This window comes from Nicotiana tabacum, chromosome 8 (assembly GCF_000715075.1).
Source record: "Nicotiana tabacum cultivar K326 chromosome 8, ASM71507v2, whole genome shotgun sequence".
Lineage (NCBI taxonomy): Eukaryota > Viridiplantae > Streptophyta > Magnoliopsida > Solanales > Solanaceae > Nicotiana > Nicotiana tabacum.
In genome coordinates, this window is record NC_134087.1 from 32,043,760 (window position 1) to 32,115,848 (window position 72,089).

General features: G+C 40.0%; 2 protein-coding genes across 6 annotated transcripts; one reads left to right on the plus strand and one right to left on the minus strand.

Annotated features, from left to right (window-relative positions):
* The first annotated feature begins 14,105 nt into the window (after positions 1-14,105).
* Positions 14,106-44,483, plus strand: LOC107802520 (protease Do-like 2, chloroplastic). Of its 5 annotated transcripts, none has more exons than XM_075219164.1 (21): positions 14,106-14,384; positions 15,540-15,683; positions 16,439-16,489; positions 17,013-17,086; positions 17,255-17,318; positions 17,484-17,528; positions 18,513-18,620; positions 19,332-19,409; positions 20,319-20,385; positions 20,552-20,610; positions 21,182-21,281; positions 22,339-22,418; positions 24,199-24,255; positions 41,385-41,488; positions 42,433-42,520; positions 42,616-42,701; positions 42,822-42,843; positions 42,976-43,047; positions 43,345-43,395; positions 43,595-43,655; positions 43,735-44,483. In XM_075219164.1, the coding sequence occupies exons 1-21, from the start codon at positions 14,199-14,201 to the stop codon at positions 43,980-43,982; spliced, it is 1,845 nt and encodes a 614-aa protein (XP_075075265.1). In that variant the 5' UTR covers positions 14,106-14,198; the 3' UTR covers positions 43,983-44,483. The 5 variants fall into 5 exon arrangements, 4 of the variants coding, with proteins under 4 accessions (XP_075075265.1, XP_075075266.1, XP_075075264.1 ...); XR_012693918.1 differs by having other exon boundaries at positions 14,107-14,384; positions 15,510-15,683; positions 42,976-43,058; XM_075219163.1 differs by having other exon boundaries at positions 14,111-14,384; positions 15,510-15,683.
* Positions 44,484-51,757: 7,274 nt separating this feature from the next.
* LOC107802519 (protein NETWORKED 3C-like) lies at positions 51,758-54,222 on the minus strand. The gene is made up of 3 exons (XM_016626038.2): positions 54,091-54,222; positions 53,841-53,972; positions 51,758-52,927 (listed from the first exon to the last, which is right to left on the minus strand). The coding sequence occupies exons 2-3, from the start codon at positions 53,941-53,943 to the stop codon at positions 52,269-52,271; spliced, it is 762 nt and encodes a 253-aa protein (XP_016481524.1). The 5' UTR covers positions 53,944-53,972; positions 54,091-54,222; the 3' UTR covers positions 51,758-52,268.
* Between the last annotated feature and the right edge of the window lie 17,867 nt (positions 54,223-72,089).

Sequence of the window (72,089 nt, forward strand, 5' to 3'; positions counted from 1 at the left end):
AAAATGGTGGCAATTGGAACAACAACCAAAACAACAATTGGGGTAATCAGAACAACAATCAAGACAACTGGAATGGAAACAACAACTGGGGCAACAACAATAATCAAGGCGGGTGGAACAACAATGGAAACCAAGGCAACAGGGGGCAAGGCTTTCAAAGGCCCCCAATGTACCAACAACCGAACAATCCACCCCTTTTCTCTTCTCAGGGTCCTAGTTCTTCTGGTAATGATATGGGTAGAATTGAAATGATGTTCGAGTAGATGATGAAGAGGAATTTGGATTAGGATGCATAATTAGATTCTCACAACACCTCTATCCGAAACTTGGAGGTGCAATTAGGCCAAATCTCTCAGTCATTGAATACTCGCCCGAAGGGTGCTCTACCAAGTGATACGGTAGTGAACCCTAAGGGTGGAAATAACAATCATGTGATGGTGGTTACAATAAGAAGTGGGAGAGGCGGTGATGTGAATGCCTCAAAGCAAAAGCAAGTTGTGGATGAAGATGTTGAGTTGCGGGATGATGATATACCTTTGATTGTTGAAGATGTGGTTGAAGAGAATGTGAACAATGATGTGAGGATTGGTATTGGTGAGGCCGAGGTAGAAACCCAAGATGTCGTGAACCCGTATAGGGAACACGTGATTGACATGCCAGAGCTGGTTGTGCCAAAATCCAAGGCTCCTTTACCAAGACCACCTCCACCTTATCCTCAGAGGCTCGCGAAGCAGAAGAATGATAATCAGTTTAAAAAGTTCATTGATGTGATAAAAAACTTATCTATTAATGATTCATTGGTGGAGGCACTTGAACAAATGTCGGGCTATGCAAAATTCATGAAAGACTTGGTCACAAAGAAGCGTTCTATGGACTGCAAAACTATAAAAATGACTCACCAAGTTAGTGCTATAGTGCATTCAATGGCCCCGACGCTTAAAGATCCCGGTGCCTTCACCATTCCTTGCACCATTGGAAATGCAGATTTTGCTAAAGCTCTTTGTAACTTGGGAGCTAGTATCAATTTGATGCCCTACTCGATTTTCAAAACTTTGGGTATTGGGCAACCTAGGCCAACTTCAATGAGACTTCAAATGGCGGATCGATCGATGAAGCGACCTTTGGGCATTATTGATGATGTGCTTGTTCGGGTGGACAAATTCATAATGCTGGCCGACTTTGTGATTTTGGATTGTGAGGTGGACTATGAGGTTCCTATTATCTTGGGCAGACATTTCCTTGCAATGGGGAAGGCATTGGTTGATGTTTAAGCGGGTGAGATCACTTTCCGAGTGGGAGATGAAAATGTCGTTTTCCACATTTGTAAATCTATGAAGCAACCCAATAGCACCGAGGTATGCTTATTTGTAGACCTTGTCACAGCGGTGATTATAGATGATACCAGTGTTATGATCAACGTGGAAGATCCTCTTGAAGCAGTGCTCTTGAACAGGGATGTCAATGATGATGCTAGTAGAGTGGAGTGCGTGAATGCCCTACATGGGATGGGCTCTTATTCTTACGAGCCGAGGAAGCTATCTTTGGATCTTGAAAACCAGAAAACTCCACCAACAAAGCCATCAATTGAGGAGCCACCGCTGTTAGAGTTGAAGCCACTTCCTCCACGCCTCAGGTATGAATTCCTGGGTTCAAATTCTACTTTTCCAGTTATTCTTTCTTTTTGCCTTACTAACATATAGGTTGAGGCCACGTTGGCGGTGCTTCAAAAGCGAAAAAGGGCAATCGGATAGACTATAGCTGACATTCGGGGAATAAGCCCCGCATTTTGCATGCACAAAATCATCTTGGAGGAGGATGAAAAGCCTTATTTGGAGCATCAAAGAAGATTAAATGAGGCGATGCAAGAAGTGGTGAAGAAAGAGGTTATCAAGTGGTGAGACGTCGGTGTGGTTTATCCTATTTCTGACAGTTCTTGGACTTCTCCGGTGCAATATGCGCTGAAGAAGGGTGGTATGATTGTGGTGACCAATGACAATAATGAACTCATTCCTACTCGTACGGTCACCAGGTGGAGAGTATGTATTGATTATTGGAAGCTAAACAAGGTGACCCGAAAAGACCATTTCCTATTGTCATTCCTTAACCAAATGCTAGATCATCTTGCGAGCCGTGCTTTCTATTATTTTTTGGATGGTTACTCGGGGTACAATCAAATTTTAATTGCCCCGGAGGACCAAGAGAATACAACTTTTACATGTCCTTATGGCACATTCGCTTTCTCTCGAATGTCGTTCGAATTGTGTAATGCTCCGGCGACCTTCCATAGATTCCATGCCTACTCAAGTTCATCCTTGTATAAGGACAAAATGAAGTACCTTCACGACAAATATGCTCGGGGTAAGGAGTTCAAGGTTGGAGATATGGTTCTCTTATTCAATTCTTGGTTACGTCTGTTTCCAGGTAAGCTCAAGTCAAAGTGGAGTAGGCCATTTGAAGTTGTGTTTGTGACCCCATTTGGTGCTCTTGATCTAAGGAACAAAAATGGTGAAGTTTTCAGAGTTAATGGGCACCGGGTCAAGTATTATCTTGAAAAATTTGATGACAGCCACTTGGTGGCACTTCTTCATCTGAAGTGATGTGCTGGTAACATGCGTCGTGCCGCGACGTTAAATCAGGAGCTTCTTGGGAGGCAACTCATGCCTTTTTCTTCTTGTTTTCTTTGATTTTCTTTGTAGTGTAGGAATGATTTTTGAGCTAATTGGTTGTGAGATGTTGCAGGGATTGTGTTGATACAGTGCAAAATATTTTGGAAAAATTGAACAGTCTCTGAAGTCGCCAGTACGGCCGCATTGCACTTTGTGCGGTCCGCACTGGTGAAGACCAAATGAGGTACTCTCTGAAGTTTGTCACCGCGGTCGCATCCCATTTAGTGCGGACCGCGGTGGACCTCCACGGTCGCGGTCTATTTTGTGCAGACCGCGGAGGTTGCCTTCTCAAGCTTCTTCTGAACAAATCCAGCATGGTCCGCGGTCCATTTTGTGTGGCCGCGCTAGTAGGTGAGGCTAGGTCCCACGTGCTTTTCTATAAATAGACCTCAGAGGTCACCGGATACCCTTTTCGAAAAATTGAATCTCAGAGACCTAAAAATCACTGTTCATCTTCCCTCTTCTTCGTACTAGCTTGTTTGCATTGTGTTTCTTCACTTCTTCTCAATATATGTTAACAATTCAACCACTTCTTGTTATTTTAATTATTTAATTTCATTTTGTGTCATTTTCTATTAACTGTGTAGGCTTCTTTCCCCCCGTAATTCTTCAATTTTGATGTTAGTTTAATTTAACAGTTAAGTTTTGTGTGCTTGAGGAGTATTATTAACTGGGTAAATTGAGTAGGGACAAAGTTAGGTGAAAATTTGAACAAAAATGCAAGACCAAGAACCCTAACTCAGTGCCTTGACCAAGCACCCACCGTGGACCGCAATCATTTTTGTGCGGTCCGCGGTACCACTTTGTGCGGACCGCGGTGAGGATTTTTCAGGATTTGACCTCTTGCCCAGCGCGGCTGCATTGCATTCTATGCGGTCTGCACTGGCCTACCACGACCGCAGTGTTACTTTGTACGGGCCGCGGTGGTTGGATTCAGAGAGGTGGTGTTGTAGACCTTGCCTCAGTGCGGACTGCGGTCGCCTTTATGCGGTCCGCGGTGCCCCTAGTGCGGTCGCACTCCTTTTTGTGCGGGTCGCGGTGCACTGTTTTTGCAACATGTTCTGCAGCTTGTGGCTTCTGTTCTACAATTCATTTTCCACAACTGATTCAATGTTTGTGCTGGTACTAACAAAGCTAGATGTTTGTGCTTGCAGATAATGGTTAAACAACGAGGCAAAGGCTCGAAACAACCCGGCCGAGGTGATTCTTCCCGAAGAGGGAAGCAGAGGATGGTAAACTCACTCCCCAGGCTAGAAAAAACATAAAGGACATGAGGAAAGCAATCAAAGCGGCTGACAGAGCCATTGACAACTCGGAGAGTGAGTACGAGCCCTCCCGGGAGATCTCTTCAGATTCAGTCTCACTATACATCCCGTATCCGGAGAGAGTCATACATAGAGACACTCCTCCCTCTTCCCTCGATGCTCAAGCTTCAATCAACATTTTTTATGGGTCGTTTGAGGGCTCAACGGCAGGTAGTAGGGATGAATACTCTACCTCTCCCACAGCGTCAATATCTGGAGAGGGTACTAGGGGTGATGAGGGAGATAGGGAGTTACCTGAGGGGTGGTGTGCCTCAAGTTGGGGGTGTTGACCGAACGAGAAATCCCGCTATTTGGGAAGATAGATTCGTCAACCAGGTGGTATTCCACAAGTTTAGGGAATGGTGGCCGGCAGGAAAGTTGATTCTTGAAAGGAGCTTCATTGACAAAGACCTTCTACCCCTACACCCCAATGTACATAGACAGTTTCAAGCTCGAGTGGGTTGTGAGCACTTCAAAGATAATTGTGTGAAGGTGAATAAGCACATGGTCAAGGAATTTTATAGCAATGTGGCCCACATCTTGAAGGGCACTAAAGTGACCAAAGTGCGAAACAGAAATGTGGTATTTACCGGGAAGGCACTAAATGAATACCTGGGGTTCAATGAAGAAGATGAGTCCCTTTACAATGAGAAGTTGGCAATGGGCAAGGAGGTTCGTTCGTGGTTAGCTTCATACCTGGCAATCCCAGGTACGGTTCCAAAGTGGTTGCAAGTAGGGGCCAAAATACTTTGGAGAACCTTTAACTTTGAGGCTAGAGGGTGGTTGACTTTTGTGTGCAATCGACTCGACCCCACTACCCATGATCAGACTATTCCACTTGCCCGGGCTGTTCTTGTTGCATCTATTATGGCAGGATACACTATTAACATGGGCAATGTGATGTCCCGCGTCATTTCTGCAGTGGGGGTTGAGCTTGACCGGAACTACCCTTTTCCCAGCACCCTCACTATGTATTTTCGGGACCTAGAGGTGGAGAAGAGACCTTTTGACATCAAGGTCAAACCTGTGGCTCCGTTTTCGTGGTATAGTTTGAAGGGGTCAGACAACCCCAAGGACAAGAATTACAAGTCGCCTGCTTCTGTCCCAACTGGCCAGTCTGAAGAGCCAGTTGCGGTAGAGCCCTCCACTGAGCCTGCCTCCACAGTTGCTGACATGTCTCCCGGACCTTCCACTACTGCTGGTCCCTCTACTTCAGCTGGATCGGGGATTCCATCTTCTCGGGCCCATCCTATCACAGCCCACCAGCTGAGCCAGACACTTCATAGCTTGAACAACTAGATGGCGACTGCGTCGTCCAAGTTGTCTACATTGACTTTTACCATTGCGGCTCAGTCAGCACCACAGCCAGTGCAGGTGCCCCAGTCCATCGAGGATTCACTTAAGGAGATTCTTGCCAACCAGCAGAAGATCCTTGATTCTCAGGTTGCCTTGGCTAAGGCAGTGGATTCACATGGCAAGGCCCTAAAGGAGCTTGCCAGGGAGCACAAGAAGCTGCGAAAAACACGGGCTTCCAAGGAGTCTGTGAAGGAGCTTAGAGCGAATATGGACAGACCGAAGGCACACCAGCTGCCTTTAGATTTGCTATTTGAGGATCCAGCTCCAGCAGCAGAGCCACAGCAGGAGCAGACACAGAGGCTTCCTAAGAAGAAGATGAAGCTCCCTAGTGCAGATGAGGCGATCATCCAGTTGGCGGATCCACCGGAGGCTTCCTCCAGTCAGCCACAGGATGTTCTTGATATTCAGCCCATCTAGGTCCAGGACCCAGCCCCAGCAGATGAGTAGCAGGAGACCGGGAACCAGTCTGAGGTTCCCGCACATACAGAGGACCCGGGGACCACTGATGATCCCATGCAGACGGACACAACTTAGGGAGTTCCCATATCCTTTCCATATATGTTTTTTGGTGCTTATTTGTTTAGTTGGCATTGGGGACAATGTCAGATTTTATTTGAGGGGGTGCGCCCTACATTTTTGGATGACTGTATATATTGTTACATTTTATGTCTTTTTGATTTTCATCTTTGGTCTGTATATAATTTTATGTTTTGTTACTTTTATCGCACTTTTTATCTTTCATTTGGTCTGTATATAAAGTTACATTATTGTATATATTCATCCCCAATTGTATATTCAAATCCTCTATTGTACATATTCATTCTATTTTCTATTTTCGTAAAAAAAAATCGTTTTTAGCTTCTTAGATAGGCTCGTAGATTTTTGTTTTGTTTTTGGCGCTTCAATAAGCCTTTGGTTTTCTTAATGCCACGGTTCTTTCCAAAGGTAAAATATTGTGTGAACCAAGTGGCTCTTCCCGATGATGGATGGCGTGACAACCTTCTTAAGGGTTTGAGTCCGTTTTTATTTTTATTTTTGTAGCTTATAGTTAAGGGTACCTCAAGCAAAGCTTCACTTGAGCCTAATACATTTGCCTTTGATCCCATGATCAAAGACAAGTTGTTGTGTTTAGGATGGTGAAAGTTGTGACCTTGAGACTCTTGTGTTGACCAAACAATCATCATTTGGTCTTTCGGGACTATTGTGGGCTCAATCGTGTCTAAGGTTATTGTGGCCCCCCGACTCTATGTCTTTAGCAATCCTTGAGCTTGTGTGGTGAGAAATTGAATTGTGAGTCCAAGTTTCGAGCCAATAGTCTAGAACTTGCTCTGAATGTCTGTTGAGGCAAAATCTTGAATGAAATTTGGATTGAGAAGTGATTATAGGCTCTCCTTGATCCAAATGATAGTTGAACAACTTCATAGCCCACCAATGATATAATTCCTAGTTAACCCTTTTGAGCCTTAAACCTTTTTCTTTCAAGAACCAATACTATAAGCTTATATCCGTTCAAAAATATACCCTCTTTTGGCACCCGATCTTCCCTTGAGCAATGGCAAAAGTCTAAGTTTGGGGGGAGAAACGAGAGAGGGAACAAAGTGGTAAAAAGTACTAAAGCAAAGAAAAAGACAAAAAAAAACAAAAAGAAAGCCCAATGTGAAAAAGAATAAAAAGGGATTCAAGAAAAAAGAAAGAGAAAAAAGTGTGGAAAAAGGAGAAACGCTTTGAAGTGCAATAAAAAAAGTGACATTACGTCTCTCTAACCCCTTAAAATGAAGTGCGATACTCAAAGAGTCAAGAGAATTGTGCCAAATGAATCAAAAGAAGTGCTTAAGGGAAGATGGAACCCATTTAGACCAAACTTTTCCTACCCTGAACCAAAAGCCTTCACATTGACTCCTTAAAAGCCCTATATGATCTTGAGTTGAAGGACGCTTACATTAGTGGATACTTACATGAGGGGCAAGCATATGGTACTTAGATCCGGACTTGTGACCTTTCCTTGAGAGAGATGAATGAATTCCCATTAACCTCGGTTTGTGTGGTAATACTCGAAAAGGTGAGGTTTGCTTAGAGAGAGTTGAGGATGTGTGAGCTTGGGTTCCACAATGACCAAAGTAATTGAGAGAGTTCTTTGATGTAATGAGTCAACTCTCAATGCTCTTATGTCACACTTGATCCATAGTTTTTCAAAGTTTAAATGTTGTTAATGATTCATTCGTATTGAGGGCAATTGTTAGTCCCAATTGATGCTTGTTGAGGTTACTTTAGGATAGTCGGAAATACTTGGATTTTCCCTTAAGGAGTGGGTCTTATTTTGTTTGCTTGAGGACAAACAAAGGCTTAAGTTTGGGGGAGTTGATAAGTAGGGATTTTAACGAGTTTCATGCTCCTTCTTGCCTATGATTTGATTATAAATCATTACAAAATAGTCCCAAAAGGCTCATAAGTTGTGCTTGATTGCAGGTTTGATCGACAAAGTGACGAAATGTCAAGATCGGCTCAAAAGGAGTGAAACCTGCTCAAGTATCAAAGGCAAAGTAAACTGAGGGCAAACAAGCCTAGTGCGGACCGCACAAAATAGAATGCGGCCACACTAGGTGATTCAGAGAGATGGCAAGATCAGGCTTAGAGCAACGCGGCCGGAGTCCACACTGCGTGGCCCGCGGTAAAGGTTTCGTGGCCACACTGCCTTTTTTTGCGGTCCACGGAAGAGAGATTCAGAGAGATGACAAAAATTAGGCTTAGGCAACACGACCGCATTACACATTGTGCGGCCCGCGGTGAAGGTTCCGCGACCGCAATACCTTTTTGTGCGGTCCGCGGAAAAGATATTCAGAGAGAGGCAAAATGCCAATGCGGTCCGCGGTCATGGTTGTGCGGACCGCGACAGCTGCCTTTGCGGCCGCGGTCCATTCTACGCGGTCCGCGGAGCCCAAGTCAGAGAGCCCAGAATCGAAGTCCAAGAGCCTAGAGTGGTCGCGGTCCATTTTATGCAGCCCACGCTGACCCCGCAGGGGTATTTTTGTCCAATTTTTCTATCCTAGTATAAATAAAATATTTTACCATTTTTAGGTCATCAGATATATCTAGAACTTAGTTGCGATCGTGGGAACCTCATCTGTAGCCATTTTTTGGCATCTTAGCTTCAAATTAACGATAGTTTCTTGTATTTTTATTTAGCATTTAATTAATATGCCTTGTTCTTCATCTAATTCTCTATTTTCTTCTTCAAGCATGAGTAGCTAAACCCATTAGCTAGGGTTGTGGCTCAACCCTAGTGTGGGTAATTGATGGGTGTTGCCATCTATTGTTAGATTGACTATGGGTGTTTGTTATTTGGGTCAATTTTATGGTTTAATCTATGAATTGGTGGTTGCAAACACTGGTTTGTGCTAAGTTGACTTGGATCTTCTTGAGAAAGAGAGCCTAAGTCTCCAAAATTGACCCAACAAGGAATTGGAATGGACTCAAGAGAATTGATAGTCCCAATTAAAGGATTAAACCTCGAGAGAGTAATTACCCCACTTGAACCCTAGTTGCTTGAGCCAATTTGCCTACCCGTTTGGTCTCGAGAGAGTCAATTGGGAAAAATCACTCTCTCTATCGAGAGATGTGAGAGTGGATAAAATTGTGCAACAATTATAGCATAAGCCCCAATTATGTCAATCGAACTTTAGTAACATCTACCCGTCAATTAGCCACCTAGATAATGTCACGACCCTAGTGCCTTCCTTCCCATTAAATACAACTTAGCAATTATCTTGTAGCATAATCTAATTTCAATTAATAGTTTGATAATAGTAGTTTATAATCAAAAACCTAAAAATGTATGGAAGTAACATTTGGAACAATTACACAACTCTAGTCTAGATAGATACTCGACTCCATTCCTAGCTCCTTGTGGAAATCGATCCCGACCCTCATATTAGGTAAAAGTTATTGCGACCCTCTCTTCCTAGTTTTAGTAGTGTGGAGTTGGTAGCGATCAATGAGTAGCCTTGCGTGTATTCCAGTTGGTGAGAGACTGCTTGCTTTGGATGTTCAGGCTTTAGCCAATCAGTTCATGAGGTTGGATGTTTCTGAGCCCAGCTGTGTTTTAGCTTGTACAGTCGCCTGGTCTTCATTATTTGAGAGTATCATAGATCGGCAGTATGATCCTCATTTGCTTGTCCTTAGAGACACGGTGTGGCACAGAGGTGCCAAGCAGGTTACAATTGGAGATGATAGAGTTTTGAGGATGCAGGGTCATATTTGAGTGCCTAATGTGGATGAACTTCATAAATTGATTCTAGAGGAGACCCATAGTTCTTGGTACTCTATTCATTCGGGCACCGCTAAGATGTATTAGGATTTGCAGCAGCATTATTGGTGGAGGAGGATGAAGAAGGATATTGTTGCATACATAGCTCGGTATTTGAATTGTCAGCAGGTAAAGTACGAGCATCAGAGACCTGGTGGTTTGCTTCAGAAGATTGAGATTCCTGAGTGGAAGTGGGAGCGTACCACTATGGACTTTGTTGTTGGACTCCCAAGGACTCAGAGGAAGTTTGATGTGGTATGGGTTATTGTTGATAGGCTGACCAAGTCAGCGCATTTCATTCCTGTGGCAGTCTCTTATTCTTCAGAGAGGTTAGTTGAGATCTATACCCAGGAGATTGTTTGTCTTCATGGTGTGCCTGTGTCTATTATTTCTGACCGAGGTATGCAGTTTACTCACATTTCTGGATGGCATTTCAGCGTGAGTTGGGTACACGGGTCGAGTTGAGCACATCATTTCATCCTTTGATGGATGGACAATCTGAGCGTACTATTCAAATTTTGGAGGATACGTTTTGCGCCTGTGTTATTGACTTTGGAGGTTCTTGGGACCGGTTCTTGCCATTAGCGGAGTTTGCTTAGAATAACAACTATCAGTCGAGCATCCAGATGGCTCCCTATGAGGCATTATATGGTAGACGGTGTTGATCGCCAGTTGGGTGGTTTAATTCGGGGGAGGCTCGATTGTTGGGTACAGATCTAATACATGATGCCTTGGACAAGGTTAAGATCATTCAGGATAGGCTTCATACAGCTCAGTCCAGGCAAAAGAGTTATGCCGACCGTAAGGTTCGTGATGTGGCATTCATGGTTGGAGAGCGAGTGTTGCTTCGGGTGTCGCCCATGAAGGGCGTGATGAGATTTGGAAAGAAGGGCAAGCTAAGCCCTAGGTTCATCGAGCCTTTTGAGATTCTTGATCGAGTGGGAGGGGTGGCTTATAGACTTGCGTTGCCATCGCAGTTTATCCACAGTGCATCCAGTGTTTCATATGTCCGTGCTTTGGAAGTATCACCTCGATCCATCCTACGTGTTAGACTTCAGCACTGTCCAGTTGGACAAGGACTTGACCTATGAGGAGGAGCCAATAGCTATTCTAGACTGGCAGGTTCGTTAGTTGAGATCGAAGACAGTTCGTGTGCAGTGGAGAGGTCAGCCTATTGAGGCAACAACCTGGGAGTCCAAATTCGATATGCGGAGCCGATATCCCCATCTTTTCACCGACTTAGGTACTTTTCTATGTCCATTCGAGGACGAACGGTTGTTTTAGAGGTGGAGAATGTGATGACCCAAAGGGTCATCTTGTATTTTAGAGTCCGAATCCGGGTTCCGAGGCCTTGAAAACCTTATTTTTTCTTCTCAATTTGTATGTGCAGTACGGGCACGTTTCCGAAAAGCTTCTATGTGAAATTTAAGAAAAATATTAAATTTGGCCTTTAAAATTGAATAAAGTTGACTTCGGTCAATATTTTTGGTAAACGGACCCATAGCCGTGATTTGATGGTCCTGTAGGGTCCGTAGTTAAAATATGAGGGGCATATGCCCGAAATCGAATTCCGAGATCCCTTGGCCGAGAAAATTTTTTTTAAAGAAAATTATTTGCTGGAAAATATAAGGACTTTTAGAAATGAAATGGTGTGTGATCTTGATAGTATTGGGTTCGTATTTTGGTTCTGGAGCTCGGTATATGTTTAAAATAATATTTAAGTCGAATATGTAAAATTTGGTAAGAATCGGAGTTGATTTGACGTGATTCGGACGTCTGGTTGTGAAAATAGTAAATTTAAAGTGTTCTTGAGGAAAATCATGAGTTTGAGGTTAATTTATAGTTTTTGATGTTATTTTGATGATTTGATCGCACGAGCAAGTCCGTATGATATTTTTAGACTTATGTGCATGTTTGGTTTGGAGCCCCGAGGGCTCGGGTGAGTTTTAGATAGGCCACAGAGTGATTAGAACTTAGGAAAACTCAGCTGTGCATCTGGTGTTTTGCACAGGCCTCTGATCTCGCGAGATCAGGCTTCGCAAATGCGAACTCTGTTGGCCTGGAAAATGCAACAATGTTGTCGCAAATGCGAAGAAGGCCTGGGAAGGCCAACCTCGCAAATGCGAAACCTTGGCCGGAATTGCGAAGGCCCCAGAGGTTGCAAATGCGACATATGTGTCGCAAATGAGAAGGCAACAGAAATTCAAATGCGAACCCCTAATCGTAATTGCGATAACTGCAGCCTGTTAAGTGATATTTTAGATGGGATTTTCACTTCATTCTTCAAAATTTCAAAACTTAAACTTAAGGGCGATTTTTCTAGAGCAAGTTCTTCCCTAAATCATAGTTAAATGAATCTTAACTCTTTTTCTTCAATTTACTTCATCTTTTTATATGATTTCATCTCAAAATCTAGGGTTTTTCATGAGAAATTAGGTGTTCTTGGGTAGAAATTAGGAATTTCAAAAATTGGGAATTTTGACCTCAAATTGAGGTCGGATTTCAAAACCAATTGCATATATGAGTTCGTGGGTAAATGAATAGTCGGATTTTGGTTCGAACTTTGAGTTTTGACCAAGTGGACACGGGGTCAATTTTTGACTTTTTCGGGAAACCATTGGAAAATCTATATTCATGCATTAGAATTGGTTTATTTAGCATTTATTGATGTTATTAAGTAAATTATGACTAGATACAAGCGGATTGGAAGTGGAACCGAGAGGTAAAGCGGTAATTGAGGCTTGATTTTGTCCGTGGAATTGAGATAAGTGTTTGGTCTAACCTTAACTTGAGGGAATAGGTGTTGTGGTCTTATTTGCTACGTGTTAGTGTTGAATACGACGTATAGGTGTGGTGACGAGTATCTATACGTTGGTGTCAAGCATGCCCGTGAGTCTTATACCATGATTGTTGTGACTCTTATTACGTACTGTTCATGCATAAGTTGATGATTATCACTGTTGAACTAGACTTATGATAATTTCTTGGTAATTGACCATTGTTGGGTATTGGCTCAAGTTGAGATTTATTTTGTGAAGTAATTGTTGGAACGACATTGGTTATAGCTGATTCCCTTGCCGGGATGTTATTGTTTCTGTTATTGATTCCCTTGCCGGGACGTACTGTTCTATTGTTTGGATGAGGAAGAGTGTAAAACACGAAGAGTGATGTCGTGCATGATATTTGTGAGTGGGTGTTAATGCACGAAGGGTGATGTCGTACCAATATTGTGAGTGTTAATGCACGAAGGGTGATGCTGTGTTGATATTGTGAGAGTTAATGCACGAAGGGTGATGCCGTTTCATGATTATGAGAGTTAATGCACGAAGGGTGACGCCGTGCCGATTCTGTTGTTTCTTATGGTGAGGACGGGAGTAAAAGCACGAAGGGTGATGCCGTGCACGTGCTACTGTTTCATTATTCCTGTTGATACAAATATGGTTTTCATTATGCTTCTCTATTGAATTACTGTTAGAATTTGATATTTCCCGCAGCATGTTCCCCCTTCCCATCTTTATCTGTTATTTCCTGTTATTATCGTTCTGTTCGTATATGATTTAACTGCCCAGGTTTATATGGCTGTCGTGTCCTAGCCTCGTTACTACTTCGCCGAGGTTAGGCTCGACACATACCAGTACATGGGGTCGGTTGTACTGATACTGCACTCTGCATTTTTTGTGCAGATTTCGCTGTCGAACCTTGTGAGTAGCTTGAGGTAGCTACCTTCAGTCCAGGGAGACCAAGGTAGATCTGCTGGCGTCCGCAGAGCCTGAAGTCCCCCCTTTCCCCGCTTTAGTTTTCTGTTGTCTCTTCTGTTTCGAGAACAATTGTACTTCTTTTTCAGACTTATATTTGTAGTAAATCTTAGTCATTCGTGGATTGCGATACCAGATCTTTGGGGTAGCTATGTACTTGAGTTGTGGCACTGTTATATTACTTCCGCATTTCCTATTTATCTTGTTTTAACTAATATCTGTTTTTGTTTGAATTAATAGTAATGGTAGTAAAACTGTAACTGTCGGCTAGCCTAGCTTTCACGAGTAGGCGCCATCACGATTCCCGAATGTGGGAAATTCGGGTCGTGACAAAAAAAATGAATACTTTTGAAACTTGAGACCTTAAATATATTATTGTATTTGTGTGGTTGTAAAACTTTTGAAACTTGTAGCCTAGGATATGTTATAACATTATGCGGCTACTCATTAAGGGAAGAATCGAAAGTATAAAAATAATTATTTCCAAATATAAAATTATGTAGCCTAGGATATGTTATAACATTATGAGCCTACTCATTAAGGGAAAAATCGAAAGTATAAAAATAATGATTTCCAAATATAAAATTATTAATAAGAAAACAGTGTTGTGGTACTGCATTAATGGTTTGCAATTTATAAGTCGCATTAATGGTTTGCAATTTATAAGTCGCATTAATGGTTTGCAATTTATAAGTCCTTACTTGAATGGGATTTATATATTGGCTTAGGCCAGGATAAGGAAAAATGTCCGAGTATCCTCTCTTCAGTTAGCTACTTTTATAGTTTCATTTGCTGCATTAATTAACCAAAAAATATGGCCGCGGCAACCGCACACAGCTGGTTCACGGTGCTGACCTCCACCGGCGGCGGCACTTCACGATGCTCTCTCTCATCTCACCGTCTCTTTTCAACTTCCCTTAGACCTTCTTCTTTCTTCCTTCCTAAAGCTTCCACTCAAAATCAAAATCATAACAAAAATGTTCTCAAGAAATCATCCGAGGTAAATTAACATCATCGTCTCTGCTATTTTTTTTAATACTCAATCACCATTGGATTAGGTTCTGTTTTACTTTATCTTTATTATACTGTGTATTGTATTGTCTTAAAAGATAAATTATTTAGTATTTTAATAAAATTTCCCTGGATAGAGCTGAATGGATCGTGAATTGTGATGTTAGCTTTTGGCAGAGATGAAGCCAGGATTTCAACCTTATGAGTTCAAAATTTTAGAACGACGATTTCAAGTGCTAATAACTGGGTTCTACACTTAATATTTGTACATATTTAATAAGTTTCTTAACATAAATACTCTATTTGAGCAAACCCGTAACCGGACTTCTAGCTCCGCCCCTGGCTTTTGCTGTATATATTATAATTGAGTTCTCATTTATTGGTTGCTTTATAAATTCTTCTTTTTTTCATGTTGGTCAATACGCTGTAGTCCAACTAATAAGAAAACATTCCTAGTTGGTGCTGTGGAATAATATGCACTCACTCACTCACTCACACATATATAATATTATATATAACATAGCGAAATAGTGGGACTTTAATATTGAGTCGTTTTTATGATACTTCCCGAAATTAGATAAGAAATGGCGAACTGAGTGTATGAGAAGGTTACATGAATTTTGCAGTGTCGAAAATGTATTATGCTTAGCCATGCTTGTATTGATATGGATTTTTGTTGGCGGTACATGCGAGAAAGGAAAAAGATGAAGAATACACTTCTAACCTCTTGCATGCTTTATATAATCAAGGAGCGATATGGAGTGCAACTGAAAATGGGGTTAAGGCAAGTTAAATCATGATTTTTAATGTTTTCTGGTTTTTTTACTTGATGAGAAAGATTGAAAGAAGTATTTTGTGAAGGAGACATGCAATGCAAGCTTAAAATATAACCTCTTGCAAAAAAACTACTTTTTCCCCCCTCTTTTGGTCCTTATTTGAAAATTATTTTTACTTGTTGTTTGATTCAGTTTGAATCACTATGATCTGCTCTAGCTGTTCTCATGGTTCTGCTCATCAGAGCCAGTCATGTTACTTTGTTCCAATTTAGGGAAAAAGTATTTCATTGTTGTTTATGAGTAGAACTTTTATTAAACAAGCAAAGCCATGAATTCAGAAAGAAGCTGATAAACAGAAGTTTCCACAGAGATCAAAAAATGAAGGGCCTTTTGCAAATGCAGATGGCAGGAGCAGTACGAATGAAGCAGGACGATCTCAACTGGCATCAATTAAATCATTTGGTCTGCAGAGAAAAGGGAAGGGAGTTCTGTTGGACTCAAAGGAGCAGCAGGTAAGAAAGTCAACTTCTTCTCTCCATTTTGTCTAGGTGATTGGCTTCTTTCTTGCTCTTGAGAAATATACAGAACAAGGGAAAATGGGTGTTAGTCGTGCAACTCTGTGTGTCTGTGGGGTTGGGGTTTTTGGGGGTGGTGGTGGTTGGGTAATAACATGAAAGGCCTTGCACTTTTTCACATTCTCTTTTACCCTTTTATAGTTTTTATCACATGATGCTGTTATGCACATTTGCATAAATGGGTGCCATGCCGAGGTGAACCTATGACTTTAAAAGTTCCCCTGTACCATCTGCTCTTTTGTTGTTGTAATATGTGCCGTCATATAAATATATATCTGTAAAAGTTTTCAATTTCATATATGTACATGTGTGTGTGTGTGTGTGTGTTTTCCAAGTTGAAGACGATGTCCTGCAGCCAAAACACTCCATCTATTGCCATGTTTTCAACTTATTGCTTTTGGCTTTCTATTCTTTATTTTTGCTGCACTTCAGGACAACAACAATGTTCTTGAGATTCTTTTTTTTCTAAGATATAGGGATGTTATCTTGGAGAGGATGTAACTTAACTCTGATACTTCTATGTTCTTCCCAAATATACTTTTTATCCCGCCATTCCCCTATCTATTTTATCCTGCTTACTTGTACTCAAGAGTCCGAGCAACATAGGTCAAGTTCTTTATGTTTATTATGTTCCAAAAGATGTTGTTTCAATTGTTCTACACCACTGCACCTAAGTTGTTTTTCTTTTCCAGGTAGAAACCAGTAGCTTCCAAGATGCAGCTTTTCTTAATGCTGTTGTGAAGGTGAATATATGTTAATATATATGGCAATGTTCTAATTATGCAAATTTGTTTGAATGCCTCATCTTCAAATCTCAAGGTGAAGGTGTAGATCATTTGAATCATGAAATTAGTGAAAGGGGATCCCCTGGGAAACTATCAAATTCAGTACTCATCTTATCCTTAGCTTGCTTAGAAAGAGAAATTTGTGAAATAGCCTCGTGTATCTCTAAACAGTTGTGTCACTGGGCATTTATAAAGTGTGTTGTTGTCGTTGTTAGACACGAAATTATTCTCGAATGGTTTGGTTCTTCCAGTTCAAAGATAATAAAAACTGTGCTTAAAATACTTATGCAGCACTTAGAATGGTGCTCAGTTTCTTCTGTAGCCTCAATAGGTCCATCATGTGATTGCTTTCAACATATCTGCAAGTGCACTTATGAATGACTTTTATATGGATTGCATGACAATTTAATAATGTTTACTAACATTCCCATTTCCATTTTGTTTGTGTCAAGGTTTACATTTCCATTTTGTTTGTGTCAAGGTTTACTGTACACATACTGCTCCAGATTATTCCCTTCCTTGGCAGAAACAAAGACAATATACAAGTACTGGAAGGCATGCTCTTTCTCCTTTCTCTCTTAGTAAATTATGGAAAATGGCAAATTTCCTATGAACAGTAGTTCTGCGATGTGTTATTCTCTGATATTGTCTACTATATCTGGTAGGCTGATCTTTGTATGGGGGGGATAGCCTAGAAGTCTGACTTTAGTTTGATTTGTTCAGTGCTTTCATGATTGGTGACGGAAAGCTCTTAACCAATGCACATTGCGTTGAACATGATACACAGGTACCTACTTTTATGGCTCTCTCTTCTCAAGTATAGTGGCTAGTGTTGTAGTCAGTGTTCACTATTGTTGAACCCCTGCTATTTAGTTGTCGATTACATTGTTCTACTCCATCGCCTGTCAAATGCGACTTTTAACTTAATCAAAATTAATATTTTTGGTGGCAGGTCAAAGTGAAGAAAAGGGGAGATGACACAAAATATGTTGCTAAGGTATGCTTTCCATGATAAGTTTTAAATACCTGCACAAAATATGCTCTATTGTTTTACTCTTGTAAGACGAATAACGGAGTCATCTCGGGCTCTTATATGGAAACAGAAAACAGTTTGAGACCAATCATTAGATGATGTCTCCTAAAAGGTACTCCCTATGTACAGTTTATGTGAAATTATTTCCTTTTTAGTCTGTTCTAAAAAGAATGTTCCCTTTTTAGGTTTTGAAAACAATTAACGTTAAACTTTCCATTTACCTTTAATGACATGATTTTATAACCACTCAAATGTCACGACATGTTTAAGACCACAAGTTCCTAAAGTCTTTATTTTTTCTTAAATTCCGTGTCCACTCGAACAAGTTCCCAAAAAATGAAATGGAGGGAGTAATACTATTGGAATGAAAGGGATTGTGGTGATTATTCTTTGACAAGATTTATTTTGAATGGTGAAAACATCTGAAGCTAAGTGAGACATGATATGTTAGACCAAAATCATTGGGACGTATTATAGTCTTGGAGTAATGCATTATACGATGTGCGTTAAAGTAGATCTGGTATTTCTGCAGCTAGATTGCTTTCTCTTGCTTCTACTAAAAAGAAACTGAATTATAGCTAGATATTACTGCTGTCTCTCCAACTCTCCCTCTTTTCCTCTTTGCTTTACCTGTAATAAGAAAACCGTGCACCTAGACTTTTATATATGAGGCAGTACGCATACGCAAGTATTCCAGGCTCTTTCCTTGTTTATTATTAGGTGACTTTATCAGGGGCTAATGTGCCTCTCGTATTTGTTTAGTCCCGAGCTAGTATATGGGATATGCTGGTCTCCTTTGAGAAGTAGATGTTTTCTTTCATATGATCCAATGTTGAGTTTGATTCAGCTTGTTTCCCTTTCTCACCATCCCCCCGAAACCCGCCAAACCTAATTATACCCCTAAACCTAATTATATGGTGCTTAATTCTCATCATGTATGACATGTAGGTTCTAGCCAGAGGGGTAGAGTGTGACATAGCTTTGCTATCCGTGGAAAGCAAGGACTTTTGGGAGGGAGCTGAGCCCCTTCGTTTTGGACGGTTGCCTCGTCTGCAGGCACTTCTCATTTATCAATTTCATTTTAAAAAGCTGTTCTACATGTGTGTATGTGTGTGCGTGTATATATATATATATATATATTGAATGTATATTTCTTGCCTTACCTTATAAATAAAATTATGTATATTTTTTTCCTCTGAAGATGTGCTTTCTCATTTTTAATGTTGGTCTAAATGTGGATAAGCCACCCTGCACAAGTATTCATACTGAAGAAAGTTGGCACCTATCTACATTGATGCCTGCTTACTAAATTAGTCAATCACACCTGATCTTGGATGAATCAAGTTTGTAGATGTCCTATCCTTGAGTCGAGATCTGTCTCTGATATGTATGATTATGTGAATTATATATTTGTGAGGCAGCTTCACATTTGATAGTAAGCTTCAACAGTTGATAGATAAGTAAATGCTTAGTTATTTCTTGGGTGGAATTATACCTTAAAAGAGAGAATATTACATTTATTCCCATGAAAATATTTTCTAGAAAAGCTAATTCTGGACTCATAACCACTTTAACATAATCTTGTTGCCTTTTTGCTTGTCATTTGATATTTGAACCTCTGTTACTACTCAATTTGTGTTGCTGGATTACTTTCTATTTTCCGTAGAATATAAAAAATCGTGGACATATTCAAAAACCCAAATCTCTTGCCGAATCTGATGCAATGCATATAGCTTACATATTAAGCTGGTCCTTTTTCTTTTGCAGGATGCTGTAACTGTGGTTGGCTATCCACTTGGAGGAGATACAATATCTGTGACTAAGGGGGTGGTTTCAAGAATTGAGGTTTGTTTCTGTTGTTCACCTTTCAGTTAAGGCAGTATTAGTTTATTCCTTAGCTGACGGTGACAGACCTCTAGATGCTTTTACTTAAGAATTTTGATCGTTACTCGTGCTTTGACCAATGTGGGTCATTTGTCTTTTCCTGGGTACATTATAGTCTGTTGTGCTCTTTTACTGATGACTGGTATTGTTCTCATCATGTCATGATCTATTCAATCTTAAAGGGTAATGATTGCTAGAATTTAGATTAATAAATGGATAATGTTAGGAGAAGAAACTTGCGTAGATAATGCACGATAGTCACAACCGTTGCCAATTCACTGTGTACAGCTATAACAGTAATATTAGTATAACGTCTAATATGTAGATTCTCTTTCCAAAAACAGGACCTGCGCTTCTTTTTTTGATAAGGTAAGTTTTTTTAGTGTTGGGGAAATCCCCGCATACAAGAAGTATACAGAATGAAACTGTGTTTAAAGGGGGTTTATCAACTATTAATCTGGTTTCATGATCCTAATTAAAATCCCCATCAGTAACCTGCAATAAGCAAGTTGATTCACCTTAAAGAGATACACTGGGTATGTTGTTGTGTTGTTGATTCACCTTAAAGATATGCGAGGTACTTTTATAGAGATCATTGTTCTTTGTTATTATTATTGTTTTCCTTCGTTTTGTTTTTCTGACCCTTTTACACCCTTATTATTCCCACTTTTAAAGGTTGTGGTTATAGTTAAGAGTATTCAAGCATATAGTTGTTCCCTTAAATTCCAGTCAGTTCTATAGGTTGGAAAAGAGTTGATTATTACAAATGAGACAATCTTCCCTTTGCTACTAGTGATAGATACAGCCTGATTTTTTTTCTCCTAGATATTGATTACAAGTGCTAACTCACAGATTTGTCTTCATCAATAGGTTACATCATATGCTCATGGATCATCTGAGCTGCTGGGCATTCAAATAGATGCAGCAATAAATCCTGGTAAATGGACGTTGAAATAAGACTGCTTTTTCATATAACAAGCCCACAGAAATTTACTCTTATCTTATTTGTTTTAAAACTTATCCATGTGTACATACACGGATGAATAGTTGTATTTTTTTTCTTGCTTTACTGTAGTTGCTGCTACTAATGGCAAGGATTTTAGGTAATAGTGGGGGTCCTGCATTCAATGATGATGGAGATTGCATTGGAGTGGCATTTCAGGTAGTTGCTTGTCAGATTTGGATAATGGTTATTTATGTGACCAGACTCTTGCTTCTTTTGGCTTGCCACTTTAGTTTACGCAAAGTCCTCTCTTTTAGGGATTTGTAATGACAGGATGCAACTATTTATTTCAAGTATGAAATGGTTACTTAATCACATAATTGTAGTTGTTTATATTACCGCTGCTGTTATTTTCATCTCTTTTGAAAGGCATTCTGAGGCTAGCTTAAGAGCTCGGCCCAAGGCAAACCATAATAGTATCGCTTGGGGCAACTAAGGGTGGTAGTATCTCTTACGGCTATGTGCTGCATCAACAGTTCTTCAAATTACTTTTTATATTTGTCACTTTTTTTATCTTGCTTGATCTATTTAGTGAATGAGGTCAGTAACTCCTCAGGGTACAAAATGTTTTCTGGTGCATTTGCCTTAAAAACCAATAATGATCAGCATACTGTTCCTCCACTATGTTTGACAAAGTTATGATCCTCTTCAAGAATCTCATGCCTTTTTTTTTTAATTTACTTCATGTGTTGTTTTCATATTGCTAATGCTTGCACAACAACTCCTTTAGGTTTACAGATCTGATGACGCTGAAAATATTGGTTATGTAATCCCCACTACAGTTGTGTCTCATTTTCTGGAAGACTATGAGAGGAATGGGAAGTATTGTGGTGAGTCTGTCTCCTTTTGTGAAATTATCTGCTCATTCAGGTCATCCATGCTGAGGAATCACCTAAATGGCTAGGACTTTGCAAACAGTCTCTGTTTTCAATTACACAGTTTGTTAACCAAGAATATTTATTTTCTTGAATTAGATTATGACAACTGACTGATCTCTGGGATTAGCTTCATTTCACTATGTTTGGTCTGAATTCTGTGTCTATTTTTTTTAATGCATCAATCACGGAGTTCTTAAGTTCGATTCTGTTGCTGGAAAAATCAATTAATACGCAAATATGAACTAAAACAAGTGTACTTTTGAGTTGCATGTTATAGAAAAATATCCAGTTCTAAATTTTGAATATAAGCTTATTTCGAACCTAACCAACTGATGACTGTGTCTGCTCCTTTCTTATTTGCCAATCAAGTATCTTTGTTGCTGCCAGTTGGCTTGTCATGATGTCTAGCTGTAATTGTGTGATGATGATACTTGATGGGAGAGAAGTAAGAGAAATATTTAACTCCCAGACTGTGGTTAGTTTTGCTAATGAGAAGGCGGCTGGATGAATGGAAACTCCTCCAGGCATTTCAGCCTCTGACATGAAGGCATATGTGGAAGAAACAGAGATGCCTCTTGGTCCTGTAAAAGGAGAAAGGAAGAGAAGATAAGGTGTCATTGAAAGAACTAAAAGATTGGCATTATCAACGTGATAAAGGGTCATAAATTGAGGTTTAACTCTGAGAAATAAGGTGTCAGCAGCACAGGGGCCAAGCAGGAATTTTTGTTGGTGAACACGAATTTTGTTTATGTTATTTGCTTCCCTTTAATCCTTAATCACAACATTAATTTATGCTGTGGCGGGGGGGCCCTGAAATAAGAAAGCCATCAGTATTAATTTATCGTTTCAAACTTGTATGGTTCCACCACTACATGCTGTTTTTCTGTACATGCCAAATCATTGACTGAAGTTTTAACTTGTAACTTCTTAGTTTGCTCTTTAAATGGGTCCACTGGGACCAAAACTCTGGTATATGATATACTACTTCTAACTAATATCATATTTTCAGGTTTTCCTTGCCTCGGGGTCTTGTTGCAAAAATTGGAGAATCCAGCACTACGTGCCTGCTTAAAAGTGCCATCTAACGAGGTCTGTTTATTTATCTCTACAGAATGAAAGTCCTTGTGTCTGCTCTTCAGAATGATTGTCTTTCTCTGTATACCCCCCCCCCCCCCCTTGTTTTTCATTTTTGTATGTGTAATTGGTGAATTCATTTATCAAAAAAAAAAATTGCAAGCTGATACTGCCTATCCTAAGATACTTCATATGTGTTGGCATATTATCCTATTGAGAAATGTACTCTCCGTTGATCCCAGCCCACACTGAACAGCTGGACTCCTAATTCATGAAGCTTTTGCAGACTGGAATCCTAATTCATGAGCTTAAAAGCTTATGAATTTTTGTATGATCAATATCGTCTGATAAATTGCAATACTTTGAACTTAGGCGAAAGCCCACTCAATTCTGAGTTTGGTCTCAACAGAACCTCAGAAGAAACAATTTCAAAACATTCATTCAATAAGGTATAAACCCGATCTTTGACATCCAGAAAGGAGAGCTTGGGCGGAAATTCCTTCGTTGCGAAACTTCCGCTCATAGAAACTGGTAAGTACAAAATCATAAGCTATACAATCTAATATGGAGCAGAAGGCTTTGCATTTGACAATTTAACTAATCATCCTTCTAAACATCTTGCTGACTTGGAGTCATTTCCCATTCTTTCTTAAACTGCATTTTCCTGATGAGGCCTAGATTATGTTGGTTCCAGTGAATCTTACTGAACAATGATGAGCCAAGTAAAAATCAGAGGGTTATATTAAGATTAGACCTTCTGAATTGGGTAAGAGGCAGATCTTGGTGAGTTATGGTGAATGATGATGAAGAACGAATAATGGATAGCAAACTCGACTAGGAGATGGCGGAGGGAAAGGTTGAGCTTCTTTTTTTTTTTTTTTTTTGTGGTGGGGAGGGGGGGGGGGAGAAGATTAAGAGAGTTTCTTTTTATGAACCAGATGAAGCCCTTTTCCTTTTCATTTAGCTCTTGTTTTGTGTCTTTATGTTCTTGTTTTGCAGTAGAAGCCCTTGACCACTCTATTAATGCTAGAAAGAACGGTACAGCAGCTACAGGCACTTTTTGTGAAAGAGAGGATGATTTGGTGTCTATGGTTATATAAAGAGATGGTGGTGCCGAGGTGCTGTGGCTAGAGTTCAGCAAATGTCAGAACTGAATCTTTGGATTTGGTCATATATACATGGGAAAAGTGGGCATTGACTAAAATAACTTCTATTTAGTTATGCATACATACACTTATCAGTTAGAATACATATACACTTATCATTTAGAATACATAGAAACGCATTGGAAAAAGCAATATAAAGAAAATGTGTAAGGCATCCTTAGGCTTAAGGGCGTGAAAAGTTGAATTTATGGGCATGGATTGAGCTGAGTAAAGCTAACTCTTCTTGATAATGAATCATCATTGGTAAACTTTTTAATAGTTAACTAATTTTTATTTCAAGAGGAAGTCATCCTGAATGAAGCAGCATTTACAATATCTTCAGCTTTCTGGTCTCTAATGCTGTCAACTCCTCTAAATCAGATGTCATGGAATTAAGTTATACCACCAGCCAACCAAGTGCATCTATCAGTTTAGCGTTTTCTTGATGCTACTTTATGCATCATGGGGAAAAAAATAGTTCTACATGAAAGCAAACCCATTCTGTATTCATTCAACTGAATCCACCTTGGCAGTTATGTGTTTTGAGACATAGATGTGCAGCGATTACTCAGTAGTTTGAGCGGAAAATTTACATACTTGTATAATGCTTCGAGACGTCCTCTTTTAATACAGTGTTTTTTGTTTCATAGGGTGTACTTGTCCGGAAATTTGAGCCCACTTCGGATGTCAGTAATGTCTTGAAAGAGGTATTTTTATTCTTTATTTCAGTAGGCTATTTTTCATTTTACTGTTACACATGGATTTTTTTGCACTATTGACAGCACTTGGTAGCTCTGTTCTGATAATGATAGTTAATCTAGTCGAGAGAGCCTCAGCTTAATGGCTTTTTGTTTCACTTATCGAAGTTTTCGAAATGTTTAACCCTTAAAGTGCAACCTACAAATAGAAGGACCATAAGAAAAAGATTTGATTTGACTGAGTAGTGACAACTGACAAACAGTGATTAGCCGAGGAGCTAAAACAAAAGGTCTTTGTTATTATGAGAAGCTCCGTGGAAGTCATGGTGTTCAAGCATCTATTTTATTCAACTGAATGTGCTTCACTTCTTTTCCATCCATTTTTGTCAATTAACTTGATTTAGTCATTTTATTATGTTCTTTTTAGAACGAGTGTGAATGGGAGCCTCGAAGCAACTGTAAAATCGTCTCCGTGTGACCTATAGGTCACGAGTTTGAGTCGTGGAAGCAACCACTAATGCAGTAATGTCAGTGTTGTCAAAGGCGCGCTTAAGCCCTAAAGCGAGGCTCAAAACATGTTGAGCGCTTCGCCTCGCTTTAGTGCCGCATCAAGGCTTTAAGGCATATTTTTCCTTACTTAATGAGTGTAATCCTAAAAAGGCGATATTAAACAATTGATATTTCACTTTATCGTAAATTTTTTTCAATTTTTTTGTCCATATATTTGTTATTCATGCTTATAATTATTAGTCTTGGACTATATATACATATTTTTACTTTTTTTCCAGTTGCGCCTTTTTTCATTAAAGCTCACGCTTTATTTGCGCTTTTAGCATAAAGCCCCAACAGACCTTAAAGCTTTTCTGCGGTTTTCGCCTTTCATAACACTAAGTAATGTTTGCATTAGGGTAGGTTGTCTACATCATACCCCTTGGGGTGCGGCCCTTCCGCGGACCCTGCGTGACGCGGAATGCCTTGTGCATCGGGCTGCCTTTTTTTTTCTTCGTCTTAGAACAAGTGTGTTTGCTTAATATAGTAAGAGGTGGAGCCAGGATTTGAAGCTTATGGGTTTGAGATTTTAGTCCTTTTAAGTTAGTGGATTCTAAATTAACAATTTTGTACATATTCAATGAATTTCTTAAGACAAATACCGGTTTTGGACCAAAGCTACTGAGTTCGGCTGAAACCATAACCAAAGCACTAGCTCCGCCCCTGAATATAGTGGTTTTGACTTCCTCCTTCCCCTTATAGGTTATAGCAGGTAACTCTTTTTGAAACCAATATCCACTAAGGACGTGTTCCCAAATAGAGCATAATGAAAATGGTAGATTCAGAATGCCGAACCCAACTAGTTTGGGATTTAGGTGTAATTCATTGATTGAATATGGACTAGGGACTCAAGTCATAGTTGTCATACCTCCTTTTTCCTACCCCGTAAGGATATAAGGGAGTTTTTTCAATTAAAGGACAATCGAAACGGGATTTGTTTAATTAATTCAGAGTCGCCACTTGGGAGATTTATGGTGTCCCAAGTCACCGGTCGAATCCCGAATCGAGGAAAAGATTGACTCTGTTTAACAGTCCGCGAACCAGAAATCTGGATAAGGAATTCTGTTAACCCGGGAGAAGGTGTTAGGCATTCCCGAGTTCCGTGGTTCTAGCACGGTCACTCAACTGTTATATTCGGCTTATTTATCTGATTTTTAACAATTAAGAACTTATATGCAAATTTTAACTTTGAACCGCTTTTATCAATTTTATTATTATTGTTATTATTTTACGGAGAATTGCAACGTTGTGAAAACGTATCTCGAACCACGTCACAGTCAATGCACCTGTGGTTATCGACACATTTCGACTCCGTTGAGATTTGGATTTGGGTCACATGAATGCACACCCGTATTTAAGAAAATAATTTATTAAAGACACGCCTAAAGCGACTAGCGTATTGTTGTTTTGGGAAAGGCCGTAAAATTTTGCTAAACGGCCCCGTCCCGAAATCTAAGCAGTTTCATCAAAACACATATAGAGGGCCCCGCAGCCAGCGTATTCTTGTTTGGCGAGGCACGACTCATTAGTTAATTTTTTTTTTTTTTTTTAAAAAAAATTTGCAACGTCATGGAAATGCATCTCGAACCACGTTACAACCAGTGTACACGTGGTCGTCGGCACATTTCGACTCTGTCGAGATTTGGATTTGGGTTGCATAAATGCACACCCGAGTTTTAGGAAGGTAAGATTAATTAAGGCGCGTCCTAAAGAGACTATCGTATCGTTATTTTGGGAGGAGGCCGTGAAAATTTACTAGACGGCCAACTCCAAAGTCTTTCCGGTTATTGAGTCCTTTTATTGAGGGCCCCGCAATTTGTGATTTACTGTGGCGAGGCACGCCTCCTTTATTTTAAGGATATCCTAAAGTGACTACATTTCTATTTAAATTAGCCTCTAAAATAAAATAAAAATCCTAATTAATTACGAGCTTAAAAAAAAATAAGAAAACGTAACATACTAATTGCTAGATTAAGACAAATATTAACGGAAAGGAATTTTATTAAAAAAAAAAAAATTCGAAATTGTAAATAAAATACGAAATTCGCCAACTAATATTCAAAAGAAATCAATTATAGCTAGATTAAAAGCTCGCATTGTTATAAAAAAAAACTATTGAAATTAATTATTCACAACCACTTGAAACTAGATTTAACCATAATTACTAAAGCTTATTAGAAAGTTTATTAAACTTAAACGTTGACTCATCTTGCTCAAGCTCGCATCTAATGGATTAATGTTCTTAGCCTTGCTACGTTGAATCACACATTAAAAGCATCAAGCCTGCTGATTCTACGAAATTATTGGCCTAATATTTGCGGATCTTTGTTACTAACAAGATTCAAAGATTAAAAAAAACTCAAATTGCTTCTATTCCAATATTTGCAAATTCAAATCTAGATTTTACTAACCCTTCCCCCCAAAATTAAATCGATTTCCCATATTGACTATTTACCAATTTGATTTGAATGCGATCTCAAACTAAAAAATTAACAAAGCCGAAACTAATACTTATGGTGTTCATACCGACACCCATCTAATAGTTCCGCAATTTAACGCTACCATTCATATAACATGAAACACATAATGAATATCTAACCAAAAATACGAATATTCTATAATTAGAAGCATAAATCTTCTGGCCATTTCATTTCAGCTTCAATGCATATGTCAAAATGATTCAGAGTAGTGTACCTGATATTTGAATACAAGGAAAGGAAGAATAGGATCAGCAGCAGTAGGAATAACGCAGCAACAACAAACAACCAGTAGCAGTAATGCAATAGTCCAGAAACAGAGTTTGAAAACCGGTGGAGCAGTAACCAAAAAATCAACCAGACTTCGGAAAAACGAAGCGAAGACCCAGAAATCCCAATAACTCTCAAAAGACAGGACATTAATCCATTAGATATCGAGAAAGGACATCACCCGAGTTTCAGAAATCCCAATAACTCTCAAGGCTAAGAACATTAATCCATTAGATGTGAGCTTGAGCAAGATGAGTCAACGTTTAAGTTTAATAAACTTTCTAATAAGCTTTAGTAATTATGATTAAATCTAGTTTCAAGTGGTTGTGAATAATTAATTCTAATAGTTTTTTTTTATAACAATGCGAGCTTTTAATCTAGCTATAATTGATTTCTTTTGAATATTAGTTGGCGAATTTCGTATTTTATTTACAATTTCGAATTTTTTTTCTTTTTTTAGTAAAATTCCTTTCCATTAATATTTGTCTTAATCTAGCAATTAGTATGTTACGTTTTCTTATTTTTTTTTTAAGCTCGTAATTAATTAGGTTTTTTATTTTATTTTAGAGGCTAATTTAAATAGAAATGTATTCACTTTAGGATATCCTTAAAATAAAGGAGGCGTGCCTCGCCACAGTAAATCACAAATTGCGGGGCCCTCAATAAAAGGACTCAATAACCGGATAGACTTTGGAGTTGGCCGTCTAGTAAATTTTCAGGGCCTCCTCCCAAAACAACGATACGATAGTCTCTTTAGGACGCGCCTTAATTAATCTTACCTTCCTAAAACTCGGGTGTGCATTTATGCAACCCAAATCCAAATCTCGACAGAGTCGAAATGTGCCGACGACCACGTGTACACTGGTTGTAAACGTGGTTCGAGATGCATTTTCATGACGTTGCAAATTTAAATGCACACCATGTTATATTCGGCTTATTTATCTGATTTTTAAAAAAATTTAACTAATGAGACGTGCCTCGCCAAACAAGAATACGCTGGCTGCGGGGCCCTCTATATGTGTTTTGATGAAACTGCTTAGATTTCGGGACGGGGCCGTTTAGCAAAATTTTACGGCCTTTCCCAAAACAACAATACGCTAGTCGCTTTAGGCGCGTCTCTAATAAATTATTTTCTTAAATACGGGTGTGCATTCATGTGACCCAAATTCAAATCTCAACGGAGTCGAAATGTGTCGATAACCACGGGTGCATTGACTGTGACGTGGTTCGAGATACGTTTTCACAACGTTGCAATTCTCCGTAAAATAATAACAATAATAATAAAATTGATAAAAACGGTTCAAAGTTAAAATTTGCATATAAGTTCTTAATTGTTAAAAATCAGATAAATAAGCCGAATATAACAGTTGAGCGACCGTGCTAGAACCACGGAACTCGGGAATGCCTAACACCTTCTCCCGGGTTAACAGAATTCTTTATCCGGATTTCTGGTTCGCGGACTGTTAAACAGAGTCAATCTTTTCCTCGATTCGGGATTCGACCGGTGACTTGGGACACCATAAATCTCCCAAGTGGCGACTCTGAATTAATTAAACAAATCCCGTTTCGATTGTCCTTTAATTGGAAAAACTCCCTTATACCCTTACGGGGTAGGAAAAAGGAGGTGTGACAGCTCTGGCGACTCTGCTGGGGATGGTTTTTCTTTTCTCCTCCTTCTCCGCTCTGTGTTGTTCGACCATTGTGGAACTTGGTCGAGAATCTGTCGGAGTTGTTCCTGTATCTCGCAAATCTGCTGGTGATCCTCTTGGAATTTGATCCATAACTTTTCAACTATTGTTCTTTCTGTTTTTCTCTAACTCCCCTGGAAATTTGGTCCTCTTGGGCTCTAGACCCATTCATTATTTGGTCTTGCGACCAACTTCTTTTGCTTTGTCGCCTTATCTTTGGCTTGTCCTATTCGCATTTTGTTTTGCACCATTTTGGCAACTGGTAGTAAGCTCTGAAAATCCCTTTCAAAAACAAACTGCTGGGGAGGTAAAGTCTTTTAAAGCAAGAAATGAAAAAGTGATGATTTCAAAAATAGAAAAAGAAGAAGTCTTTCTGAACAAATGCTGGGGAAAAAGAAAGAAAATAACTTATCTGAAAGATATAACCGATCCCAACGATCATGTCGTGCATTCCGGATTAATCAACCCAATCTATTTGTGTCAATCAATCTTTCGGACAGCCTTATCCTGTCGGGGATAAATAAAACACTCAACTCTTTGCCAACCGCGGATCCTTCTTGCCAATCTTGCCTTGTCGCCTCATAGTGCCCTTCGAGGGGTTTTCACTAATAAGACTCTCTCATTTCTCTCAACTCCCGTCGCCTTATGGTGCCTGTGAAGGTTTTCACCGATAAGACTCTCTCATTTTATTTCTCTCAACTTTCGTCGCCTTATGGTGCCTGTGAAGGTTTTCACCGATAAGACTCTCTCATTTTATTTTATTTTTCAGCTGGGGATTGGAGTGCTGCCGATATGACTCTCTCTGCTGGGGATTCTTTTCGGCTATCAATTCATTTCCAGTTTATGGTCCTCTTCTCTGCTGGGGATCGGGGGGGTTATCCCCGACTTCCGTTTGCATGATTTTGCACTTCTCGGATACTGATCGGGAGGTCTTTTTTGGACATCAATATGGGTTTTCGTGTTTGGCTGAAAGGAAAAGGGGTATCAAAAGGCTCGAAATACTTTTGATGGGTAAAATATTACAACTCTTGGAATCAAACTTTCTTTTCAAAATTACAAACACAACTTGTGCCCCAGTTTTTCTTGCTTGGGGATTTTTATTTTTTGTTACACTATGACCGAGCTGTGAGGCGCCTACGTATCCTTCTTTGAGGAATCATGTCAAACGTAGTTCCCAATTCCTTTGTTTTTCTTGTGATTTTCTTTTGTCTTTATTATCATTATTTTTCTCTTTTTCTTTTTCTTTTATTTTAATTACTGATTCCAAAAGAGGGATATGAAAGAATGAATAAGGCTCAAAAGGGGAAGCAAAAGTTAAAGTGTTTGGATAGAAGAAAGAATTGCCTCCGTCATTTCATTCTCCGATAAATGCCAACCACAAACAACAATTACAATCAAAAGAAATCATATATAATATCTCTTAACTGCGTCAGAATTGATAGCCATGTCGACGCATTTCCCGTCGATATCTGTTAAACATAAAGCGCCATTGGACAACACTCTGGTTATAATGAACGGTCCTTGCCAATTCGGGGCGAACTTGCCTTTTGCTTCGGCCTGATGTGGCAGGATTCGTTTCAACACCTGCTGCCCCACCTCAAATTTTCTGGGGCGCACCTTCTTGTTGTAGGCTCTCGCCATCCTCTTTTGATATAACTGGCCATGACACACAGCTGCCAATCTCTTTTCATCAATCAAGTTTAACTGTTCCAAACGGGTTTTGACCCACTCGTCATCATCAATCTCAGCCTCAGCGACAATTCGAAGGGATGGAATTTTAACTTCTGTCGGTATTACTGCTTCAGTTCCATATACCAACAAATAAGGGGTTGCACCTACTGAAGTCCGGACAGTGGTGCGATAACCCAACAATGCAAATGGTAATTTTTCATGCCATTGTCTGGACCCTTCTACCATCTTCCTCAGTATTTTCTTGATGTTCTTGTTGGCTGCTTCAACTGCTCCATTCGCCTTGGGACGATATGGGGTGGAATTGCGGTGTGCAATCTTTAAACTGTTGACATACCTCTTTCATCAAATTGCTGTTAAGATTAGCACCATTATCCGTGATGATCACTTTTGGGATCCCAAATCTACAGATGATATGGGAGTGAACAAAATCCACCACTGCCTTCTTGGTTACCGACTTGAAAGTTTTAGCTTCAACCCACTTAGTGAAATAGTCGATGGTCACCAGAATGAATCTATGACCGTTGGTAGCTGCCGGCTCAATAGGTCCAATGACATCCATGCCCCATGCAACAAATGGCCATGGCGCTGACATTGTATGCAATTCTGTCGGCGGAGAATGAATCAAATCTCCGTGTATCTGACATTGATGGCATTTCCGCACGAAACTGATACAATCACGCTCCATAGTGAGCCAATAATACCCTGCTCGAAGAATCTTCTTTGCCAATACATATCCGCTCATATGTGGCCCACAAACTCCAGCATGTACCTCTGTCATAACCGTCGTGGCTTGACTGGCATCTATACATCTCAGCAATCCCAAATCTGGGGTTCTTTTGTACAACACTCCTCCACTAAGGAAGAATCCATTTGACAATCGCCGAATGACTCTTTTTTGATCTCCGGTGGCCTGCTCCGGGTATATCCCCATCCTGAGGTACTCCTTGACGTCATAAAACCATGGCTCGCCATCCACTTCTTCCTCTATCATGTTGCAATAAGCATGCTGATCACGAACCTGGATGTACAACGGGTCAACATGAATTTTGTCTGGGTGATGCAACATCGATGCTAAATTGGCCAATGCATCGGCAACCTCATTGTGAACTCTCGGGATGTGTCTGAACTCCACTGATCGAAATCGCTTGCTCAGACGTGCAAACATTGTCGATATGGTATGAGCTTCAAATCCCGTGTTTCCCATTCACCCTGAATCTGATGCACCAGGAGGTCCGAGTCTCCCAAGACCAAAACGTCCTGGACATCCATGTCTGCAGCTAATCGCAGACCCAAAATGCATGCCTCATACTCAGCCATGTTATTGGTACAATAGAAACGCAGCTGAGCTGTAACAGGATAATGACGTCCTGTTTCAGAAATAAGTACCGCTCCTATTCCAACACCCTTCGCATTTGCGGCTCCATCAAAGAAAAGCTTCCAACCTGGTTCCTCAGGTAATTCCAACTCATCTATATGCATTACTTCCTCGTCAGGAAAATACGTCCTCAACGGCTCGTATTCTTCATCAACAGGATTCTCAGCCAAGTGATCTACCAGCGCTTGGGCCTTCATGGCTGTCCTCGTCACATAGACGATGTCAAACTCCGTGAGTAATATTTGCCATTTCGCTAACCTTCCTGTGGGCATAGGCTTCTGAAAAATATACTTTAGCGGATCCAAGCGGGAAATGAGATAGGACAAATAATGCTTCAATTTCTGGGCCACCCAAGTTAGGGCGCAACATGTCTTCTCGAGTTGAGTGTACTTAACCTCATATACTGTAAACTTCTTGCTGAGATAATAGATGGCTTGCTCCTTTCTTCCTGTAATGTCGTGTTGCCCCAACACGCAGCCAAACGAATTCTCCAAAACCGTTAGATAAAGAATTAACGGTCTCCCTGGCTCAGGTGGAACCAATACAGGTGGATTTGATAAATATCCTTTGATCTGGTCAAATGCCTCCTGGCATTCTGCCGTCCATTCTACCGCGGCATCCTTCTTCAATAGCCGAAAGATGGGTTCACAGGTTGCTGTGAGTTGTGCAATAAATCTGCTGATGTAATTCAACCTTCCCAACAGACTCATTACTTCTGTCTTGTTCTTCGACGGTGGCAAATCTTGGATAGATTTGATCTTTGACGGGTCCAGTTCAATACCTCGCCGACTGACGATGAATCCCAACAGCTTTCCAGATGGAACACCAAAGGCACATTTGGCCGGGTTGAGCTTAATATCATACCTTCGAAGTCTTTGGAAAAACTTCCTTAAGTCTGCTACGTGGTCTTCCTGATGCTTGGACTTTATGATCACATCGTCCACGTACACCTCAATCTCTTTGTGGATCATGTCATGAAACACAGTGGTCATTGCTCTCATGTACGTTGCCCCAGCATTCTTCAAACCAAATGGCATTACCCGGTAGCAATAAGTCCCCCATGGCGTGATGAATGCCGTCTTTTCCGCATCTTCTTCATCCATCAGAATCTGATGATACCCAGCATAGCAATCTACAAAAGATCCAATCTCACGTCTGGCGCAATTGTCGATCAAGATATGAATGTTGGGTAAAGGAAAGTTGTCCTTTGGGCTTGCCCTGTTCAGATTGCGGTAATCGACACACACCCTGATCTTCCCATCTTTCTTTGGCACCGACACCACATTAGCCAACCAATCAGGATATCGAGTGACACGAATAACCTTTGCTTGCAGCTGCTTGGTTACTTCCTCTTTAATCTTCACACTCATATCCGTTTTGAACTTCCTCAATTTCTGCTTGACGGGAGGGCATGCCGGGTCAGTGGGTAATTTATGAACCACTAAATCTGTGCTTAACCCCGGCATGTCATCATATGACCATGCAAAAACATCTTTGAACTCAATAAGTGTTTTGATCAATTCCTCCCTGATATTTGGTGCAATGTGGATGCTTATTTTAGTTTCTCTGATATCGTCGGCATCCCCTAAATTGATGGCTTCTGTGTCATTTAAGTTGGGCTTGGATTTTTCTTCAAACTGGCTTAACTCCCTGTTTATCTCCTCGAAGGCTTCATCCTCATCGTATTCCGATTCATTATCATAATCGACCTCTTGTATAGTCAGTTCGGAATCAGATTGATCTTTTAGACTAGGTTGAAGATCCGTTGTGCATGCCATGTCGTTAAGACCAGTATGAAAAGAACTGTTCAGGAAAAAAGAAAAGAAAGAAACAAGAATTAAAATAAAAAATAAAATAAGGAATGAAGAAGAAACTTTTCATTTTATTGAATTATAGGATAACAAGGTTTCACACTTTGTTGAACAATAATAGAAATAAAAAGGAATCTGGATTACAACCCTGGAATAATCCAGAAAACAGAAAAGGAAAATCAGAGCCAACTACCAGGACTCCCTCCAAGTAGGAAGGGGAGTAGCTGTCCAGTTGTTGACATTGGCTCTAGGCCCCACAAATTGTATGTCTGCCTTACTGGAACCCTCTCCGGCTTCTATTGTGTTGACCTCAGCGAACATTCTTTCAAAGCCCTCATTCAAATCTCCATCTGGCCCGATCAAGGGTCCAAGAACTTCCGGGACTGGCAACTTTCTGCACCCTGCTTTGACAAATGATCTGGACAGGCGTGGGATTGGCTTAGAAAGGACCCAGACTCTTTTCTTCAATTTGCGGGCCCGCTTTACATCCGCTGCGGTAGGCTTGAATCCCAACCCAAAAGTATCCAAGTTCTTAGGCAAGGAAACTGGCTAGATCATTCCCTGCAGATCAATCTCCAGACCTTTCCTTGGTACAAACCCGCTGTTCAACATCTCTGAGGCTATCATGAAGGTTGCGGCTGTGATTCTGGGAAGTGGAAGGCTCCCACCCTCAGGAATTTTGTCTACTGAGATTGTGTCAAAAACCTGATAAACCCATGGGCCCTTGTCATCGTCGGTTTCTATGAAGGGCACAATAGCATCACTGGCGGCATGGGTGCTGTCATCCCCGTGTACCACAATCTCTTGTCTATCCCATTCAAATTTGACCATTTGATGCAGTGTAGAAGGCACTGCTTTAGCTGCATGGATCCAGGGTCGTCCCAACAAAAGATTGTACGACACCGTCACATCTATCACTTGAAATTCCATGGTGAACTCGACTGGACCAATGGTTAATTCCAGTACGATATCACCCACTGTGTCAGTACCGCCCCCATCAAAACCTCGGACGCAGACGCTGTTCTTGTGGATCCTATCATCAACAATCTTTAGTTTGTTCAGAGTGGCCAAAGGACAGATATTGGCACTTGACCCATTATCAATTAGTGCTCGAGTGACCACCGATTCTTTGCATTTTACCGTCAGGTAGAGTGCTCTGTTGTGTTCAGTACCCTCTACCGGTAACTCATCGTCAGAGAATGTTACTCGGTTTACTTCGAAGATTTTGTGCACTATTTTCTCCAAATGGTTCACTAAGAGCTTGTCCGGGACATGAGCTTCGTTCAGAATCTTCATTAAGGCCTGACAATGATCGTTTGAATGGATCAATAAGGATAGCAAAGAAATCTGGGCTGGGGTCTTTCTCAACTGCTCTATAATTGAGTAATCCTGTGCCTTCATCTTTTTCAAGAACTCCTCTGCTTCTTCCTCCGTCACTGACTTCTTGATTGTTACAGGATTGGCCCTTCTCAATTCTGCGGGAACAAAACACCTTCCCGAACGAGTTAACCCTTGAGCCTCACATACTTCTTCCACAACCTTCTTCCCCTTATGCATCACTGTCACTTGACTGTAGCTCCACGGCATAGCTTTCTCACTTGTTACCGGCAACTGCATGACTGGCCTGATAATAACTGGTTCCACGTGGACCCCCTTCACCATCAACACTGGTCTGCTTGATACTCCTTGCAGCACTGCCTTGGCTGGCTCTGGCTTCTTCGCAGCAACAGACGAATCTTTCCCCATTACCACAAATGGCTTATCATCTGCCTTTCCCAACTGTACCACTGCCTTTCCACTGGTCGAATTTTCGTTCGGACTGGCACGAATCATCATTACCGTTTGTGAGGGTGTTTTAAGTTTCCCTCCTTCGTGCACTAGTTCGATCATGTGGGCCTCATGGTGCACTGGTAACGGGTTTTCATTGATGTTGGGTGCCTCTGGTGCCTGAACCTCGATCCTATTTGTGTCAATAAGATCTTGTATGGCAGTCTTTAACTTCCAACACTTCTCAGTATCATGCCCGGGAGCCCTCGAACAATATTCACAGCTTACTGAGTGGTCCTGATTTCTGGGAAGGGGATTTGGCAATTTGGGTTCAACAGGATTTAATAAGCCTATCTGTCTCAACTTGTGGAACAGAGTAGTATAGGTTTCTCCCAACGGAGTGAATGTTCTCGGCTTCTGCATCCTTTCATTCCTGAAAGCCTGATTTCCATGGAAGCTTGGCCTTGGAGGATTCCTGTATGCTCTCGGTGGTGGATATGTGTTTTGTGGAGGTGGATATGTATGTTGGGGAGCCGGCGCACGCCATTGCGGACGAGCCGGAGGCTGGGTGTAAGTTTGGGCATGATGGACGGAGAAATAGGGTTGTGGAGGGTTGTATGGATTGTGCGGATAATTTGGGTAATGGGGTCTGGTTTGATAGCGAGGGGCTGGACCTCTTGATCTGGACCAAGTACCTGCTTCGACTGTTGCGACCTCCTCTCTCTTCTTTTTCCCGAGCGCACCTCCCGTGCCGCTTTGGATAGCCTGAGTTGTGGCCTTGATCGCCGAATAACTCACTATCTTGTTGGACCTGAGTCCCTCTTCAACCATGCCGCCCATTTTTACTACTTCATTGAAAGATTTACCAACCGACGTCACCAGGTGACCAAAGTAGGTTGGCTCCAACGTTTGTAAGAAGTAGTCCACCATTTCACCTTCCCTCATTGGCGGATCGACTCTTGCTGCTTGTTCTCTCCAACGGAATCCAAATTCCCTGAAGCTCTCTTCGGGCTTTTTCTCAAGTTTTAACAGTGTGAGACGGTCGGGGACGATCTCGAGGTTATACTGGAAATGACCTGCAAATACTTGTGCTAGATCGTCCCAAGTATACCACCTGCTGGGATCCTGCCTCGTGTACCATTCCAATGCGGACCCACTTAAACTTTGACCGAAATAAGCAATCAGCAACTCATCCTTTCCCCCTGCCCCTCTCATCTTACTACAGAAACCTCGTAGATGCGCCATGGGATCACCATGCCCCTCATATAGATCAAACTTTGGCATTTTAAAATCGGCCAGCAATTGAACATCGGGGAAGGGACACAGATCTTTGTAGGCCACACTAACTTGGCTGCCCAATCCATGCATATTCCTGAAGGATTGCTACAGGCTTTTCACTTTACGGAGCACTTCATCCTGCTCCGGATTCTTAGCTGGCCTCTCAGTTTCTGTAGGGAACTGAAGGTGAGGGGTGTAAGTGTATGGCTCAGGTGGTTTGAAGGTGAGTTCAGGAGGATAGTATTGATTGTCTTGAACCTGAAACACTGGTTCATCAGGTGATTTTTGCAATGTGGCGGGTGGAGGTGCCACGAAAACAGGAATAGCTGGTGGAGGAGGGTTTTGTTTGGGTGGTGAAGCTTGGGGATTATAAGAAGTTCCCCCCTGAGGAGTCGTTTGGTAGAGTGTATAAGAATAATGTTGAATATGGTGTATTAGTAATGCTGGTATTAGTTATGCTTGCATTAGTTATGCTAGTATTAGTTATCCATTGTTTGGTTTGATGTATTAAAGCACTGCACAATTTCTAAAAGAATTGCTTGTTTACAAAAATACCCTCAATACCAGTCCATCACTTTAAAACTTTTTAAAAGAAACATATGTTGAGAAATATTTTTATACGAAAAAGTTTAAAAAAATTAATTTGTCTGCCTATATTGTAATATAGAACTAAATATTTATTTATAAAAAAGGAAATATGCTAAGTATTTATTTATTTACTAGAGATATAATTTTATTTCTCACTATTTGAATTATTTTAAACTTGCATTAATATAATAACTAGCATATTTTAATCCAGCATAAATTTTGAAGGACAATTTTGTCTTTAACTAAGCTAATGCATGCATTAAAACCCATTGCATTGCTAATACCATGGTTTTCTATGCATTAATTATGCATAGGATAATACCAAATAGGATGTATAACTAATGCTTGCATAACTAATGCATAAGTTCAAAATGTCTATCAAACAAGGTATTATTAATACACAAAGCTAATACAAGCATTATTTTATCTAATACATCCTACCAAACGACCCCTGATAGTATTGGGCAATGGGGAAGCTCGCTGATGGACCAGTGGAAGGGTGTTCCGGAGTCCGAGCTGGTGAAAGGGTAGGAGTAGGGGGAAGTATTGGTGGTGTTTGTCCCTTAGCCCAGGCTAGGTGCATCCCAACAATCTCTTGTCTCAACCTGTCTACTTCCTCCTTCATCATTTGCATCTCCGACTTTTCCTCCTCAACACTTTTGTCCGAACCAGACATACTTTCCGGAATGGGCCCTTTTGATCTTGTGTGGTAATGGTAATCTGCCAGACCGTTCTAACGAGCTAACTGTTTTGAAATCTCTTTCTCTGGAGTTGGAACAGAAACAAAGTAGAAGAGAAGTCAGCAGCAGCAATGCAACAGTGGCAGCAGGTAGCACAACAATCCAGTTAAAATTCCCCAGCAATACCAACAACAACACAAACAGACTCAACCAAGCGTGTATTAAACCCAAAACTGAACTCGTAGACCAACTGAACCAATTAAGCAATCAAAAGGAATCAGATTCACAGTCCAAAATTCGAGTTACTCCTATAGATGCAATGAAACAGTATCTTTCTTTTTTGTTTTCTCTTTTCAACTCTCAAGCCCTCTCTTAAGATTTTCAGAATAATCTCCCTCCAATTCTCCCCTCCTCCCAAAATCAGTCCCTCAATCCCTTTGGTTCCCCATTACCAAATTAATTAATATCCCACTAACAAAACACTAACACTAAACTATTATTCTAACTGTTTCATTCCTAAATCACCCCTGAAACCCTACTGTTATCACTTCATTACCCTAAACTTTACAAGTCTGAAGTTACATTTGTAAGTTCAAACCTGAAACTCATTTGGTTAAACACCTAAATAACTACAGCTATATCCAATTCACAATCCTATTTAGACACAGATTTAGGGCAGAAGAACAGAAGAAAATCGAAATGGTATTAATCAGGGCAATGAGATAAACGAGTAATCTGGTTAAAACAAACAAGACTGAAAATAACATGTTCAATTCATTACACATTTAATCACAGAAGACAAAAAGAAAAATGGTAAACCCACTGGAAAAACAACCAAGAATTACTATCATGTTTTTCTCTAATGTACAACAATTATCAACAATTAATCAGAAAAACAAACATATGTGATTCAAGTATTATTTGACAGAAACAGTGAGTTGTAATACAACCAACTAATTGATAAAATTAATCACTTATACTATACAGTTCACAACATATACTTAATCAATGATCAGAAGAATTCGACCAAATAAAAGGTCTATTGGAGATGCGAAGATGAATTGAAAAAGCATGGAAAAAATCAATAAAACTAAACTAAACAGATACATAGATAGAAAAATCATAAATACAGAATAAAGAAAAAAGAAAAATACCTCAAAACCTCAAAACTATACGGACCCAGGCTCGAACTCGAATTTGGACATTTTTGAGGTCGAACAAACTTTAATCGAAGTATTCTCAACTGAGAATACCTCGATTAAGGTCTATTAGACCCCAACCCTTCCTTTAATCGGACAGACCCCAAGCTTTGGAATTTTAGGGTTCTGTTTTTTTCGGATTTAGGGTTTGAACATTTCTAGGCAGATTCTAAGGGAACCAGTGGTGGTTCAAGGGTGAGGGAGGTCTGGGGGTCATCTGGTACGAATTTGGGGTAGGTTGGGGTAGGTTTAGGTTTTGCTCGAATCTTCGATTGAAGATTCGAGAAGCTGTAGGGTGATTCGAGGTGAACAACCAACAGATCTGTAACGAGGGTGGTTAGGGGGTGCTGTGGTGTTAATTAGGGATTGGTTGGTTTGGATCTGAGTTTGGCTCGAATCTTCAAATGAAGATTCGAGAAGTTCTAGGAAGATTCGAGCTAAACGGTTACCAGATTTGGATCGAGGGTGGTCAGGTGGTCTTAGGGTGTTGGTTTGGTGACCGGCAACGTAGTTGCCCCCGGGTTTCAGGCGAGGGGGAGCTAGGGCGGCTAGGGTTTGGGGGGGGGGCATCGTCTCAAAGACGATGATGAACAGGAAGACGAGGGAGCACCCTGGGTTAGGAGATTGAGTTTATATAGGGGAGGGGTGGTTTGATCTTGGCCGTTGGATCAACCACAATCCACGGCCTGGATTAATTCACTTAAAGGGGACGACACCGTTTGGTTTGAGTTGGGGAATGGGTTGTCCGGGGGTGAAGTGGATCGGGTCGTGTTGAGGCCTTGAGGCCGTTGGATCAAAAAAAATGGATGGCTCAGATTGATCATTTGAAACGGTGTCGTTTCAACTATGCAGGGGCTGAACTGGATCGTTCGATCCAGTTTGATCAACGACTCAGATTTGAGACGCCAATACGGCGTCGTTTGGATTAATTGCAGGTGGACTGGATTTGACCGGGTTTTTTGGAACGTTTGGGGCCTGATTTTTGGGTCTAAATTTCTGGCCCAGATCTGATTGGCCCTATATTTTTAACTCTTTTCATTTCTTCTTTTAATCAATTTAAACACAATTCATAATTAAATTGTAACAATCAAAAAATAAAACTACACAAATATTAATTAACACTTACAACAATTAGCACACAAATTAGGATCTTTAAAAAAAATCACACAATGACAACAAAATAGAATAAAATGCATATTTTTATGATTTTCCTTTTAGAGTCAATTAATTGTTTAATTCATTCCTAAATGCATAATTAAATCCTAAATATGTATGCAATATGTATATATATATATTTTTATTTTTCAATTAACTATAACAAAGTAAACATTTACGGACAAAAACACAAATAATTATCCACAAAATGCCACGCAAATCCTAAAAATTGTACACCAAGAAAATTTTATTTTATTTTTTGATTTCTTTTGGAGTAGTTTTCATGAAGCAAAAATCACGTGCTCACAATAGTTTGTACATTCTTTTTATTAATTGCTACTTTCACAACATCGAGTAACATGCACCATTGATGTGGTGCTGGAACTCAAGTGATTTCAAGACATGACACTTTAAGGTGTGAAAATGAGTTAGGCGACATGGATATTCTGTCGGTATCTGGATTCATGTCACCTGTCTATTTGATTTACTTGATTTTTCCCATTCTTATGGTGTTAAGTTAGTAGGAAATTTCGTTTGGATTTAATTGTTTCACAGGCATGTTATTTTGGTAATGTCACTAAGTTAAATGATACTTGGTGCATTTTTCAGGGCGACGTCATTGTTAGTTTTGATGGTGTTCATGTTGGGTCTGAAGGAACAGTGCCGTTTCGATCAAGTGAACGTATAGCTTTTCGCTATCTCATTAGTCAAAAGTAAAGTTCAATTACTTGCAAAGAAGTTAAATTTGCATTTAAGGACATTAGTATGTTTGACAAACATCTTTTTTATTTATTTATTATAAGTTTGACAAACATTATGCACTTAATGTTCAGTTTGAATGACAAACTCTGAGACTGGTTAGTTTATGTAATTACCAATTTTCAGGACACCACTTCCCTCTTTGTCTTTTCCACATAAGTTTCTGCCTAAGTTGTGCAGACTCTTCGTTTTTTGTGCCGCACCCGTCTCGACACGGGACGGGAGCGGAATACGTCCTGGATTCGATCAACTAACTTCGGATACTTGGACCTAAGTCCATCGACAAATTTGGAGGGAAATTGAGATTTTGATTTCTTAAAATTAAAAATAAAACAGATTTAGGACATGCGAAATGGCATACCTTCAATATTGTAGTACTTTTGTCTCATATTTGCTACTTCGTGTTCTAGAAAAACCAAGAATTCAAGGGGTCGTGTTCTGAGTTCGGACTTATAGCTCTATTTTTTATAATTTTGAATCTTTTAGCCGAATCCCTGCACCCGTATCCTTACCTGTATCCACACCCCCGAATCTTAAAATTTAGATTCTGCCGAATCCGACACTCGGATCCGTGCCCGTATCGGATGCCCGCACCCGAGTCCGAGCAACTTAGGTTTCTGCCCTTAAATTAAGTTTGCCAAAGCTAGCAGGGAATGCTTATCATTTTGTATACTCTGAGGGTTGAATAGTCTTTTTTATTTTTTCTCCCAGTGGATCCATTTCTATTTCCTTGATGACCTTGAAATGGATATCAGCCTAATGCTACTATTTCCACTGAATCCTTGATATCAAACTCCAGAATTTCCCAATCTTCCATATCATTGTTGGTCCTGCATGTCGATTTATTAAGTATGCACTTGCTACTGTATATCTTACAAAACTGTTGTTTCCTTTTCAGATTCAGTGGTGATTCAGTTGAGCTTGGTATTATAAGAGCTGGAGAATTCATGAAAGTTCAAGCAGTTCTGAAGCCGCGTGTGCATTTGGTATAAAAGAAATGTTAGCTGACCCTCAGTCTTTTTGTTGACCAACACTTGAATCTCAGTTTAATTTATTTAGATATGTTTGCTCTCATCTGAAGGTTCCTTATCATATAGAAGGTGGTCAACCTTCATACATAATAGTTGCAGGCTTGGTCTTTACACCACTATCCGAACCACTAATAGAGTAAGATTTGCCAGAATTCTTCATATTGTTATATGGAGCTAGCAATCTGCTAGTTTTCTAGTACCTATTAGTATAAGAGTTCTCCCTCTGATAAAAAAACTTTCATACTTTATTTGGCAGGGAAGAAGAAGATAGCATTGGGGTGAGTCTTCACAAAATGATGATTGCTCACTATAATTAGAACTATTTTATTTTTCTTTTTGTTTCTTTGTTTTGATAAGTCAATGATTAGAAATACTTTGTTGTCGTGATTGTTTTCTTTTAATTTTATTAGCTGAAACTATTGACCAAGGCTCGATACTCTTTGGCCAAGTTCGAAGGGCAACAGATTGTTGTACTATCCCAGGTGTGTATGGAGTAAGTTTTGGCCTTTGTAAATTGATTTGCGGATATAGTGACTAGTAGATCCTTTCTCTTGTTCATTACTGGACATGAAAGTATACTGGGCCATGGTGGGGGAACAGGAGCAGCGGACATAACCTAAGGGTGATGATTTAAGGTTAAATGGGTTTTAGCCTGCCATTATCACCCTTGGTGTTCGAGGCTACTTTATCACTTAACCCATTTTATCACCTCTAGATGATGCCGAGAGGTTAATTTACGTAAAATAATTCTATATTTTAATGGTTTATTTTGCTTGTAGGTCTTGGCGAATGAAGTAAATATTGGGTATGAGGATATGAGCAATGAGCAGGCAAGTTACTTATGTACATTTATTTTACAATCCTACCAGTTAAATTGTAATTGGTGTGAACATCAAATTTCAAATTAGTCACATATGCTTCTTCAATGAAGTGGATTCATATGCTGACCCCAACTAGCTTTGGAATGAGACATAGTCGTTGCTGTTGTATGCTTCTTCAGTGAAGTCTCAGTTTTCAATTTATTGGCAGGTCTTGAAGTTGAATGGCACCCGAATTAAAAACATTCACCATTTGGCTCATCTAGTGGATTGTAAGTGTTAATATATATACATAGTTTGAGTTCTCTTTCTCTTGAATTGGGGCAGTTACAGATTTGTCTGCTCGTGCAGCTTGCAAAGGCAAATATTTAGTGTTTGAATTTGAAGACAATTTTTTGGTCGTTCTGGAAAGGGAGGCAGCCCTAGACGCCTCAGCTAGTATTCTCAAAGACTATGGCATTCCAGCTGAAAGATCATCTGATCTTATGGGAGCATATGTTGATTCCATAGAGCAAAGTGAAGCAACCAATCAACAGAACTTTGGTGATAGTCCAGTTTCTAACATGGAATTTGGCTCTGAAGGGCTTCTTTGGGCTTGATCACATAGTCTATGAAGCCTGATCCTGATTCTCACTTGAAGCCAAGCCATTCTTTTAAAGTTTTCATGCCTAAGATGGTTATTTTGACAGTTAAAGATCTCTGTCACATTTGGTTACTTGAGGGGAAAGAAATCAGCTGACCAGGCAATCTGCATTGAGACTCTACACACGAGTGCTTTTCTTGGCTGCCTTCTGGATTTGTAGCAAGATTGCCAGCAAAGTGAATAATCAATTATGTAGCAAATGATACAATTGATGGATGCAAAAGAATTGTCCAGTTAGGAAATCAAGGTGCTGGTGGCTATTGCCTTTGAATGAAATGGAAGTGCATGGGCATTGCACATTTAGTATGCATCATTTCTAATGTTTATTTTTTCAGGTATAGGCTGTGACATCTCTTTTTAGGAAATTTTGAGAGTTGATGTGATTTGAGGTTTTCTAACCATTCACATTATATTCAATGTATGTAGCAATTAATAAAGGAGCTTCCAATTTAATTTAGTACTTCTGTTTTTTCTTTGGGATTTTTTCCTTCCTATACTAGTAATAAAACTTTATTACCAAATATGTGCATATTTTGTAAATTACCCGACATGTGCACTGTTTTTCTACAATTTTTATACCATTCATTAATTAGTAATTAATAGTAGCTGAATCTTCCTAATATGGCGCGCCAAAAATCAGGAAAAGAATATCCTAATTGATTTAGCGACCTTCAGTTCAAATTTGAACGCAAATCCTTTATCTGATCTCTCCCAAATTTTTTTCGTAATTCAAAAAAAAAGACGAAAAGCTTCAACAAACTGAAATCAAATTGTAGAAATCAGTTCGTCGAGTTTCTTCCTCAATCCAGACATTAAAAAGGCGACCAGTTATTGTGAGCACGTGATTTTTGCTTCCACGACAACTACTCCAAAAGAAATCAAAAAATAAAACAAATTGTCTTTGTGTATAATGTTGAGAATTTGCGTGGCATTTTTTGATAGTTATTTGTAGTTTTTGTCTTTGATTGTTTGTTTTTATTAATTAAAAATACAAAAATTTGTTGCGTATAAATTTAGGATCTTATTCTACTATTAGGAATTAAATCGTATTTGGTTTTTAAATGATTGAAAATCACAAAAAAAATATTATTTTGGTAATTTTGTCATTTTATTGTTTAATGGTGTGATTTTGTTTAATTAATGTTTGATCTTGTGTGAGTCAATTAATGTCTTTTTAATATAATTGTAGTTTTACAACTTATTTTAGGATTTTTGGTAGATTAGTATTTAGAAAAGGAATTAAAAGAAGAAAAGAAATGAGTTAAAATTGGACAAATCGGGATTGGGCCATTTAATTTGGACCCAAAATCAGGCCCAAAGCACTGTTTTTTGCCCGGTCCAGATCAGCCAATCTCAGAGACGTCCAAACGGCGTCGTTTTGATCACACTTGATCTGGGCCGTTGATCTCAGATTGATCAATGGCCAAGATCACGTCTCCATACCCGCGCCTTAACCCGACCCGTCTCACCCAGAGACCCACCGGTCTCACTTAACCCATACGACGTCGTTTCCATTAAGTTGATCAATCCAGGCCATTTATCTTGAATGATCTGACGGCCCAGATCAAATTTCCCCCTAACTATATAACCCCAATCCCTTACCCCACGCCCCCCTAAGCCAGACCCCCCATCTCTCATTCTCGTCTCTCTGAACTCAGAGACAGACTCCCCCATGAAACCCTAGCGCCGCCACCTTACCCCATCGCCTGAAACCCGGCGGCATCGATGCCACCGGTCACCAGATTAACACCCCTAAACCATCTGACCACCCCCGTTCCAAATATGTTACTCCCTTGTCTCAAATCTTCCCCCATCGTCTCGAATCTTCATTTGAAGATTCGAGCCAAACCTCAACTTATGCCAAACCACCCCAAATCCATACCAGTTACTCCCCTGACCTCCCTCGTGACCAAACCAAGCTTGGTTTGGTTCGAATCGAACCAGAAAAGCTCGAACCCCTAATCTGAGCCCCAAGAACCCTAGAAATCCAATAACCAGGAATTTGTCCAAATTAGCAGAGGTTTGGGGTCTAATAGACCTTAGTCGAAGTGTTCTCCGTTGAGAACACTTGATTAAGGACCATTCGACCCCAAAAGAGGTCCGAGTCAGAGTCCAAGACGGGGTCGTCTAACCTTCAATTTCTTAAGGTATTTTCTTTTCCTTGTCAGTTCCATGTTTTTGTCTGTTGATGTTTGTTTATGTGTTTAAATGTCAGTTTGAGTTGTTTTCAATTGTGTCGACTATTCTGTCCATCTCGCCCGGACCTTTTATTTGGTCGAATTTGCTTCTGCACGTTTGTTGCGTGTAATTACAGTTTGTGTAATCGAGTCGAATAGGCTCTGTCGATTAGTTAGGTTTTCATAAAATCACTGTGTCTATCAGTATGAAATCACCCCCGCGCCTGTTCGAGTTCGATTATTTGTTATCGATTGTATATATTGTAATATATAGTCTGTTAAATAAGTGTCGTCGATTAGTCTCGCAGTTTTGAATGTTAAAATAACCTGATGACAATTTGATTCATATTGCTTCAATTCTGATTGAGTCAATCTGTACCCTTTATCGATTAGTCTAGGGATTGTATTAACTTATGAAATGGATTTAATTCACTGCTTTAAAACTGTTAGTGGAAGCCATGTGTGGTCAGATGCGTTTGAATTAATCAATTCATTTGTCCATGCTTGATTAGAATTAAATATTATTTGAACATCCACTAATGGTCTGCAGAGAATAACAGGCCTTTCAGACTTTAAAAAACTGAAAAGAGGTACATCCGAAAAGGGGTATAGAATGAGTGCTTTTTTTTTTTAAAAAAAAATAGAATAAGGAAGCATGGGGGGTCAGTTTTTAATTGGTTTTAACAGGCTGGAATGGAGGTCAGTTTGGGTTATAAAAGGGGAAGGGTTCAGGACATCCAGGGAGGGGGAAGAAAAGGGAGCTTTTGGAGAGCAAAAGAAAAATACTGTTTGACTTCTTTCTCTTCTTTGAATTTGTTTTCAATATCCCATTGGAAGTTTAGCTCCTATATCTCTTTTAAAAGACCAGAACATAGTTTCCTTTTTTAGAAGGAGAAACACTGTCCAGTACTAGAAGTTTGGAGTCATTGGACTCATTCGAACCATAGTAGCGAGTCATTCGATTTGTTTCTGTTTCATTTGAGTTTGGCTTGTGGGTGCTGGATTCATTTGTTGGGCATATTGGTTTGTTTGGAGTCATCTCTGCAATCTTATTTGGTTCTCGAAACCATTCTGAAATTTGGTTTGGCCCGCCTCTGCTGCTCGGATTTTCTGTCACTGATCTCGATCGATTCAGAGTGTTTCTTTTGGGTCATACTTCGATTTCCTAGGATTTTGTTGTGTTGCTGAACCTGTTGTTGCTGTGTATTTACACTACTGCTGCTGCACTGATCACTTCTCTTCTTCTTTTGCTTTCCAATATCAGGTACACAACTGATCCACTGGTTCAATGTAAGCTGAAATTTGAAGCATGAATGAAAAATGAAGAGTTGAAGTTGTTTTTGAATACCTTTTAGTTGTATATTGAACATTAAGCGGTATACATATAATAGTTCATGTCTTCTACTAGAATCACATAGATGTGGGCTATGTATAACTGAACAAATGTTTTGTAGTAGTTTAGTTGTAAACTTCCTCCCTTGTGCGCTTAGTTAAAATGGAGTGATGTTGTAGAAAACATATTCTGTTGTTTCAGTATTATTTGTTAAATAGTATATCTCAAACAAAAAAAACATGTTAGGCCTCTTAGACTATTTCTAAATATTTAATAGTTACCCCATGGAACAAAAGGCTTGTTTTGAAACTTATAGGAACATTGTTTAATTAGATAACACAGGTTCACATTTCAGCCCCTTTGTAAATGTCAAACATATGTAAAAATAAGTTAACTAGGCCCAATTGGAATAAGGATGGCCCAGGACCAGTTTCACGCCATGCACATTGGGCCTGGGCCCATAACTGTCAAACAGACTGCTCTTACTACGTTCATTTTAGATTTAACGAATCATGTTCGAAACTTAACTATAATAACTCGTAAGTATGTAAATAAAGTAGGACCTTTTCTTCATTTATTTTAGAGACAAACGAAATAGAAAACATAGTCATTATAGGACGACCTTTAAAATAAAATGAGGCGCGCCTCGCCAAATAAATTACAAATCGCGGGGCCCTCAATAAACGTATAAAATAATTGGTTAGACTTCGGAGTTGGCCGTTTAGCGAATTTTCACGGCCTCTTCCTAAAATAATAACGCGTTAGACTCTTTAGGCGCGATTTAATTAAATTATATTCTTAAATTCGGGTGCGCATTTATGTGACCCAAATCCAAATCTCAACGGAGTCGGAATGTATTAACAACCACGGGCGCATTGATTGTGACGTGGTTCGAAATGCATTTTCACGACGTTGCAATTCCATAAAAAATAAATAATAATAAAAGCGGTTTAAACCTAATAAAAGCACACAAGTTATAACATGTATTAAAATCAGATATTTAGCCATTATAACAATTTAAGCAACCGTGCTAGAACCACGGGATTCGGGGGTGCCTAACACCTTCCCTCGGGTCAACAGAATTCCTTACTTAGAATTTCTGGTTTGCAGACTTCATTTGGAAAGTCGAATATTTTCCTCGATTTGGGATTCAAGATAAACCGGTAACTTGGGACACCTAAAGCCAAACCTTTCCCAAGTGGCGACTCTGGAATGAATAAATAATCTCATTTCGAATATTATCACTTAAATTGGAAAAACTCCCTCACGCATTTATCCTTCGGGGTAGACGCGCAAAAATGAGGTGTGACAGTTATTCAACAAAATCAAGTCAAATTGTAGAAACCAATACTGTCGATACTCTGTTCTTCATCTTTTTTTTCTCAATCCACAAATCAAAAATATAATAAAATATAGAACAATACCTCAGCAACAACACTCAATCATGTCCAAAAGCCCAATCATACTACAATTGAATGGGAAAAATATGATTATAAAAAATAGGTCTCATGTATTTTTTGAGAAGAAGAAGGAATGGAGAAGAGGAAGAAAGGGGAGAGGGGAAACGACGTTGGTCTTAGGAATTAGGGGGAGCTTATTAAAATTGTTATGTTACAAATTCTATGAAAGTCTGATTTTATGTTAATATCTACAAAATTCCTACATTTATCTACAAATAAACTACAAATCAGTATTGTTTTTAAGGGTATCTATAAAATTACTACATTTATACTACAATTAAACTACGATCTATGTTGAAAAAAAATATTGACTATAAAATTTTCTCTCCATCTACAAAATTTCTACAAATAAACTACAAATCAGTTTTAGTATTGTATAAAGTAGTATTGTTTTTAAGGGTATTTACAAAATTACTACATTTATACTACAATTAAACTACAATCTATGTTGGAAAAAAATGTTGACTACAAAATTTTCTCTTCACCTACAAAATTTCTACAAAAAAAAAAACTACAAAACAATTTAAGGTTTCAGGGTGAAGCTTAGTCTTTAAAAGTTGAATCTTTGAATCAAAGTCAGAAGAAGGGGTAGGGGATTGATTGGTTTCAGAGGTGATTTGAAGGTAAATATTGTATAGAATTTTGAGATGGATATCAATATTTGACACGCCTGAGGCTGGGCTTATGCTTCTCTTCTCCAACGGAAAAATTGAGAGGGATTGCTTTTATAGTAAAACCATAATCCTATAATAGTTAGTATTTTGAATCCGAGAAGAAGTAGGAAAACTATGAAAGCATGTGCCCTAGATTGCTTTTGCTTACATACCAAAAAGGCAGTAGCTCTATGTCGTAAAACCATAAGAATATGATTCTGAATCCGAAAAGAAATATGAAAGTGTGGGCCTTACTATTTCGTACGTAACAAAATTGCAATTTCCATCTCTGTATTTTTTGAGAAGAAGAAGGAATGGAGAAGAGGAAGAAAGGGGAGGGGGGAAGCGGCGCAGATCTTAGGAATTAGGGGATAGAGAAACGTGGGATATATGGACATCTTTAATTAAGGAGTAAAAACTGCTCATTAATTAGACCCTTAATTAAGTATGGTATAAGGATTGATAATTTGGTATACTAAGTATAATTAAATCAAACCTTAAACATTAAGGATAATAAGGTTTCATATGTGACATAGAAAGATAAAAATCCCTTTTTCTTTTGTTCTCAGCCCCTCCGGCCTCTCCTTTTAAAAAAACCAGTAATCTTTGGTCTGAAACATGTTAAAGGGCGTATCAAATCATTTTCGGGTCATCTGTATAAGTTCTATTAGGCAGCAGAACTAGTTTCATTTTGAATATAACGTCTCTCTAGTTTTTATTTTATAAAAATGAAGAGTAAGATAGATGGTGTATTAATTAGTTTTTCTTACCCATGAGGATTGTGGTGGAGTAGTAAGTACTCCTTCATCTTTAACCAGAGATCTCGGGTTCGAGCCTTGGGTATGGAGTCGCCTTTGTTAGGAAGCGTTTTACTCCCCAATGTGGGACTTCTCGGTGCGAATCCGGATTTAGTCAGGCTCCAATATGGGTACCAGACATCGGGTGAAAACCAGAAAAAAAAAAATGCTTTTTTCTTAACCCTATGGGGCCACATCACATTTCTATGAGCTCAAAAGGTCATCGAACTGTTCTGGAGTAGGTACCAACCTTTTCATGTTTGACTACACATTGTAGAACATACTCCAACTAACATAAAATTCCAAATTCCTAAACGTGCTTGCTTATAACTTACATGGATACATCAAGAAATTCCAAATTCCTAAACGTGCGTGCTTTTTTACCATATCTTTCAAGTTACTAAATCACATTTTACATCATCAATTTCTTTTGAAGATAAGAGTCTCGAGATACGTGGAGGTAGGTATTCCACTTTTTCTTACCCTATAAAGTGTAGAGTCTCAACTAATCAACTATCAAGGGTGGAACAAAAATCATCCAAATGGATGGAGATGGTGGAGTTGGGTGGAGGTGGCAGACGCAATTTTGAAAATGGTTTGTCAGATCAGACACAGAAAATTCCATAGACTATGAATGGCAACAAAAGGCCACTGAGGAAAAGGACACATAAGTTCCTGTTCATCCTCATGTGATTTCACAAACAATAACCATTCACCAATCTTGTCCTATTGCCAATACATTCCAAGCTGTCTTCTTAGACCATTTCCCTAACTACATTCTTCTTGATAATCCTTCAATCATAATACCAACTCTGTCATTCTTTCTTTCATTCTTTCCACCAAAGATAATACCTTTACTATTTCTGTGCCAAGAATAGGCAAAAGGGTGTCCATTCATTTCATCATCATTAATGGCTTTCACTTCCAAAAAGCCATTCTTGATTATACTCATGATTTTCTTGGTATGCCAATCTTTTTCTTCTTCTCTAGCCTTGGATAGAACTTCCCTAAGAAAGGTGCCAGCTTCAACTATTTCAGCTGCACCTGCATTATTGCCAAATCCACCATTATCTTCACCTCCATTCCCTGCACTTTCTCCAGATATAACTCCTCTGTTTCCTTCGCCCGGTGGCTCAGAACTTGCTCCTAGTGATTCTTCACTACCCACAATACCTTCAAGTCTCAGCCCACCAAATCCAGATGCTATGCTTGCTCCTGAATCTCTCATGCCATTTCAGCCTTCTGGGTCATTGCCAATTTACTCTGCAGTTCCTCTACCATTATTTTTTAGTGCAATTCTGGTCTTTGCTGTGTAAATTTCCTAATGGCTGCTGCATTCTGGTATAGTTTATTGGTTTATAAAATTTCACACCTCCTGTCCACATGTACTACAGTATATTCATGCTATTTTGCTTTTTCATCAGGGTACATAATCACTTGCTGTAACATTAGATTTCATTGTTTGGCGTATGACATTTTCATTTCTAAGTTAATTGAGATGTATTACGATTCTTGCATAAGAAGGGAATAAAACAATGACTCTCCACTTTGTATACAAAATTCATGCTTTTCCATTCTCTGTTTGAGGGTTTATGAACACAGTTGATTGTGCCCAACAAAAGAATATTAAAATGACACTGACATACACTATTATACATGACAATTTTGCTATAACTATAAAGAATATCAAGAATAATTTCTGAGGTATAATACTACACAAATGAAGTATAATCTTTGAGTATGCCTTTCTGCATATACTAGCTAAATCACTAGTACTTGATCAGTTGCTCTTAGTAACAATTGCAGCCTCTGAACTGGGAGTTCAGCTAAAGAGCCTTTTCCAGAACCCCTTCTTTGATGCTTTGAGCTCAATGGAGTTTTCTTTTTTCGGAGAGGTCGTAGCTACACTCATCCTCAGCTTATTGTTTTCCTCCCTCAGAAAATCCAAAGCTATACAAAGCTGTCTGATTGCCTCTCTTTTCTCTTCATCTTTCTGCATTAGAAGCTCTTGTTGGATTCTATTCTCTTCCTTCAATCTCTCAATTTCTTCCCTCAGTTTCAGTACTTCATCAGTTTTAAGGCTAAGGCCAGTTGATACTTCCACTTTCGCCTTCTCTACTTGGATTTGGATTTCTTCTTCGTTGTTATCAGGATCCTCTATCTCTGACAGATCAAAGGACTCGGACTCAGGGCCAAATGATTCTGAATAGCTGTCATAGGCTTTCTCCATAGAGTTGATCAATTTGTCCTCTGAGTATTTTGTGAAAGGCATTGGAGACTTCCACGATGCTAAAATGCGCGGGTCAGTTGTATGCTTGATTTGATCATATCCCTCAGCTAACAACCGATGGGCATGATAAATTTCCTCAATCATGTTAATGAGCTGTGGTCGCTTCTTGTAATACATCTCCGCTCTTTGGGCGAATGTATCTACATCTTCCTCAATGATCATGAGCATTGCCTCAGTCTTCTCATCTAGTTCTGCAACAATATACAACTATAGGCTACATGAAGCAAGTAGAGAAATTTTGCTAGTCCTTGGTATTTTAAAATATTTATGTTAATGCAATAGAAGGGGAGCCTTGGAGCAACGGTAAAGTTGTCTCCGTGTGACCTGTACGTCACTTGTTCGAGCCATGGAATCAGCCACTAATGCTTGCATTAGGGTAGGCTGCTTACATCACACCCCTTGGGGTGCGGCCCTTTCCCGGACCCTGCATGAATGGAGGATGCATCGTGCACCGAGTTGCCCTTCTTTTTTTTTTGGTTACTGCAACTGAAAAAAAGAAGAGCGAAAGTTTTGGCATAATACTAAGGCACGAGCAATCTTAAATGTTGCTGATGAATATAACAGAAACAACAACTCCGCTTGTGTGAGCTCGCTCACATTGCTGGTCCTAAACTCGGATAAAAGACGGGGGTTGCGGCAGGCTGACAACGAGCGTAAAACTAGTTACTTCTTGTCACATTACTAACAAGCATCAACTATTCTTAAAGTATTGGCTCTTTAGCCAAAAGGGACTCTAAATAGGTCCACATTATAATTAGGCAATCAGTTCTTAATACTAAAGCAAGATAATAAAAGTTTGACGAATTAACCTGAATAGCAAAGTTTCGCACCAGCAATTGGACCATAAAGATGGCGCTTTAATTGATCAAAACCAATACTTTTCGCTTCTTAGTTGAAAATAAAGACAAAACAGATTCAATTTTTCATAGCCTATTCAGTTTTCACTACCTTTTTAACGAGCATCGAATTTATCAAAAAGAAGCATGCAAAACATGTCAATTAAAATATAGACAACAAAAGTTATAAATTTGAAATCAGTGACTGGTTTCTAGCCTGTAGAGTGTAGAAAGATAAGAGGAAGAAGATGGGAGTACAGTTTCTCACCGGCTAGAGTTGATTGAAGCCACGGCGACCGGTTTTGGGTGGTATTTTTGTCACTGTTAAACCACCACCAATATGATGATAGCTTATCCCTTGCCACTCCCATTTGCTTTTAAACAATCTGACTTAATATAACTAAACAAAAAAAGATACACAATCAAATTTTTAGCTAGTATATGAATTTAGATATGGATATAAAGTGCAGCAGTAACAGATTCAGAAATACAAGTCAAAACCTATTAATGAAACTCACCTTAAAAGTTGTATAATCTTTCAAAGACAAAAGAAGACGGAAGCTGCTAATTAGTGATATTTTGCACTTTGATTTGTGTAGCGAAAGAAGTTACGTGGTACTGATATTATACTACAGTAGTAGGAGTTTAATCATATCCCGCTCCAGTTTCAGGAAAAGCGTGGTGGTTGGGCCCAAGTTATATTGCCATTTGTATTTGGACACTGGAGCGTTGTGAAGCAACGGTCCAAAAATGTAATCTGTTAATGTATTCTGTTTTTTTTCCTATTGTGCATTGATCTCCCCAATTACTATTATTATGCGTTTATCTTATATGATCCGGAAAAAAAGAGATCTAACTTTAATGACTATATATGTTGATAGATTCATCATGCCTTATTGAGAAATATTTATCTTTCCTTTAGTTTTATGTAACATGTTTCACTAGCATGAAATTGATGCAATCTATTATATATAATTAGCGATAGTAGTAGCCCTTTTAATCCTTCAATTATTGATAAGTTTTAATTTTGGTCCTTGTAATATGTGATTAGATATATTTAACTTTTAATTTATTGGAGTATATGATTTTTACCCCTTTATATAGGGAATTTGTTATATATAGACTAATTTTAGAACAATCTTGTTGAGATGTATAGCTTGTAATGATTGCACATTGTGCTATTTAAGTAGTAGTGTTCTAGAAGATTAGTTAAGTGAACTATGTGACAGTTGTACTGTTAGTTAGTCCGTCACATTAGAGTTAGTAGAGGTCAGAATTAACAAGTTTATAAATAGGCTTGTACAAGTCATTTCTCAGTAGAGTTTTCTGTTAATAAGAAAAGATATTTTTCCTTTCAGTTCCTTCTCTCTCTATATAGAAGGTTCTCTTCAGTGAGCTTCGACCATTCATCAATGGCAGACCTAGGGCACATTTTAATATGGTATCAGAGCCCGCTTCACTGCGATTCGAGTTGATGAGTCTCTGAATTTTTCAATTTCCTCTTCAATTCTTCGTTTCTCCTTCTTCTTCGTTGTGTTCTTCTCAAGTGACACTTGCTCTGTTTTTTACCCTAATTTTTTTCCTTTGCTCTCTGCTTTTTCAAAATGGTCATCGATAGTCCTCAAAGTACAGCTGGTACATCACATGCAAATAATCAATTGCTTGATTGTAATGATCCACTGTATGTTCATCCATTCGATACACCTGGTGTTTCACTTGTTCCGCAAATATTAATAGGGACAGAAAATTATTCAGAATGGAGTCGGTCTATGAAGATGTCACTATTAGTGAAGAATAAGATCAGTTTCATTAATGGAACCTGTGTGCGAGAGGGTTATGAGAAAGATCAATTTCGACTGCATCAGTGGGAACGGTGCAATGCAATAGTAAAATCGTGGATTATGAGTTTTGTTGTGAATGAATTGAGGCAAGGAATTGTGTTTTCATCAAATGCCAAGAAGGTTTAGGAAGCCCTAAAATCGCTTCGATAAGGTAAATGCTTCTAAGATTTACTACATGAATAAGGAAATTAGTTGTTTGACTCAAGGAATTTCTAGTATGTCAGTCTATTTTTCAAAGTTAAACGACCTATGGGACGAATTTGAATCAATTAGCCCTTTTCCTAGTTGTGACTGTGAAAAATCTAAGACGTTTGTTGAATTTCTGCATACACAAAAGCTTGTGAAGTTCTTAATGGGATTAAATGAGACCTATGCACCATAGAGGAGTCAAATTATGATGATGCACCCCATACCCTCACTCGATCAGGTATTCTTGATGCTTATTCAGGAAGAAAGTCAGAGAATGAGTAGTGGACTCATGACACATAATGACATTCTAGGTAGTGTGCCTATGGAGATGAAAAATAGTCACTTAATTGCAGCTAATGTTGGTATGAGGCCAAGGAAGAATTTTAATCTACAATGTGATTATTGCAAGATGAGGGGACACCTAAGGAACTCCTGTTACAAACTCATAGGATGCCCCCGGGCTTCAAATTCAATAATAAAAAGAAGGGAGTGCATGGCATTCCTACTGCAGTTGCACATAATGTGAATGTCAAGGAAGAGATGCAGCACATAATGTGAATGTCAAGGAAGAGATGCAGCACATAATGTTCTTCCTGGAAATGTGGTTCCACCTAAAATGTGTTTCCCAAATGGTCCTATATTTATTGTTGAACAGTATTAGCAAATTCTAATAATGCTAAGCAAGGAAAGAGAACCAGAAGTGATGGGCAATATGGAAGGCAAGTCGAATACCGATCAAGCTAGTTGGATTATTGATACTAGGGCTTCAAATCATATAGCTTCCTCTTTGAATCTATTATCTAGCATACACCTATGCCTACTTTTAAGTCTGCCTCAGTACATTTACCTAATTGAGATAGTACTAAAATCACTCACATAGGCACTTGTATAGTACTAAAATCACTCACATGGGCACGTGTACTCTGCCTAACTCAGAGACAATATATAACGTTCTTTATATACCTCAATTCCAATATAATCTTCTATCTGTTTCCAAATACACAAGAGAATTAAACAACTCAATTCACTTTTATCCTGAATTTTGTGTCTTTCAAGATCTCTTCAGTGGCAGGGGTGAAAGGGATTGGTAGATACCAAGGCGGCCTCTACATTCTCAACCATTTAACACCTGTTGCTGGTTCCTCTAACTCTACTTGTTTGTCTACCTTTGTTCAGAATAAATCAAGTATTCTATGGCATCAAAGGCTTGGTCACGCACCTTATTCAGTCTTATAGAAAAACCTACCATAAATAAGCTTTTGTTAAAAACAGATTCTTGTGATTGCATTTTCTGTCCTTTAACAAAACAAACAAGATTGACTTTTGCTAGTAGTACTTCTAATTCTACTTCTGTTTTTGAACTTGTTCATATGGATATTTGGGATCCTTATAGAGTCTGTACTTTCAATGGCTTCAGATATTTTCTTACTTTTGTTGATGACTATACAATGGTGACTTGGATTTACCTTTTGCGATTAAAGAGTGATATGTATGTTGTCTTGAATGACTTTCTTAACCTAGTAGAAAATCAGTTCTCTACCACTATAAAAACAGTCAGATCAGACAATGGCTATGAATTCTTCAATACCTTTTGTTCTAGTCTCTTCAAATCTAAGGGTATCATACACCAAAGCAGTTGTGTCTACACTCCACAACAAAATAGAGTCGTGGAGAGAAATCACAGACACTTACTAGAAATGAGTAGAGCCTTGAGATTCCAAGCTCACAGTCCTCTAAAATTTTGGGGTGATTGCATCTTAACTGCATCATATGTCATAAACATACTTCCTAGTGTTGTGTTGCATGGAAAATCTCCTTATGAGATGTTTCATGGTTCTCCTCATGCTCTTGATTATTTAAGGACTTTAGGCTGCCTATCTTATGCCACAAAATCAAATTTCAGTGATAAATTCACTCCAAAATCAATACCTGGAGTATTCATGGGATATGCCCCTACTAAAAAGGTTACAAAGTATATGACATTGAAGTTGACAAATTCATAGTCAGTCGAGATGTTATCTTCAAGAAGAATGTCTTTCCATTCAAATTTTCTAGAAATTATTTTCTTTGTAGACCTGATATTAGTCATGTTTCCTCATACCTTCTTATTTCCCTTCCCATTCTCCTGTTTCTGTTACATCTGACTCAATTGTTTCACCTCTTTCCTGTCTTGAATCTACTCCTAGACAACCACTTTCTCCTGATCCTCCTTCCTTATCAGAAGGCACACCACCTACTCCTCTTCCAGAAGTAGTTCAGTCTGTAGCCCTTACTTCCTCACCTTATATGTAACGACCCGACTAGTCGTTTTGAGCAATTGCGCCCAATTCGGTAGTTTGAGGTCTTGAGAAGCTTCACATTAGGTATATCGACTTGTGTGCATGGTTGGATTCAGTTTCCGGATGAATCAAAATTGAATTGGGAGAAGGAACCTAGTTTTGGAAGTTTAAACAGTGAAAATTTGACCGGAATTGGACTTTTGAGTAAACGGCCCCGGAATGGGTTGTGGGTGATCCCAACAGCTTCGTATGGTAATTTTGAACTTAGGCACGCGTCCGGATTCAGATTTGGAAGTCCGTAGGGTAATTTGAGGTGTTTCGGCAAAAGTTGGAAAAGTTGAAGTTTGGAAAATGGAGAAGTTTGACCCATAGTTGACTTTTGTGATATCGGGGTCGAAATGCAATTCCGAGAGTTGGAACAGTTTTGTTATGTCATTTTGGACTTGTCTGCAAAATTTGGCGTCAATCCGGGTTGAATTGATAGGTTTTAGCACGAGTTTTGGAAGTTAGAAGGTTTGAAAGTTCCTAAGTTTGATTCTTGGTGTGATTCGATGTTTCGGCATTGTTTGATGTGATTTGAGACCTAGAGCGAGTCCGTGATAGGTTATATGACTTGTTTGTATGTTTGGACGGGGTCCGGGGGTCTCGGGTGTGTTCCGGGTAGGCTACAGGTCATTTTTCCTTATTTTTGAACTATTGTTTTCTGCTTCTGGTATCCTCTTTCGCGATCGCGAACCACTTTCCGCGTTCGCGAAGCTTTCTTGCTGACCACCTGGAAATCCTTTTTCGCATTCGCGTTTAGAGCCTCGCGTTCGCGAAGCTCTGCTTTATCCCTCATCGCGTTCGCATCCCCCTCACGCGTTCGCGTAGCTATGTTGTTCCACTCTTCGCGTTCGCGTACTAGTTCACGCGTTCGTGAAGAGCAATCTCTGGGCCATAATATTTTCCTTCTTCGCATTTGCATACTGTAAGCACGTGATTTTTTCCCTATATAAGAAATACTCCCAAAATTCCAAAAAAATAAGACAATTTTTGTTTGTTTGAATTGTTGTGAGTTTTGTGTTATTTTTCGTGTATTGTTCGCATTTTTGTCTGCGCATGTTTATTTTATAAATTAGTTAAAAATACAAAAAAATACATGTTGCAGGCATCTAGGAATTAATGGTACATTTAGGAATTAATTAACCAGAATTTGGTTTTTAAAAGCGAAAATCACAAAAATAGGCATTTTATTCTATTTTGTTGTCATGGTAATTTTATTAAATGTTTTAGTTCGTGTGATAACTGTTGTTAAGTGTTAATTGATATTTGTATAGTTTAATTTTGGTTTTTAGGAATTTTTGTTTAATTATAAGAAGGAAAATATCGGATTTTGGCCAAAAATTCAACTGAAATCAGGCCCAAACCAATACAATGACCCAGTCCAAAACCAGGCCTTCCAGGGACGCCCCCAAACGATGCCGCATAGGGCGTTTGATCTAATCCGTTCATCCATACTCATCCAACGGTCCACGATCGCGCCCGTAACCCGACCTGCTTACCCGGGTCGACCCAGCCCCTCATTAAAACCAAACGACCCCGTTTCTACACCAAACGACCTCGTCCTATCCCTCACCAATTAATCCAAGCCGTTGAGATCATTTGATCTAACGGCTCAAGTTAATTGCCACGTCCCATATATAAACCCCTCATCACACCCCACGCCCCCTATCCGAACACCCCCCTTCCATCGTCTCTCTCAGACACTAACCTAACACCCCTTGCCAAACCCTAGCGCCGCCCTTCCATCCCCTCACCATAAACCCGGCGACAATGATGTCGGTGACCACCAAATTAACACCCCTAGTGCACCTCGACCCCCTGGAATCTGCAAACCGTTGGGTTCGAATCAACCTACACCGTCTCGAATCTTCTTCTGAAAATTTGAGCCAAACCCTGATCTACACCAACCCACCCCAGATTCACACCAGTCATTACCCTGCCCTCACTCGTGACCAAACCAAGTTTGGTTTGGTCCGAATCTACCCACAAATCCTCAAGCCCCAAATCGGACTGTTCGAACCCTAGAACACAAGAACTTTGGGAATTCGGCCAGTTTAAACGGAGGGTTGGGTCTAATAGACCTTAATCAAAGTGTTCTCAGTTGAGAACACCTCGATTAAAGTCTGTTCGACCTCAAATGGTCAAATCCAGTTCAGGCATGGGTCGTTCGTTGTTGAGCTTCCACAGTGAGTTTTCCTTTTCCTTTTCTATTTTGTTTGAATGTTGTTTGAGTTTGTTAACATGTTTAGTTAGTTTGTTGGTATTTCTGATGTGTTCTTTCAATTTCCTCCGTCTTCGTAAGACCTTTTATTTGGTCGACTATTCTTCTGTTTATGGTTGAATACGTATGGTGATATACATACTCGATTTGATCAGTGTCGTCAAGTGTTCCATTCATGTTGTTCCTCTATTTTGTGCAAAGTTGTCTGAAGCCATTTGGGACCCTGTTCGTATTATTTGTTTAATCGACTGATTGTTCTACATTATAATTAGTATAGTCGATTAGATAAACGTCGTCGATTAGTTTTATAGGACTGAATGTTCAAATGTCCTGATTCTGATAAGCTTCATATGATTGATCGAACCATTGTCGTTTAGCTGATTGTTTGAAACTATCTGTGAATGGTTTGTACCTGCAGTACAATAGCTGGAACTCAGTTTAGGATAGTTTGAGTTTGAACTTTCAGAAGTTCAAATTTCAGGCTGCTGAAGCTTAGGTTAAAACAGTAATAGCAGGGGTTAAAAGGGGTAGTTTGGGGTTTGAAAAGATCAGAAAATGGTTAGTTTAAGTTGGGCTGACAGTAGGGTACTGAAGTATGATTAAACTAATACAATAGTGGGGAACAAAACTTGATAGCATGGGATGTTAGTTGAGTATTATAATAGGCCCATAACATTTGAGTAATAATAAAATGAATTGATGGGGGATTAGTTGGTTATTGTCAGCTGCCCATACAACTTTGGGCACAAAACACCTGATAATGGGAAATTAAGGGGTATGGGCAGAGTTGAGGTCTGAAGGAACGAGGCAGCCTGGGGCTTGCCTATATTTTGCCTATAAATAGGCTCATTTAGAAGAGAGGAGGGGGTTGGACATCAGAAATTGAGAGAAATAGAGTGTTAAAGCTGAAACTCCACATTAAGGAGTTTGAGGCTGTTTTTCTGGGGTGTTTGACAAAATCAGAAATTACTGCTTTCGTGCACCAGTCTGCTGTGTTGGGACACTGTTGGATTTCAGTTTAGCTTTCCTGGTTTCTTTACTTGTTGAACACTGTTTCAGTTGAGTGTCTTGGTTTTCTGTTGGTTTGAAAGTTCACTAGTTTTCTGTTTGGTTTAAACCTGTCGCTTGTTCCTCCTACTGGTTATTATTGGGTTTTCCGGCTGGGTTTGTTTGGGTCTCAAAAATTTGACTGCTGGGTTGTTTGTTGCTGAGTGCTGCTTTTCTTGTTGCTGCTGTTGCTGTGTATGCTACTATTCCACTGATCATTCCTCTTCTTCTTTTGCTTTCCTATACCAGGTACACCGCTGATACATTATCAATGTAAGCTGAAAGTTGAAATATGAATACAAAAATGAAGAGTTGAAGCTATTTTTTTGCTGAGTTTTTCGAATCTGTTTCAGTCTGTATATTGAACATTAAAGTTGTATATATAATAGTTCATATCTTCTATTTAGGATAATGAAGGCAGTCACCATGTATAATTAAACCTCGCGTATGGTTTCTTGGTATCACCTTATGCATGTATGTTGGTAGATAGAAAAGAAGTGAGAATGTAGTAAGCGATATCTGGAATTTTAGCTGTGTTTGTGATTAGCATATCTTCTAACGCACGTTAAGTGTTAAATGGTCCATTGCTAGTTAATCTTACTCCATTTAGCAGGCTGTCTCGCTATAACTTGCAACAGTACCATTAGAATAAAATAACAACAGTTTCCATTTCAACCTTATAAATGTTGGGCCTGAGTCGAATGAACTAACATGCCCTTATAGAAAAAAGAATGGCCCAGGTCCAGTCCATACACTGTGTGTTGGGCCTGGGCCCATGATATCTAAACGACTGCCCAGGCACGCGGTCATGTTTCGAATTTGGCAAATCATATTCGGAACCCGACTATAACTAACTTGTAAGCATGTAAATAAAGTTGGACCGTTCTTCTTCTTTCATTATTAGAGACAAACTCAATAGAAAACATAGTCACTATAGGACGACCTTTTAAATAAAACGAGACGAGCCTCACCAAATAAAAATGCAAATTGTGGGGCCTTCAATAATTGGTCATAATAAATACTTAGAATTTGGGATGGGCTGTTTAGTGAATTTCACTGCCTTCCCCAAAGATAATAACGTGTTAGATTCTTTAGGCGCGATTTAATTACTCTTACCTTCTTAAACTCGGGTGTGCATTTCATGCAACCTAAATCCAAATCCCAAAACATTGAATAAAATATGTTCCGGATTGCGGGTGCATTTCATGTGACGCAATCCAAAGACATATTTTTAAACGATGTTCACATTCCTTAAAAATATAATGAAAGCGGTAAAGAGTTAAAATTTGCATATGAGCTCATAATTGTATAAAATCAGATAAACAAGCTGAATGTGATAGTTGAGTGACCGTGCTAGAACCACGGAACTCGGGAATGCCTAACACCTTCTCCCGGGTTAACAGAATTCCTTATCCGGATTTCTGGTTCACGGACTATAATACAGAGTCATTCTTTTCCTCGATACGGGATTAAATTGGTGACTTGGGACACCCTAAATCTCCCAAGTGGCGACTCTGAAATAAATAAACAAATCCCGTTTCGATTGTCCTTTAATTGGAAAAAAACTCCTTCACCCCTCGCGGGGGCGGAAAAAGGAGGTGTGACAGCTCTGGCGACTCTGCTGGGGAATTAAACCCAGAACGTTTTGTTCAGGATTCAGAATTCGAGCTTGGAATAATTGTTGTATTTAGCTTTATCTGATTTTGTTACATGATCTGTGCATAATGTGCTAACTAACTGTTTTTACCGCTTTGATATTTTGTGAACTGTATATAAACTGTGCCGAAACTCATCTCCTCTTTGAGTCTTTTAAATCATGAAGAAGGGCGTACTTCGTACGACTTCTTTTCTGTATAGTGTCAAATCCCAATTTAGAACAAGGTTTGGATAAGTTGCAAAGCCGGCGAAGCTTCTGTATTCCCGGATTGCTGCCTCCCCCTCGGCTCGAGCCGTCCGCTCGGGTAAGCCAGGTCTAGAACAAACACCCAGGTTCTGAACCTAGAATAACACAACTTCATGCCGGATCCCTAGTAGGAACGCTTATCTGCATCATGTGCATTTTTGACTTAGGGGACTCAACACAAGGGTTGGGTCCGTCTAGGAATAGCAACCTAAAACAGAAAAGACCATCCTGATGTATCCTACTCACTGCTTGTGCATTTATTTGCTTTGGACTTGCATGATGACCGGTTTTGAATATTGGGAAAAATTAAAAAAAAGAGAGAAAGAAAGGAAAATAGCAGTGTATAGGGTTAATCTTCTGTTTTGAAAAAATAACAATGTCCAAATAGTGTCAAAACTCTGCCGAAATTTGTTTTAAAAAAATATATATAGTATTTTTGATAGTTGGTTTTACTAAAAGCAAAGGAAAAATAGGAAGAAAAAAAAAGAAGAGTCTTTATTTTTGGAAATTGATCGCAAAAGAAAAAAAAAAGAAAAGAGTCGTTGTTCTGTCTTATTTCCAAAAGTAGAAAAGCAAAATAGTTTGTCTTGCCATGAAAAATGAAAAGGAAAAAAGAGTCTTGATTTTTGTTTCAAAATAGTTTATTCGCCGAGGGAAATAAAAATATGTTTTTTTTATATATATAGTTTATTTAATTTGGCGAACTACGCCGGTTTGATTCTCACCGGATGTGAGATACGTAGGCAGCCCTAATCGGGTCCAACCTCCCCTTTTGCTAAAAATAACCAAAATATGTCAAATGTTAATTTCATCAGAAAAATAAATCAAGTCAAGCTGTTTTGCCATAAATAGCCGAGTATTCCCGAAAGGGACGCCGGAAGGCTGAATTTGCACAAACGGCCATTTTTGTGGTTTTTTGACTGGTAGACCCACACAGCCTTAAAGTCTTCGTCCCCGAAGTGCTGAAAGGTCGTATCTGAAAACCGAGTCCTTCATCTTCAAAATTGAAAAAAAAAATGGAATATAGATAGTTTGTTTTGAGTCTAATAAAAGTTTTCCTTCTTTAATCACCTTAATAAATGTGCAGGATGAGCACAAATCAAAATGAACCGTTCTCAGTCTTTAGCGAGGTCCCTCTACAACTCCACATGTGGTGGAATGATCTGGAAGGCGACAGTAAAGAGATAGTGGGAAGAGTTTTGGGAGGTTTTGTCAATCTGCTGAATATCAAGCCGAGGACAGATATCCTCGAGGCTCTAATACCGTTCTGGGACCCAACCCGCAATGTATTCTATTTTGTTGACTTTTAACTTTCACCTACACTAGAGGAAATCGCCGGATATGCGGGATTGAATGGGAAATTAAGAGGACAATATTTACTTTCACCAAGACCAGTATCTCCGATCGGGTTTTTGGATTTGCTAAGCATTAGTCGGAAGGTGCAAAATGATGATTTGTCGAGAGGATGTTGTGCTCTCCAATTCTTATATCAACGGTATGGTACTCCTCAGGGTTTTGAAGAACCGAACCTCGGACTAATTCATGCTGGGAACAGAAACAAGTGGGAGGCGAGACGTACTTTGCCATTCATAACAGCATTCCTGGGAGTCGTGGTCTGTCCCCGCAAAGATGAGAAAATAGAGATAGGCCTTGTAGGGATGGCTGATGTTGCAATCAAAAGAACTAACAGTACTGTGGTTCCTTTGATTTTGTCCGAAATCTACCGAGCCTTAACTATATGCCGAGAAGGAGGCAATTTCTTCCAGGGATGCAATCTGTTACTCCAGTTGTGGATGCAAGAACACCTCTGTCACCGAGCAGGATACATGAACCACAGGTTAACCGAAAAAAACTGTATCAGCGGTTTTTGAGAAACGAATGACAGGCGTTGTATTCCCCGAAGGTGTCGAAGCGTGGCTTACACGATTGAGGTCAACAACAGCCTACCAGATTGAATGGGCATTTGGGTGGTTGGCTGATACTGAGGTAATATACATGGCGACCGAGGAATGTCATATTCTTTTGATGGGACTTCGCAACATCTAACCATATGCTCCTCATCGGGTATTGCGCCAGCTAGGAAGATTTCAAGTAATTCCCACTGATGAGGATCTAAGCAAGCATGCCATTGAGCTGAGCCCAGGAGTCCTATTACCCAAAGGAAAAATTAGAAAGTTGTGGCACGAATGTAGATTCCTTGAGCCCAAGACTATGGTTCGAGAACTGGCTAAGGGTGAGGTAAACCCAAAGTACGATGTTTGGTTCGGGAGAAGGTTCCAGATTCGTCAGAGACCTGCTAAAAGAGCTCACGTCCAACAATTTACGGATGATTCGCAAGAACAGTGGGGCTGGTTAGTGAGAGAGGAAGGCTACCGAGCTGAAATCGGGAAGCTGAAGCGACAAGTTGAAAGGCTTATATTTGAGAACAATGTGCAAGTCGCCTCGGAGCAGGGTGAAAAGAACAAATTATCCAAAGAAAACCAGGCACTGAAAGACCGAATTTGGCAAGTCAGTAAGAGTAACAGCGACCGACAGAAACGTCGCTCCGATGAAAGGTTGATAGCAGAGTTGAGAAATCAAGTCAGCAAAAGCCGAGAAGACTTGGAGAGATCCGAGGTTTGCATAGCAAGAATGTGGGTCATATGGGCAAAAGGAACAATGGCACGGAGAAAGCATCTACAACAAGTCATAAGGGATTCTGAAATAAGCATTTGACTGTTGAGAGAAACAAACTCCACTCTTCAGGATCGGGTCCTTAAATAAGCCCGGAATGCCCGGACAGACAGAAGGCGCTGTTATGATTTAATGGCCAGAATGGAAGAACGAATGGAGAGGTTTCAGGATCGACTCGCCTACAATGCTCGAATACTGGGACTAAAGAACCGGCGAATAGAGCAACTGTTCGTTGAAAGGGACAACATCCGAGGAAGGATTGATGAGATTGGGTACTACATCTACATGAGATGCCTAACATGTGAGCAAATACCTCGTGATACCCTTCTTGCCTCCATCATGGGCTACGTCCACCGAATCATGAATGAGTTGAAGAGCTTGAAGAGAGGTCTTACACCAAAGTCCGCGGAAAGGTCGAACGATGCCTCGCGAGCACCTAAGTTGAAATCTTTAATGTATCCCTAGTTCGAGTCTTGTTTGTTGGCTTTATGGGTCCATTGTCTTCCCATATGTTGTTTTTTCAAGTCAGGTTAAGAATTTTGGAACCTGTATTTTTGCTATTTTCGTCATTTGAAATCAGTAGTTTGTAATAGCAAATTTTAGTGATGAATTGAATGATTTCAAAAGAATTTTGTGTCCTTACTTTAGGGCAGAACTACGCCCGGTCTGATTCACGCGGGGACGTGATACGTAGGCAATCCACATAAGATTCGACCGCCACTAAAAAGAAATAAAAAGAAAAAAGAAGAAAGAAAGAAAAGGAAAAAAGAGAGAAAGAAAAAAAAGAAAAAAAAATAATAATAGAGAGAAAAAAAGGGGTTCCCAAAACACTTTAAAGGCACAAATAAAGCAAGCCGGGATGACGCATGCGGTTGAAGCAAAACATGTTAGAAATGGTTAACTGCTTAGGAGCATTGCATCCCCAATGTGCTATTACCAAATCTGTTAAACTCTAACGCTAACAAGTTTGTTGTTTTCCACAAATACCAGACAGTTAGTTGTTAAAGCATTCTAGCAACACATCCTTATCAAACCAGATCCAAGGGACCTGTACCAATAATCATGACTACTTCAGAAAATAGTGCCGAGGAAGAAAGGCCAGTAAGCCAGTTGCTGAAAGAGGCAATAGAGAAGATAGAGAGGATGGGATTGGAGATGAATTCGATGCAGTTAGCCTTGGCTAAAGTACAAAAGAGCCCTGAGCCACTAGGGCATATGCCGGAATACCCTCACTCTGGCCCTTCAACAAGCCTCCCGAATCACCACTATTATCAGGAGAGAAGCCCCTATGATTCCCAAGCTCCACCACCCCATCAACCTTTCCCACCACCAAATGTTCCCACCTTTATGGGACCCACACCAGCCACACTGCAAAGATCAACTAGTGAGCCGTTGTTTCAGGCTCACGATGCGCAGTACTATCCCCCTGAACCCACATTCAATGCACCAGAACCCCATACCTATAATCCACACTTGGAAGTTCCGGCGGAGATTGAAAAGCCGGTTAAGGCTCCAGAGCAGGATGAGGTAATAAGGAATTCAAGAGCCTGGAGCAATCCTTCAGGAGCATGCATGGATTGGGCAACCAGGTCAGCGTGGCCTATAAGGATCTATGCCCTTTCCCGGACGTCCAACTCCCGGCAGGGTTCAAAATGCCCAAGTTTGACTTATACGAAGGGCACGGTGATCCTATGGCACATTTACGGGGTTTTTGCAGCAAAATGAGAGGCACAGGCGGCAAAGATGAGCTACTGATAGCTTATTTTGGTCAAAGCTTAAGTGGATCGGCATTGGAATGGTATACCAGACAAGATCCCAGCAGATGGTACACTTGGGATGATCTAGCACAGGCTTTCGCAGGTCACTTTCAATACAATCTCGAGATAGTCCCTGACCGTCTCACATTACTGAGGACCGAAAAGAAGCCTAGGGAAAGCTTTCGCGAGTTTGGTTTCCGCTAGAGAGAACAGGCAGCCAGGGTTGATCCTCCCATGAGAGAGGGAGAAATGGTGGACTACTTCCTGCAAACATTGGATCCAACTTACTTTGGTCACTTGGTGACGACGGTTGGAAAATCCTTCATTGAAGTAGTAAAGATAGGGGTCATGATAGAGGAGGGATTGAGGTCCGATAAAATCCTAAATTACTCAGCGCTCAAGGCAACGACCCAGGCTATTCAGAGCGGCACGAGAGGTGCGCTGGGAAGGAAGAAGAAAGAAGAAGTCGTCACGGTTGAGACAGGCGGTTGGTCCAGGTCCGACAAACCATACTACAACCAACACAGACCCCACAGGCCAAATTATCCATACAGCCCGCCACAACACTACTATCCACCTCAAGAACCACACTTCTCCGTGCACCAAGCCCAAACATACACTCAGCCTCCGGTTCACCCGCAATGGCGCGCGCCGGCTCCCCAAAATGCATATGCACCTCCACAGAATACATACCCTCCACCACAAAATGCCTATCCTCCAACAAGGGCATACAGGAACCCTCCAGGGGCGGGCTTTCGAGGAAATCAAGCTGCTAGAAATGATAGGCTACAGAGACAGAGAGCTTTTACTAAGTTGGGAGAGACCTATACCGCCTTGTTACACAAATTGAGGTAGCTAGGTTTGGTGAGTCTTGTCGAGCCGAGGGGGCCAAACCCTCCACCCCAAAATTTGGACCGATCGATAAGCTGTGAGTACTGCTCGGGAATGCTTGGGCATGATACCGAAAAATGTTGGAGGTTGAGGCATGTAATACAAGATCTTATTGATGCCAACAAGATCGAGGTCCAGACGTCGAAGTCACCCAACATCAACCAAAACACATTGCCAGTACACCACGAAGCTCACATGATCGAGTTGGTGTACAAAGGAGGAGAGTCGAGGAAACCCTCACCGACGGTGATGATGATCCATGCCGCTCCGAAAGAAGAATCGACCGGTGGGGAAGCAGGGGTACAGTTGAAGGGGGAAAATGTCAAGCCAGTGGTGATATTAGGGAAAAGTCCATCCACCCCAACAAGGAAACCAGAGCCAACCAAATTGGTGGTATCGGGAACATCATCCACACCCGTAGTCGTTGTGAAAGGAGTCTGCAGTGAACCGGCCATCATAAAGCCGGTAGTCCAATTGCCAATAGTTGATAGCAAGGTCGTGCCTTGGAAGTATGAAAAGGCAGTGGTAATGTACAAGGGAAAGCAAGTGGAGGAGGATAGTTCTGAGGCGCAGGGGCTGACTCGGTCGGGACGGTGTTTTGCTCCCGTGGAGTTGAGAAGGTCTAACCCAGCAGTAACAAAGAAACTCGTGTCAGAAGAAGAGGCGGAGGAGTTCTTGAAAAAGATGAAAGTGCAGGATTACTCCGTGGTCAAACAATTGAAGAAAACACCGGCCCAGATCTCATTGTTATCATTATTGATCCATTCGGATGAACATCGCCGGGCCCTGATGAAGATACTGAATGAAGCTCATGTGCCCAATGAAATTTCAGTAAACCACCTTGAAACGATTGCCAACAAAATTTTTGAGGTAAACAGGGTAACATTCTCTAATGATGATCTGCCAGTGGAAGGCACGGAACATAATAAAGCTCTCTACTTGACTGTCAAATGTGAAGATTCGGTAGTTACTCGGGCGTTGGTGGATAACGGCTCAAGTGCCAATATTTGTCCATTATCCACCCTGAACCAGTTGAAGATTGACCATGGTAGGATCCACAAGAACAACATTTGCGTCCGAGGATTTGACGGAAGTGGAACGGTCACCGTGGGGGATATTGTACTCGAGTTGACCATCGACCCGATTAAGTTTACTATGGAGTTCCAGGTATTGAATGCCGCGGTATCTTATAACCTTTTGTTGGGACGACCGTGGATCCACGTGGCCAAAGCGGTGTCATCCACCTTACATCAAATGGTCAAGTTCGAATAGGACATACAAGATGTCGTGCTGCATGGGGAAGACACTGCGTGCACCATGGGAGGCGCCATTGTGCCCTTCATAGAAACCAACGGTGACAAAGGTCCCTGGGTTTACCAGATTTTTGATGCAGTATCAGAAAACAAGATTACCGAGGGTGAAGGCATTCCACACCCCAGGGTAACTTCCGCAACCGTCATGATGGTTTCAGAGATGCTGGGTAATGGGTTTGTGCCAGGAAAAGTCCTGGGGGGTGAGCTTCAAGGGATTGTTCAACCTCTCTCCTTGCCCAAGAATTTAGAGACCTTTGGATTGGGGTTCAAACCTACTGCAGCAGATGTAAAGCGAGCACGAAAAATGAAGAAAAGAGTTTGGGTTCTTCCCAAACCAATTCTGCGTCTCTCCAGATCCTTTATTAAAGCAAGTGCCAAGGGGTCACCGGTCTCGAAAATTCTCGGACCATTGATTGGGATGGACGGGGATTTGAATCAGAACTTCGAAAGGCTGTTCACTGATGTCCATGTAATAGAAGTTGGAGAGGGTTCCAGCAAAGCAGGCATACAGTTTGTGGGGCCTAAGGCCAATACCAACAATTGGACGGTTACTCCTCTTCCTACCCGGGGGGAGTCCTGGTAGTAGGCTTTGATTTTTCTTTCTTGTTTTTCGGATTATTCCAGGGTATAATCCAAATCTCATTTTATTTTGTAAAGTGTGAACCCTGTTATCCCGCATTTTTAATAAAATTCTCTTTTCTTGTCTCATTTTAATTTTATTTTGTTCTTTTCTCTTTCTGAACAGTTCTCTTTTTACTAGTTTTAATGACATGGCATGCACAACGGATCTTCGACCTAGTCTAATAAATCAATCTGACTCCGGCTTAATTATACAAGAGATCGGTTATGATGATGCGTCTGAATATGACGAGTATGAAGCCTTCGAAGAGATAAACCGAGAATTGTGCCAATTCGAAGAGAAACCCAAGCCTAATCTGAATGACACCGAGGCTGTAAATCTAGGGGATGCAGATAATGTCAGAGAAACCAAAATCAGTATCCACATTGAGCCAAACATCAGGGAGGAATTAATCAAAGCCCTCATTGAGTTCAAAGATGTTTTTGCATGGTCATATGATGATATGCCGGGATTAAGCGCCGATCTAGTGATTCACAAATTGCCCACTGACCTGGCATACCCTCCGGTCAAGCAAAAACTGAGGAAGTTTAAGATGGATATGAGTGTGAAGATCAAAGAAGAAGTGACCAAGCAGCTGCAGGCGAAAGTTATTCGGGTCACTCGATATCCCGATTGGTTGGCCAATGTGGTACCAGTGCCGAAGAAGGATGGGAAAATCAGGGTATGTGTCGACTACCGCAATCTCAACAAGGCAAGTCCTAAGGATAATTTTCCATTTCCCAACATCCATATCTTGATCGATAATTGCGCTGGGCGGGAGATCAGATCCTTTGTGGATTGCTATGCAGGATATCATCAGATCTTAATGGACGAGGAAGATGCGGAAAAGACGGCTTTCATTACGCCATGGGGAACTTACTGCTACCGGGTAATGCCATTCGGATTGAAGAATGCTGGGGCAACGTACATGCGATCAATGACTACTGTGTTTCACGACATGATACACAAAGAAATTAAAGTGTACGTAGATGACGTGATCATAAAGTTTTGGCGTCAGGAAGACCATGTAGCAGACTTAAGGAGGTTCTTTCAAAGACTTCGAAGGTATGATATTAAGCTCAACCCGACCAAATGCGCCTTCGGGGTTCCATCAGGAAAGCTGTTAGGATTCATCGTCAGTCGACGGGGTATTGAGCTGGACCCATCCAAGATCAAGTCCATCCAAGATTTGCCACCACCAAAGAACAAAACGGAGGTCATGAGTCTGTTGGGAAGACTAAACTATATCAGCAGGTTCATCGCTCAACTCACGGCGACTTGTGAACCCATATTTCGGCTGCTGAAGAAAGATGTTGCGGTAGACTGGATGACGGAGTGTCAAGAGGCTTTCGACCAGATCAAAGGGTATCTGTCAAATCCACCTGTGTTGGTCCCACCTGAGCCGGGGAGACCATTAATTCTTTATCTGACGGTCCTGGAGAATTCGTTTGGCTGCGTGTTGGGGCAACACGACATTACAGGAAGGAAGGAGCGGGCCATTTATTATCTTAGCAAGAAGTTTACAGTATATGAGGTCAAGTACACTCAACTCGAGAGGACATGTTGCGCCCTAACTTGGGTGGCACAGAAGTTGAAGCACTATTTGTCCTCGTATACTACTTATCGCATTTCCCGTTTGGATCCATTAAAGTACATTTTCCAGAAACCTATGCCTATAGGGAGGTTAGCAAAATGGCAAATTTTACTCACAGAGTTTGATATCGTCTATGTGACGAGGACGG

Excerpts from the sequence above, each read along its gene's own strand:
- LOC107802520 (XM_075219163.1), top strand. The coding sequence starts at position 14,199 with ATGGCCGCGGCAACCGCACACAGCTGGTTCACGGTGCTGACCTCCACC. Across the intron at positions 17,319-17,483 it reads GCGTTGAACATGATACACAG|GTCAAAGTGAAGAAAAGGGG; the intron begins GTACCTACTTTT and ends TTTTGGTGGCAG. Across the intron at positions 20,611-21,181 it reads GCATTGGAGTGGCATTTCAG|GTTTACAGATCTGATGACGC; the intron begins GTAGTTGCTTGT and ends CAACTCCTTTAG.
- LOC107802519 (XM_016626038.2), bottom strand. The coding sequence starts at position 53,943 with ATGGGAGTGGCAAGGGATAAGCTATCATCATATTGGTGGTGGTTTAAC. Across the intron at positions 52,928-53,840 it reads GCTTCAATCAACTCTAGCCG|AACTAGATGAGAAGACTGAG; the intron begins GTGAGAAACTGT and ends ATATTGTTGCAG.